Genomic DNA, 72,089 nt, shown 5'->3' with positions numbered 1-72,089 from the left:
AGTCACCCTATAGCAAAGCGTATAACTGCGGCTGTAACAGCTATGTTGGTGTTAGATGTGCGTCCGGTGTCCGCCATCAGTGGAGTGGGATTTAGACGGTTGATGGAGGTATTGTTTCCCCGGTACCAAATCCCATCGAGATTCCACTTCACTAGGCAGGCGATACCAAAGATGTACAGAGAAGTACGAACAAGTGTCCTCAGTGCTATGAAAAATGCGGTTGTACCCACTGTACACTTAACCACGGACATGTGGACAAGTGGTTCAGGGCAAATGAAGGACTATATGACTGTGACAGCCCACTTGGTAGATGCATCACCTTCCGCAGCAACAACAGCAGCTGCATCAGTAGCAGCATCTCCACAACGGCTGCTCGTGGCAAGGCAGGCAACGTTATGTATCACAGGTTTTAATAAGAGGCACAACGCTGACAACCTCTTAGAGAAAGTGAGGGAAATAATCTCGCAGTGGCTTACCCCACTTAGACTCTCCTGGGGATTTGTGGTGTCAGACAATGCCAGTAACATTGTGCGGGCATTACATATGGGCAATTTCCAGCACGTCCAATGTTTTGCCCACACCGTTAATTTGGTGGTGCAGCATTACCTCAAGAGTGACAGGGGTGTGCAGGAGATGCTTGCGGTGGCCCGCAAAATTGCTGGACACTTTCTGCATTCTGCCAGTGCCTACTGCAGACTCGAGCAACATCAGAAAAGCCTGAACCTGCCCTGTCATTACCTCAAACAAGAGGTTGTGACGCGCTGAAACTCCCCCCTCTATATGCTGCAGAGGATGGAGGAGCAGCAAAAGGCCATTCAAGCCTACACAGCCAACTACGACATAAGAAAAGGAGTGGGGATGCGCAGTGGAGACTGATTTCCGTGTTGTGCAAGGTTCTCCAGCCATTTGAACTTGCCACACGAGAAGTCAGTTCCGACACTGCCAGCTTGAGTCAGGTGATTCCCCTGATCAGGCTGTTGCAGAAGCAGCTGGAGAAAGTGAGGGAGGAGCTGTTAAAGCATTGCGATCCAACAAAGCATGTAACTCTTGTGGATGAAGCCCTTCGTACGCTTTGCCAGGATCCGAGGGTGGTCACTCTTTTAAAGTCAGAGGAATACATTCTGGCCACCGTGCTCGATCCTCGGTTTAAAGCGTATGTTGTGTCTCTGTTTCCGACTGACACAAGTCTACAGCGGTGCAAAGACCTGCTGGTCAGGAGATTGTCCTCTGAAGAGGACCATGACATACCAACAGCTCCACCTTCATTTTCTTCAACACCTTTGGCTGCGAGGAAAAAGCTCAGTTTTTCTAAAAGACCCGCTGGCGGGGATGCTGAGAACATCTGGTCCGGACTAAAGGACCTTCCAACCATTGCAGACTTGTCTACTGTCGCTGCATTGGATGCTGTCACAATTGAAAAAATGGTGGAGGATTATTTTGCTGACACCATCCAAATAGCCATGTCAGACAGTCCATATTGTTACTGGCAGGAAAAAAAGGCAGTTTGGAAGCCCCTGTACAAACTGGCTCTATTTTACCTGAGTTGTCCCCCCTCCAGTGTGTACCCCGAAAGAGTTTTTAGTGCAGCGGGGAACCTGGTCAGTGAGCGGCGAAGGAGGTTGTTTCCTCAGAACGTTGAAAAAATGATGTTCATAAAAATGAATTATCAATTCCTCAATCAAGTACAGCACTGTCCTCCAGATAGTACAGAGGGACCTGTGGTTGTGGGGTCCAGCGGGGACAAATTGATAATGTGTGAGGATGAGGAAGTACACACTGAAGGGGGAGAGGAATCAGAGGATGAGGATGAGGACGACATCTTGCCTCAGTAGAGCCTGTTTAGTTTGTACAGGGAGAGATGAATAGCTTTTTTGGTCTGGGGGCCCAAACAAACCAATCATTTCAGCCACAGTTGTTTGGTAGGCCCTGTCGCTGAAATGATTGGTTTGTTAAAGTGTGCATGTCCTATTTCAACAACATAAGGGTGGGTGGGAGGGCCCAAGGACAATTCCATCTTGCACCTTTTTTTTTTCTTTGCCAGCTTGTTTTGTGGGGGCCCAAACAAACCAATCATTTCAGCCACAGTTTGGTAGGCCCTTTCGCTAAAATGATTGGTTTGTTAAAGTGCGCATGTCCTATTTCAACAACATCAGGGTGGGTGGGAGGGCCCAAGGACAATTCCATCTTGCAACTCTTTTTTTGGCATTATGTGACCGTTCAACAGTCGTTTGCCATGAGCACAAAGTACGACAGTAGTCATCGTATGGCAAAGCGGATAACTGCGGCCTTAACAGCTATGTTGGTGTTAGACGTGCATCCGGTGTCCACCATCTGTGCAGTGGAATTCAGACCATTTGAAGGCGGAGGTATTGTGGCCCCGGTACCAAATTGGGTACCGGGGCCACTCCACTATGCAGTCCAGATAGATGCGTATTACATATTAAACTACGTTCAATGTTGCTGCCAAATTAAAACAAAAGTAAAATGCCCTGTCATAATAGAAAACAAGAGGTAGTGACGCGCTCGAACTACACCCTGTATATGCTGCAGAGGATGTAGGAGCAGCCATATGTGAAGTGGAATTTAGAACAGTTGAGGGAGGTATTGTGGCCCCGGTACCAAATTGGGTACCCGGGCCACTCCACTACGCAGTCCAGATAGATGCGTATCAGATATTAAAAAACGTTGACTGTTGCTGCCAAATCCAAAATTAATTAAAATGACCTGTCATCGTCAAAAACAAGAGGTATTGACGCGCTCGAACTACACCCTGTATATGTTGCAGAGGATGTAGGAGCAGCCATATGTGCAGTGGAATTGAAACCATTTGGAGAAGGTATTGTGGCCCCGGTACCAAATTGGGTACCGGGCCCACTCCACTACGCAGTCCAGAAAGCTACCTCGGTGCAACGTTTTGGACTGAAAACAATATTGTGAGGCGTGAGGTGTTCAGAATAGACTGGAAATTAGTGGAGATGATTGTTATTGAATGTTATTGAGGTTAATAATAGCGTAGGAGTGAAAAGAAACCCAAAAAACTGGATTTTAGCACTTTTTATGCTTTTTTAAAAATAAATCAGAACCCAAAACCCTAAATCAGAACCAAAACCTTTCATCAGGTGTTTTGGCAAAACAAATCAGAACCCAAAACCTCAAGCTAATCAGAACCCAAAGACCAAAACATTAAAAGTGGCCGGTGCACACCCTAGATTATTGTAAATGGCCAAATTAATTGGCAAAAGCATCCCTTCCCAATATGGCATTAAATAGGCAATCCTTTGCACAAACTAGGTGTGTTTTCTTAACATAAATTATTCTGTTTACCTGTGAGAAGACACATTGTTTTCTAATATTTCCTTAATCCTTAATCACTTTACTTTAATTTTTCTTTTTTGAGTTGCGATTTAAGCTGCTATTAACAATTTACAGTTTGCACACTGTTTTGCAATTACCAAGGCACCACAGTCGCATGATCTACAGTATGAGATAGTCAGCAGAGAGCCTTTGGAATGCCACTATTCTCAACAGACATGCTGCACACGACTTCCTTTTCCATCACATGACCATTAAGGAAGTTTTTCATTGACTGGCTCAATACTCAGAGATCAAGTGACACTCTCATGTTTGAAGCAGATTTTTGCACTGATAGCCATCTATAATTATGCCACACAGATTGCTTATAGGAGAACACCTGGTTGTTTTAAAAAAACAAAAATGTATTAAAGTGGGATTCACCTTTAAGAGCATCCGTAAGAGACTTCTGTAACCCTAAATATACTCTATGTAAATTCCAAACCCTATATATGAAGTATCTTGCTTAAATCAGCAATAAGATTAAAGAATAGACTTTAAAGCTGCACTAGTACCTAGTTATAAAATGTTATTAAGGTGCCCCTCGACCTAGCTGGAGACCCAGGAGCTGTTGGTTCTATAATACAGAACCAGCAAATCAATTTAGCTAAACAACTTTAAATGGTGGTAAGAGGGGTGTCATGGTTTTCGTCTGGGGCTGTAAGAGGAAAGTCTAATTTAATCGGAAATATTGTTCTGAATGATAAAATCATGTAGACATTTCAGTTTGGCAGCATTCACACTTTTTGTGTACTGGGCTGTTAAGATTCCTTATGAACTCGCTGGCAGCCTGTCGTCACCAATGTATCTGGGTTTGTTAGAGCCTGGTCCCAAAAATATTTGAAGGCGTCTAAGCTGAAGGTTCAACCTATCAGTTCTCACAAGGAATGCCATTCTGCTTGTTCTTTCTCCTACTACTATATTCTAACTCTGGATCATAAGTGGTTTATTCCATTATGTGGCATTTTTAAACAAGACAGGGTGGGTATATTTACTAAACTGCGGGTTTGAAAAAAGAGAAGATGTTGCCTATAGCAACCAATCAGATTCTAGCTGTCATTTTGTAGAATGTACTAAATAAATGACTACTAGAATCTGATTGGTTGCTATAGGCAATATCTCCACTTTTTCAAACCCGCAGTTTAGTAAATCTACCCCCTAATGTTTAGCCCAGGATTCCTGAGGCAAATGCATCCAGTTTCCTTGCGAGTAAGCAGATAGTGAAGTTACATTTTCCTTAATTGTAAGACAGACAGAAAAAAGCCTACCCTTCCTCTGTCTAACCTTCTCTGGCCCCTCCTCAAGTCACTGCTTTATGATCCTTCTTCACCAATCATGGTTGACCTCTTTCTCTTTACTCATTCTGCCCTCTTGTTTATCTCTTCCTTCAGAGTTCTCTTCTCCTTACCCTAACTTCCCACTTTGTGTTTCCTTTGACTTTGCCCCCTCCTTATAGATTGTAAGCTCGTGCAAGCAGGGCCCTCTAAACCTCATATCCTCCTCCTTCTGTTTACCTTTGCCTTCGGCTCCCCAGCCTCATTTGCACCTAAACGCTAGCTCCCTGCCCTTGGTTCTCCTCCTCTCCCCATCCCCATCACCGCTCTTATGCTGTTAGTTGCGCCCATACTTCTGGGCATAGGTTCAGGCTGCTTTAGTTCACGCGCCTCCAATCCTTCCTTCTGTTCGTAGTTTGACAATACGCTCAAACTCACTTTTACCTCTTTGCCCTATGTACCAGTTCTCAGCTGTAATGCTTTCATTGCACTTTGTTTCTGTACTGTCTGGTTTCCCAGTGTTCTGTTCTGTCCTCTATATATGGACCCTTTGTGGTGCCATATAAATAAAAGATAATAATAATAATAATAATAATACACTCTATGAAATGTGAGAGTAGCATCATGGTGCTGTGTTCTGCTCACTGCAATAGGATAATTGTGACAGGATGGACCGCCTATGCCACTCTGTCTGTTGTTGCTGGGAACCGGCTGGGCTTACTTTGCCACCCTTCCCTTACGTTATCCCAAATGCGCCCTCTTGCCGCAGTAGGAGGGGCTTACAATGCTGCCACCACTGAGCTCCTTTATGGCACTCAGAACCACGTTCCTTCTCGGTAACTGTCACTGCTAGTGTACTCCCGTGCTGGTACACTTGAGCTGGTAAAACCGGACCTCTTACTATGGATCAGGGTTGCTGTGAATGGATCCACCCTGGCCTATTACACTGACCAGGGCTGCAGGGTAGCGGGCAGAGCGGTGGTACTGGAAAACTTGGGTCCAAACCTCAGAACAGCCAGGAACAGATTAGATATTGAGTCTAATCTGCAGGTCACAGGATTACAGCAATATTGAAGAAGTTGTCAAGCAGGGTCTTGAAGCAAAGAGTGATGTTTTATTTCGCTCAGGTGCCCTGACAAGGACAGTTCCACTGATTAAAGGTATCAGTGGTCAGGTCAGATGGAACATCAGAATGATACATTTCAGTGTACAGGACAGTGCTTTTTATACAGATGTGGACAAAGGCTATTTTTAGAATCAGAATGTACCTGTCACAGTTTGGTATTCTGGACTCTGGATCCGTTCAATAGATGTTTAGAAGAACGGATCTTCGGGGAGTATTGTAACACACTGGCAAGTGGTAGTAGCACCCGGAGGGTGAATAGATGACAGATGCAGGATAAATGTACAATCAGCGGTTTAATGATGACTGGATGAATAACAAGAAAGTCTCAATATATATATATATATAGACAACAGGAGCGTAGAACAAGGTGAACAGAGCCACCGGCAATATCATATGCAATGAGAACAATCAGCATGTAATCAAATATGGCATAGAATGAACAGTCCAGCAATCAGGTGGCAGCAGGTGTATGGTATCACAATAGAACAGCGCACATCAGAGGAGAGAGTAACAGTCCAGGCAGCAATATAATCACAACTGATGCGGCAGGAATCAAGTACCATACAATTCCTTAATATACTTTAGGTGACACAGGAACAGTTCAGCCAGAGAAGATAACAGCAAGCAACTTGATGATACGACCTGTAGTGCCACTGAACCACAGAGGCAAATGCGGAGTAGATGAAGCTTGAACAGGACAGCTCTGATAGATGACTTGAAAGGTGCCGATCTCCGTTAAGCACCATGGCTCGTGTAGACAAATGTAGCTTAAGCGATCCAGCCTGTGGAACAGGACTACAACTGAGGCAGGTGCAGCTTAAGCTGTATAGCCCGTGGAGTAGCACACAGCGGAGACAGGTGCAGCTTGAGTGGTATAGCCCATGGAGTAGCACACAGTGGAGACAGGTGCAGTTTGAGCGGTATAGCCCATGGAGTGGCACACAGCACAGACAGGTGCGGCTTGAGCTGTATAGCCCGTGGAGTAGCACACAGTGGAGACAAGTGCAGCTTGTGCGGTATAGCCCGTGGAGTAGCACACAGCGGAGACAGGTGCAGCTTGCGCGGTATAGCCCGTGGAGTAGCACACAGCGGAGACAGGTGCAGCTTAAGCGGTATAGCCCGTGGAGTAGCACAGAGCGGAGACAGGTGCAGCTTGATTGGTATAGCCCGTGGAGTAGCACACAGCAGAGGCACTGACGATACAGTTGAGAGCTCATGGAATAGGTAGGAACCTATCCAGCCAGGTAACTTGATCAACAGACCCAGAGAAAAGGGAGGAAGTGCCTTTTCAAGTCTGGAGCCCAAAACAGGAACCAATAGGAATCTTATGAGAAGTAGACAGGTAATCAGTCTGCACATGTGCAGATCAGAACTTAGGGATTTGAGGTCTACTAATGAGACGCAGGTGAATGTCTCAGCCTTTGTCCATGGAAGCCGAATGAGCAGCGTGTGACAGTACCCTGTTTACCAAAACATAGATTTACATAAATTGCAAAGCTAACAATATTTACACTTATCTGTGAAAATCTAGAAACGCTATTATGTCTTGCATCTTTGTTTTAGACGCAGGAAATCTAGCAGCACGTTTTAAATTAAACCTTCCTGTCTCCAAGTGAAACCTCACACATCAAAAGACCCAATTAAAATACACATTCCCACAGAACATCACAAACAAAAACACGCCATTTTCCCACATCACAATACACAAAATGCTTCCATCCACAAAGGCTTATTGTATCAGATATTTACATCAGAAATAAGGTATTTCCTTTAGCAAGGGTAAAACAGAAAAAGCAAATTTTCCACCCTGGTCTCAGAAATAACGATTTCCTCTCTCAAAATATACACAATATCAAAGTAAGTGCATTGGCAATTATATAAATAAGCGCCCTGCACTAATTCCTTTAAATAAATTTATACCATAAGTTATTTATACGGGATCCAGTCACACTAATAAAGGAAATAAAGCTTCTAATGATGCTCAATTCTGTCAGCACACTAGGTTCTGTATCACTAGTTACACGCTGGAGCATCTTGAAAAGGACACCTATTAATGTTACTTGCACACACTTTACTTAACAATAACATAACAATGCATACAGCCTAGTACTTCCGGAGATACAACTCTTATTGAAACATAAAGTCAAAGCTTGTTAAAGAGAATCTGTTTAGTTCAGAACAGGCTATTCAAGGCCTTTATCACAGAAAGAAGTTCCCTGCTTCCAGTTTGCCTTGTAGAGGGACAGATAGTAAGCTCAACCCAAGCTCTGGAGTAGAGAGTTGACCAGGAGGGGGGGTGGGCAGTAGTCATCATGATAAGCATGTGACCCAAAATGATTAGCATTTTAAACAGCCTGATTAGCATGCTAATCACTAGATACACATTGCCTCTCCTGTGGGACCCTGGCCTTATTCACATTAAACAGATATTTTTAAACAAATATTCAGTTCTCTAATTAGTTTTTTTTTCCATAAAGCAGAATTTGCATTTCAAAAAATAAATGTTCTAACTGAACTTATTTTTTTAAATTAATTGTATTGTGATCAATACTACATGTATTTACTTGAATAATAGATATCAGCAGTGTCAGACTGGGCCATATAGGGCCCACAGGGGAAACCAATGGTTGGGGCCCACAGGGGAAACCAATGGTTGGGGCCCACCTACTGACATTTAGCTCTGCAAATCGCTGTGGATGCATGGCCAAATGAAAAATCTATATTTACATAACACATTTAAAGAGAAATATGCAAATATGTGTAAAAAAATGGAGAAAAGTATTCTTAATACTACCTGCAATTGATGTATATCTGTGACCTCTTGATTCTCAGTCTGTGCTACTGCTGGATTCAGGCTTGTCTGGTCCAAGACCCCTGATGCAACTCTCGCACTCTCACCTCTCTCTGGTAACCGACTTTTCCTGTTGATCCAGTTCCTTCCTCAGTTTTCAGTCCTTACCTCCCCTAAATCTCATATCTTCCTTTCTGTCATCCCTGCTTCCTAGCCTTAATGTCTTTTCCCATTGCCTCTTGTTGACTCTTCTGCCCTCTCTCCCCTTATTTCCCCCAACCAATAAAAGATGTTGCGGTTGTGGTTGAAATGGAAATTTAAAAGTGGTGGTATGGAAAGTGTAAGTAAATGAAATTTGATAGTAGAAGTGACGGTATGGCATACCAATGTATACAGTCCACTTTGACCACTACTATATGTATCTATGTGTATATATATATATATATATATATATACAGGGCCGGACTGGCCATCGGGCCCTTCTGGCAAATGCCAGAAGGACCAATGGTTAGTTGGGCCGGTCCAGCGGGGCAGGATGCCTGTCCGAGCAGCGCAGCGCACTGCTCCGCTCACAGTTTCAATGTGATGTGCGGCTATGTGATTTTAATCACATGGGACGGCACCTGTCACGTGGTGCGCGTCCCCTGTGATTACTGGCCGCACAACACATTGAAACTGTCCGCCGAGCAGCGAGGTGACAAGGTAAGTGTGTCTCTCACTGGGGGAGGGGGCTGGCTGTCGCTGTCACTATGTCTCTCACTGGGGGAGGGGGCTGGCTGTCGCTGTCACTGTTTCTCTCACTGGGGGAGGGGGCTGGCTGTCGCTGTCACTGTGTCTCTCACTGGGGGAGGGGGCTGGCTTTCGCTGTCACTGTGCCTCTCACTGGGGGAAGGGGCTGGCTTTCGCTGTCACTGTGTCTCTCACTGGGGGAGGGGGCTGGCTGTAGCTGTCACTTACTGGGGGAGGCGGCTGGTTGTCACTGTGTCTCTCACTGGGTGGGGGCTGGCTGTTGCTGTTACTGTGTCTTTCACGGGGGGAGGGTGCTGGCTGTTGCTGTCACTGTGTCTCTCACTGGGGGGGCTGGCTGTCACTGTGTCTCTCACTGGGGGGGGGCTGTCTGTCGCTGTCACTGTGTCTCTCACTGGGGGAGGGGGCTGGCTGTCGCTGTCACTGTGTCTCTCACTGGGGGGAGGGAGCTGGTTGTCACTGTGTCTCTCACTGGGGGAGGGAGCTGGCTGTCGCTGTCACTGTGTCTCTCACTGGGGGGAGGGAGCTGGTTGTCACTGTGTCTCTCACTGGGTGGGGGGCTGGCTGTTGCTGTCACTGTGTCTCTCACGGGGGGAGGGGGCTGGCTGTCGCTGTCACTGTGTCTCTCACTGGGGGAGGGGGCTGGCTGTCACTGTGTCTCTCACTGGGGGGACTGGCTGGCGCTGTTTCTCTCACTGGGGGGGCTGGCTGTCACTGTGTCTCTCACTAGGGGGGGCTGACACTGTGTCTCTCACTAGGTGGGGGCTAATTATTTAAGGTGAGGTGAAGGAACCTTTAATTTCATGCTCGGGTGGTTTAGGGCTATCAATTGAATATGGTGCTGATTTTGGGGTGGAGGGCTATTTATTAAATGTGAATATGAATTATTTATTGCTGGAGATGGTTGTGGAAAATGGCTATATTTATTAAACTTTAATGCTATTTAATTTATTGCTGGGACTGTCTGCAGGGAGGGAAATATGTTTTGAGTAAATGGGTATATTGTTAATTTAATGTTGGGGCTGATTGAAGGTATATAGGTCTACTTATTAAATGTGAATATTATTATTGTGGGGACTGGAGGGAGGCCTAATTATAAAACGTGAGTGTCTTAACACCGGGGCTGGTTGGAGTTTTCTAAATATCATGTACCCCATTTTTTTCAGAATTGGGTATCCAATATTCCAGGATCAAGACAAGAAGGAACTGAGCTAAAGAAACCAGCTGCTACAAGTGGTGAAAGTGACCAAGACAGGTAGGAGAGAGCAGGACAGTCTGCCAACTGTCCTGAATCTGGTAGGGCAGTCCTGAATTTGGGTGACTGTCTCACATAGTCAGGATTTGGTTTGACTGCAAGGACAGTTGGGAGGTATGTCCCGCTTCACAACATACTGCTTGTGAAAGCAGAGCTGTGTGCTTCTAACAGTAGTGCACACAGTATTGCCTGTGTATTTGTCTAAAATGATAACCATGTTACATAATAGGGGCCCTGCTGTCTTAAATACCCTGGGCCCCCTGAGCCTTAATGCAGCATGTTAGAGGAAGGGAACTGATAGCTGCTCTCAGTTACCGGACAGGACACAGCCTGCAGAGGAAGCCGAGGAGCTCTAAGTATCACAAGATTTGGTAATCTCGTGAGACAAAGAGCTTCTCTGCTCACTCTACAGGAAGTTCCCACCCTTATGGATGTCAGCAGCACCAGAAGCATCCCCAGTGGGCTGGGGATGGCGTGATGTGGCTGGGAGGGCGTGATAAATGTAATGTTTTATTATAATGTATGTATCAATGCCACATGTTGGCCACACCCACAACACAATGTGGTCACGCCCTTTTCATACAGATTCTTTCCTGCTGGGACTGAGGTGGGCCTGTGTACTTTAAATGCCAGGGCTGATTTTTAGTCCCAGTCCGGCCCTATATATATAATCTATGTATATGTATAATATATATATATATTGTGAGAAAGTACAGCAATCACAGGAATCCCACACTGGTATGCTGAACCATTTAACTGTTTATTAGCAGTTGTCAGGATGGTAAAACAGTTCAGCAATCACATCAGGAACAGTACACAAAAAATCCCCACCACAAATTCCCAACGAGCGATGTCAGGATCCGGTTCTGCGTTGGCTCTTGTGCAGCTCTCCTTTGTCTATGCAGGGCTGCCAAGAGGAATTCAGGGCCCCGGTACAACAAATTCATGGGGGCCCCCTCATAGTCGAGTAAGCCCAAAAATGTTTGCGCCGCCTAGCGGCGGCGCAAGCAATTACGGGGGTGTGGTCATACATTTGGGGGCATGTCAATGTGTCGTGGGGGCGTAGCTAGCCTAAACGGCGCCGCAAAATAAATTCGGGGGTGTGGTCATACATTGGGGGGCGTTGTCCACTTTCAAGATCACAGACCAAGCTTTCCCATAGGTCCCCACTGTCCCTGATATTCAAGGATTTTCAAAGATTTATCTATTTTTATTGTATTGATCAATTGCACAATAAAAAATTTTTTATGTTACATGTAGTTCTTAACATCTATCCCTACTCATATTTTTAGGCTTTAGAAGTTATTATTTGTTGAAAAAGAGTATTTAAGAGGCAAATTAACATTTTTGCAACTACTATGTCCTGCTGATTTGGATACCTAATTGCACTACATAAATATACTGGATCACATATAAAGAACTGTGATTATGTATTTAACTAAAATGAAGCTTGCTTAAGACCAAGCGGATATAATTGTTCCCATAGGTGTCTCATGTGTTTTTATAAGCACACAGCTTTCTACCTCTGGATTAAGGGCCTATACAGTTATTATTTATATATATATAATCCCCCAGATTATTATTTTCAGTCTATCTTTACTTACCTTTTCTTAGCTTCTTTCTTTTCTTTTCTTTTATTCTGTCTTCTTTTCTTTCTTCATGCTGCTTGCTTGGTCCTGTCCTGTGTCTGGCTGCGGCGCTCCTCACTGACTGTTGGGCGTGACTTGATGATGTCACGCCCGACAGTCAGTGTGACTAGAGAAGACAGGAGAGGAGGGACGCGGCGCCGCGATCACGTGGTGAGTATATATTTTCTTTTTTTTTTCTCAGCTCCCCCCACCAACGAACGAAACAGACCCCCTCCCCCCCCCCCCTACCCCCCCCCCCCCCCCCCCCCCCCCCCCCGGAGGAAAAATAAAAATAGAAGAAATGAAAAATGGAAAAAAAAAAAAACACAAGAAAAAAATGTTTAAAAAAAAATAAAAAAATAGTAGTGAAGGACCGGCCCGGGCACCCCGGCGAGCCCGGGCCCGGGTAAAATGTACCCACTCCCCCCCCCTCTCGGCGGCCCTGTGTCTATGCTCCCTCCTTTTAGGAGGTGTAGTTTCCTGAATTGTCTGGTTCAGGTTTTGTAGTAGATCCTGGCACTTTCCATTCTCTGTTCCCTCAAGCTCCTCCATCAAGGCTGGACTTTCGGCTGCTTCAATTGCCGACGTGTCCGACTGGATTCGCTCTGGAGCATCTGCTTGAATAGCGGAAAGTCTCTGCCCAGGATTAAAGGGTATGGCAATTTTGGGGCAACGGCCGCTACCACTGTTACTGTCTGTCCATTCACAGTAATAGCAATAGAGTCCTGTCATATTCCTCGGCAGTCCCATGGACATAGAGTACCTTCACCTTGGGCAGATTATTCGTCAGTTTCTCTGGTAATATGTAGCTGGAAACCAAGGACAGTTCACTGCCCGAATCTTCCAGAGCCAGCACAAGATGCTGATTCACAAACACAGTCACGCGGAACAAGCAGGACTTCCCGGTAACCCGGACTCATTGTACAGCAGCTCGGATAGGTTGGTTGTGTGTGCGCTAGTGTACAATCCAGAGGCTCTACTAACATTGGGCACTGAGCCATTAAGTGTCCAGGCTCTTTGCACTCGAAGCAGATTGGACTTAATGTAGGTTTAGCTGCCATTTTATCAAGCAACCTCTCCTCACAAATATCCGGTCCACTGTTCCATATGCCAGATTTTGACCGAGGCACAAACTTTGGAGTGGGCAATGGAGGTTTGGGCATATGCTGTAAGGCACTGTATCTCTACACTACAGCAGCCAATTCCTCATACGACTGAGGTTTCGCCTGCAGTGCCCACCTTTGCAGCCCTCGGTCCATAATCTGGATACAGTGATCAATGACCAGAATTTCGATCATTCAGCCCACAGTGTTCTTTTCTGGCTGCAGCCACTTCTTTAGTGTTCTACCAAGTTCAGTAAGCTGTGCCCGAACCGGTAAATCCTTGGAGAGTCTCCAGTCAGGATATCGTTGGGCCTCCCCTGCTCTGGTGACTCCAACCCTCGCTAAGGGGCAGTTTTCAGCCGCTGGTAATCGCCAGCCTGGTCCTCATCTTGGTTTATATAGGTTCGCTGTGCTTCTCCTGAAATATATGAGCCAGGTATTCGGACGAAGACCCAGGTGGCCACTTGGCTCAGGTGGCGGCACACTCAAGGACTATTAGATATGCCTCCACGTCATCATCAGAAGTTAATTTCTGTAGCGTGGCGGTAGCTGGAGCCTCTCTGTCCTGTCTCCCCTGAGAGAACTTCTCACAGAGAAGTCGGGTATTTTCCTCCTGCACTGCTGCCACATTCACTAGGGTTCTTAAAATGTCTTCCATTCTCACAGGAGTTTGTGCTGGAAAATGAAGCCTAGCTTCTCTCAGCATTCAGGTAAAAAATTCATGGACCACACCCAATCCACAACTGAGTGAGCCACAAGGTGTGTTACTGCAACTACCAGAAAAATAAATTTGATTTTGTTTATTTTTAAACCCCCTTTTTCAGCTGACGTGCTTTAAAACCTTCACTGGTAAACAGCAAACAAACCAGGGGGAAAAAAATAATTTTAACTTTAATAAGTGTGGCACTACAAAGACCAGCAGTGTTTAACTTTTGCTTACTTTAGCAACCAAAACAGCTGCTAATTAGTTCCCAGTATAAAGCTTTGTCTCTTCACAGCAATACATTTGAAACAAAGCATGACAAGAGATCCCACGATGACACCACATGTGAGAAAATACAGCAATCACAGGAATCTGACACAGGTATGTTGAACCATTTAACTGTTTATTGGCAGTTGTCAGGATGGTAAAACAGTTCCAACGTTGGTTCAGCAATCATATCAGGAACAGTACACAAAAAATCCCCACCACCTACATCTGGCTAGACATTACTTCCATGTCTGCAAGCCGGCCACTTACTGGCATCGGTGGTCCCACCCACACATACAGTGTTTTTATCCTCCACCCCAAGCACTACAACAAATCACAGCAAACTAATCACACCCGTGTGTGTGTGTGTGTGTGTGTGTGTGTGCAGTGTCGGACTGGCCCAGTGGGCTACCGGGATAATCACCGGTAGGCCCGGCTACCTTACGGCCACACCCCCTTTAACCCATGGGTGGAGCTAACCTGGAGGCCAGTCCTCACGAGTTGTCCTCTCCGGCGTCCCCGTCCCCGCTGCTCAATTGTGATCGCAGCTGCGATCATGTGACCCGCCCCCTCCCCCTGTCAGCTGATGTTCCACCTTCCCGCTGCCGCTGAAGAAGGGAGAAGGAGCAGAGAGCCTGCAGCTATCAACATATCGGTAAGTATATTAACCATTTGTTTATACTATATAAATATATATATATATATATATATATATATATAGTGTGTGTGTGTGTGAATTGGGGACACTTGCGTGGCATAACATTTGTGGCACTGCTGGGTGGCATAACATTTGGGGCACTATGGGGCATAACATTTGTAGCACTATGTGGCTTAACATTTGGGGCACTGCTGGGTGGCATAACATTGGGGGCACTATGTGGCATAACATTTGGGGCACTATGTAGTATAACATTTGGGGCACTATGTGGTATAACATTGGTGGCACTATGTGGCATAACATTTGGGGCACTATGTGGCATAACATTTGGGGCACTATGTGGCATAACATTTGGGGCACTACTGGGTGGCATAACTTTGGGGGCACTATGTGGCATAACATTTGGGGCACTATGTGGCATAACATTTAGGGCACTACTGGGTGGCATAACATTGTTTTGGGGGCACTATTATGTGGCATAGGGGGGCTGCCTATCTATACTAAACTATAGTGAGGGGGACCTGCCTATGCTAAACTATAGTGAGGGGGGCTGCACAGAGAACACTATAGGGAGGGGATGATGGGACCTTTAATGCTGAGGTGGTTTGAGTCTATAATTGAATGTGGGGTTGAGTGTGGGGAGGAGGGCTATCAATTAAATGTGAAAATTAATTATTTAATGCTAGGAATGGTCGTAGGAAATGGATGTATTAAACGTAAATGCTATTAATTTATTGCTGGGGCTGTTTGGAGGGAGGGTAATAGGTTTATTTATGAAATGGGAATACTATTAATTTAATGTTGGGGTTGGTTGGAGGGAAATAGATCTATTTATCAAATGTGAGCACTATTACTTTAATGTTGAGGCTGGAGTGAGGCCTAGTTATTAAATGTGGGTGCTATTTTTTATTATCCGAAACGGAACACGACAAGGGTGTCCACTATCTCCCCTTCTATTTGCCTTGGTGATAGAACCCTTAGCCACGAGAATCCGTATAAATCCTAATATAACGGGGATACAACTACCTTCCAGTGCCCATAAGATAGCCCTCTATGCGGACGACATTCTCCTTACCCTAACTAACCCTTTAACCTCTCTCCCCAACCTGTTTCAAGAGCTTGAAATCTTTTCCACAATATTAAACTTTAAGATAAACACAGACAAAACAGATATCCTTGACCTCCATATTCCCCCTAAGTTAAAGAAACTCCTAGAATTAAATTTCCCCTTTCACTGGAATTCCAAACACATAAGATACTTGGGCATAGCCCTTACCAGAAAGGTGGAAGATATCTAAAAGGCTAATTACGCCCCCCCCCCTCATAGCCTGTATAAGAAAAGACTTAAAAGCATGGGACAAACTCATGATATCCTGGGTGGGGAGGATAACGTCTGTGAAAATGAACTTGCTCCCAAGGTTATTATACCTTTTCCACACTCTCCCTATCAGGGTCCCCCCTTCTATCCTAAAAATGTTACAAACATTAATAATGCGGTTTATATGGTCGAACAAGAGACCCAGGATATCTGCTCGCATTCTACAGCGCTCTCCCGCTGCGGGTGGTCTTGGCATCCCTAACATCCGCAATTACTATTATGCTGCGAGGCTGGCCCAGTGTGTACAATGGCATTCTCCCCCTGGAACTAGGATATGGGTGGACATAGAGTCGGACATACTGGGTGGCCCACCGATCTGCTCTGTACTATGGCTACCAGCCACACAGCGCCCGGTCTCTGTCCGAGCCCATCCAGTTCTGGCCCTGTCTTTATCAATTTGGTCTAGATGCAATTGCTTAGCTTCCCTCTCTCCTACCCCTTCGATTCTAGTACCTTTGTGGTCTAACCCAGCCTTTACGCCCGGATTATCTCGCTCTATGTATATGAAACGGGCAGGTGAAGGCAAGCTGCTGTTACTCAATCATATAACCAGAACAGCATTATTTCCAGAATTCTCAGAGTTAGTTGAACAGTGTGGCTTTGCTCCGAGACAGTTCCATCAGTATCTTCAGGTTAGGCACTACCACCAAACAGTCAAGGCTCAACTCTCTTCCAGGCCATCCACCACATTTGAGAATCTATGTCTTTCGGGCCCAGCCTCCAAAGGTCTCATTTCTATTCTATATAATGCACAGATGGTATTATGTCCCCTCGAGATTACAAAAAATATACCCACAGACCAGCTCTGATTGTTGGAGAAACTGTGGTCAGATGGGAACATTCATGCATATATGGTGGGACTGTCCGGGGATCCGCCCATACTGGGCAGCAGTTCTTGCTCTAGCCTCAACAATCCTAAATGCTCACATACCACCTGACCCTAAGCACATCTTACTGCCACTACCCATTCCAGACCTCACTAGATCTGCTCACAAACTCTTTAGGCACATCATTAATGCTGCCACATGTCAAATAGCGGCCTCTTGGAAAAGCTCCACACCACCAACATTCCAGATGGTCTGCAGTCGGATCTGGCACACTTACCAGATGGAACACATTACTAGTGTGCTGAGGGGCTCCTCCATCTCCTTCTACAAAACTTGGACCCCATGGGCCATATATCACAATCAATCTCCACTTCAGTTCTAGTGGAAAGATATTCCTAAGCAAACATACTTGTTCTCTTACTGGATGCGTGAATCATTTACACCAAGTCCCCGTCCCCCATCCCTCCCTTTGGTCCCTGTATACCCCCCCTTTTTTTATGCCCTTTAAACTTGAAAAGTTAAAATAACATCTTTGCAGTATTAGATAGATAAATATACATTTATCTCCCAAGTGCGAGAGAATCTGTTGTATGTAAACATGTGTTATTTATTTCTGTTTAACCTCTCGAGATTCTGTAATGCATTTTCTATGGGAAAAGATGTTTCTAATAAAAAGTTAAAGTGGGTGCTATTGATTTAATGGCAGGGATGGTTGGCGTTTCTAAATGTACCCATTATTTTTTCCAAATAGGGCCCTCAACATTCCAGGATCCAGACAAGCCTCATCTAAAGAAACCAGCAACCACAGGTGGAAAAAGTGACAGCAACAGGTAGGACAGTCTGTCAAATGATCTGAGTCTAGTGCAGGCTTGGCTAACCTGTGGTACTCCAGATGTTGTGAAACTACAAGTCCCAGCATACCCTTTCAGCAATAAGCTGCTATATATTGGCAAAGCATGCTGGGGCTTGTAGTTTCACAACACCTGGAGTGCCACAGGGTAGCTAAGCCTGGTCTAGTGGGACAATCCTGATTTTTGGTGACTGTTCTGCCCAATCTAAGGGGCAGGTGTGTATTCCTTATACACACACTGCATTCTTTATATACTACATTAAGGTGCTAGCTGTCCTTTGTGGACTGACCACTCCCCCTCTAGTTTCTGGTCCCGCTTCTATGATGGTTGACCACACCCCCTCTGGTGGGCCCCTAGTGTTGCAGTCCCCCGGTGGGCCCTTCATGCCCCAGTCCGACACTGTGTGTATGTGTGTGTGTGTGTGTGTGTGTGTGTGTGTGTGTGTGTGTGTGTGTGTGTGTGTGTGTTAAAAGAGGAACCTTTAACCCTGTCTACAGACTGCTGCTGCAGACTAGCTGTGTTTTTATCAGTTCCCCTATAGGAGAACTGTGGCAAAGAGGAATATTTGCCACTATATATCATCATCATCATAATCACCATTTATTTATATAGCGCCACTAATTCCGCAGCGCTGTACGGAGAACTCACTTCAGTCCCTGCCCCACTGGGGCTTACAGTCTAAATTCCCTAACACACACAGACACAGACAGACAGACAAACACAGACTAGGGTCAACCTGTTAGCAACCAATTAACCTACCAGTTTGTTTTTGGAGTGTGGGAGGAAACCGGAGCGCCAGGAGGAAACCCACGCAAACATGGGCAGAACATACAAACTCTTCACAGATAAGGCCATGGTTGGGAATTGAATTCGTAACCCCAGTGCTGTAAGGCAGAAGTATGTATGTATGTATATACATACATACATACTCATATACATATACACATAGTTATTAAAGTAGGATTGGATGGCAGTATGCCAACCACCACATTTCCTGCTTTGATTGTAAAATTATCAAATTCCATTCACTTACATTTTTCATGCTGTCACTTCTAAATTTTCACTGCAACATGTGTGTGTGTGTGCGTGCGTGCGTGTGTGTTTTATTCCTTAACTCCTATTAACAGCTAAGGAGTGTGTATAGGAGAATTGGAATGTAATAGTGCTCTGTGTTCTAGTCCTCTGTCTGCATTTATTAACCCTTCAACCACTGAAATATGCTGCTGTTCATCAATCGGAAATTGAAAAGTGATGCTGAATTGTCTGCTGGTGTCCTGATTGTACACTCTATATACATCCTGATTGTACACTTTATATACATTACAGTTATATATATTATTGAACATAATATTCAAGACACAGTATATTTTGTAAAAGGTCTGCAAAGGTCATTACAAAAATGACAGGTCATTACTTCACCTGCTCTCCTTTGTGCCTTATCACCCTACTTCTCTCTCTCCCTCCCGTCCTTACCCCTGATCTTGTCTAAACTATACCCATCTGTACCTATACATTGCATCTTTGGTAATTGGGGCAGACATTCATGGGTTTGAGCGACCACAGCAATGACATTCGGAGTCTAATAATTTCCAGATACAACCCTGAATGAAATGAATTAGTCAGAAACATTACATCTAACAGTTATACCTGGATGAATCATCAGACATACACGTCTCTCTGTTTTGGGGCTTGTACTCACAGGCAGGTGTACTCCCCAAGTGTGTTTTGACCAGCAGTGTTCAGAAATCAGTTCCACAGCTAGAAAGCCTATTGAAATAATGATCAGTTGGAGCCCCCAACATGCCAAGTAGTGAATTACCATTTTAGGAGACTTGTGATTACCTCTGTGTGAGTGTTTGACTTCATTACTAAATCTGTATTCGAACCAAAATGTTTTCTCCTATTGTTTACAGTTAGGAACAACATATTGGAGACATCAGGTACGTTGTTAGTGACTTAGGTGTACTTTGCAGCTTATGAAACTAAGAAATCTGCTTTAATTATTCCAGTATTTTGCTAGCAGGCAAAGAGAGTTGAAAATATTTGTTTTTCTTTTATTATATTTTGCTGCCTGTGCTATGGTGGTGTATATAAAATAGTTTTTGCTATGTGAAAAAAAACTAAGGGTATGTTAAACAGATAGAGGTGGGTAGTACACAGAAGTGTAAACGTTACACTTATTGTTTATATGTGAATAACTGGGTGCCAGACTTGGAAAGTAAAGGAAATGCTGTGAATAGATTGGTTAATTCAACAACAGTATATAAAAACAAAGAAAACAAAAACTGGTACTGAATGCAAATAAATGCGCAGAACCCCATTTCTCTTTGAATATTTCAAATCAAAAATTTAAATCAACAATATGATAATCTTAATGAAAGGGTCTAGAGCTTTAAATGTTATTTCTATGTTGACATTAAGCTTAATCAAATGGTGGCCAGAGGGGCATGTATAAAAAAAGCTGATGGGCAGGAGGGCATGTGAGGAAAATAAAAATTTTAATTTTAAATTAAAACGTGGGATAGAGCACTATCTGTTCCTCCTTCCTCTTCTTTTCCAATATATTTGAGGATTGATACATAGGATCAGGTGGCAAGCTGTTGCAACTCCGATGGAATTGATGTACACATGCATACCAAGTTTGTAGTTCAAGTAAGCATATCAGTATAGGGGGAGACGTCGGAAAAGACCTGTACACATTTCATTCCACAACTATAGGTGGTATTTATTTGTATGCGGATATTCCTATCACTCCTTGGTGGTGGTTTATCACTAAGAGTTTACAGCATATAGTGTTGTATATCATTGACCAGTTGGTATTTCATTATACCTATCTACTACACTATATCTTTCTTCTTTTTTTCTTTGGAAGATTTGGACATTTCTACCATTATCTGGAAGACTCAGAGGATCAACTAAGTTTGTAATACTATTGTGGACATTCATACAAATTATTATATGTATGGTGATATTTGTAGCGCCCAGCAAGGTAAATATTTTTATTTGAATCTTGATGAAAGGATCTAGAGCTTTAAATGTCATTTCCATGTTGACCTTAAGCCTAATCAGATGGCGGCCAGAGGGGCACCTGTGAGAAGAGCTGTTGTGCAGAGGGCATGTGTGAGAAAAACTGGTGGGTAGAAGGGCATGTGTGAGAAAGACTGGTGAGCAGAAGGGCATGTGTGAAAAAAGCTGGTGGGCAGAAGGGCATGTGTGAGAAAAGCTGTTGTGCAGAGGGCATGTGTGAGAAAGACTGGTGGGCAGAAGGGCATGTGTGAGAAGAGCTGGTGGGCAGAAGGGCATGTGTGAGAAAAACTGGTGGGCAGAAGGGCATGTGTGAAAAAAGCTGGTGGGCAGAAGGGCATGTGTGAGAAAAGCTGTTGTGCAGAGGGCATGTGTGAGAAAGACTGGTGGGCAAAAGGGCATGTGTGAGAAAGACTGGTGGGCAGAAGGGCATGTGTGAGAAGAGCTGGTGGGCAGAAGGGCATGTGTGAGAAGAGCTGGTGGGCAGAAGGGCATGTGTGAGAAGAGCTGGTGGACAGAAGGGCATGTGTGAGAAGAGCTGGTGGGCAGAAGGGCATGTGTGAGAAGAGCTGGTGGGCAGAAGGGCATGTGTGAGAAGAGCTGGTGGACAGAAGGGCATGTGTGAGAAAGACTGGTGGGTAGAAGGGCATGTGTGAGAAGAGCTGGTGGACAGAAGGGCATGTGTGAGAAGAGCTGGTGGGCAGAAGGGCATGTGTGAGAAGAGCTGGTGGACAGAAGGGCATGTGTGAGAAAGACTGGTGGACAGAAGGGCATGTGTGAGAAAGACTTGTGGACAGAAGGGCATGTGTGAGAAAGACTGGTGGGCAGAAGGGCATGTGTGAGAAGAGCTGTTTTGCAGAGGGCATGTGTGAGAAAGACTTGTGGACAGAAGGGCATGTGTGAGAAAGATTGGTGGGCAGACGGGCATGTTTGAGAAGAGCTGGTGGACAGAAGGGCATGTGTGAGAAGAGCTGGTGGACAGAAGGGAATGTGTGAGAAGAGCTGGTGGACAGAAGGGCATGTGTGAGAAAGACTGGTGGACAGAAGGGAATGTGTGAGAAAGACTGGTGGGTAGAAGGGCATGTGTTAGAAGAGCTGTTGTGCAGAGGGCATGTGTGAGAAAGACTGGTGGGCAGAAGGGCATGTGAGGGAAACGCTGGAAGGCATGTCACATGTCAAAGAAAAGCTGGTTTGCATTAGGATGAGAAAGGATTTATTACTGTTTTATCATTTGAATTAAACACATTAAAGAAGTTCCCTTCAGCAACCATGAGTAACACTCTGATTCTACACAAAGTGCACGCGGGAAGTACCAGTGTGACAGTTGAAAGATTAAGTCACATTGCTGAGCCTTGGAGATCTGCCCCGTCTCCACTGGTGAGCACATCAACTTGTGCTTTAGGGGTCTCCCTGTGTTCCAGAGCCACTGCACCTCCACACACAAGACCTGACAAATTTACCTGCATGTCTGCACGGTTATGCTAACATGATCTACAAGCAAAGTGACTGCTTGTATAGCAATGTGTGCAGTTTCACTTTCATTGGGAAGAAGTGCTGGTACATCAGACCAGTACATACTGCCCCACTTCAGGCACTATATCTATACATATTGTGACAGAGTCACTGGTTTGATATGGAATGTCAGTTATCCATGTCCCAGGCTGTCTCCCTTATATGCTTTTAAACACAGGGAAAATACTCTCTATAGAAAGCATCGTCCAAAAGAGTGTGTGTGGCTTCAGGAAAAGCTGTTAGGGGTCCCTGGTGTTTTGTATGAAGAGAGCAGGGTGGGCTCCATGCATAAGGCCCAGTCCGGGTCTTCTGGTCTGCAGGCTCACAGCAGACTAATCAGGAGCTGCACCTGAGTGATGGCTATAAAAGGCTGCAGCTCTCTCTCAATCTCTCTCTCCGACCTGGGGAGGAGGTTAGTGTGTGGGACATAACATCTTACACACTTGAGACATGGTCTACGTGAAATGTGTAGTGAGTGTTTTGATTATTTGAATGTGCTAATAAAACTGGCTGAGGTCAGTTACACCGAAAACCTTGGACTTATCTGGTTTATTACTGTTGTTCAAAACCATCTACCCCAGGAGGTGGTACCTATTCCCTGGATTGCCCTTTTCATAGAAATTCTTGGAGAGCAGTGATACATATAATGTTTTCAGGTTTTATACAGGTATGTGAAATAGAAACTGCAGAACCTAACTGAAGTATTGTCTGAACATTAAAAATAACCCATGTAAATGTTGATTTTTTATTTTACAAGTTTTTTTTAATTAGGTAAATTTTTTACACACAAAAACAAAACTTAAGTATATCGCAATGCACATCTAATACAAATGTAGACTCACAACTAAAGTAAACTGATGGAGAATATGTATAACCGGACTATGAGCTACTTTCAAAGTATGTATGTGATAGCATTATACAGGAGTAGTGTTGTAAAACTCACCACAAAAACAGTTAAAAGGCAGATAAAATATAATGTAATGAGAGGCAATACTTGTATAAGCGTAGATTCGGTGATTACCATCATATTACCTCTTGCACGATACGTGTCAGCCGGGGGTGAACCTCTCTCCCCTTCCACCAGAAGACCCAAGGTTAAGTATGCTCGATATCTAGACGAGTACCATCTGGACCAAATTTTGTGATACTTTGATTTAGCGTTTCTACAGGTGTACAGGTATCTTTCATGCTGCACTGTGGCATTAGCTAGCGCTCTCCACTTATGAAAATCAAGTGGGCCAGGGGCAAGCCAGGCCCTAGCAATCACAACCTTGCCCAGTCATAAGATTAAACACATACGCAGCTATATATTTATTAGTTAAATCTTCTAATGAAATGCCATAAAGGCAACACTTAGGACTCATCGGGGAGGCGAGGGGAACCGTAGTAAGAACACATTCCCAGACTTTTGACCAGAAAGTATTTACAACCAGGCAATTCCATAACATATTACAGAAAAATGTGAAGAGGAGTATGTGTAACGGGGCACTCAACTGGCTAATTGAAAAAAAAAAACCAACACACTTTATTGATAATTGTATTAAAATAATCATTTATGATTGGTAAGAAATAGAGTTGTTTATAAGAACAACATTATTAGCAAAATATTAAAAAAACATGTATAGAAGTACTTGAACCAGTTGAAATAACTGATAAAAATAGCAGATAACTGCTAGACTGTGCCGCTGTGATATATAAATCTCATAGTTAGTATAGTTTTCTTATATTGTAACTCCTCGTTGTGCAGTTATTTCTGACCAGTTTGTTATTCATTAATTACCATATAAGTATAACAGACCTTATTATACTAAGATTCAATGGCATATCACGCCCTAATGTTGGGCTAATAATGAATAAACCCTATGTTTATATGTGCATTAAACTGTAATGGCCATGCCTTTATATATTTCTTTATTTAATTACAATTAGGGTATTTAAATTAGATTGCCAGTGTATCACTTGTATTAATCATAATAAACCACTAGTTCCCAGAGGAGATCATTGTGATATTCGTAGTCAGACGCTAGATAATGTGTCCATCTAGTGCCTCCTAAATGAAATCTTATTGTTGCCAAATAGAGTGTCTCATGCGATAATAATTAATCAAAAAAATCTCTAGCAGAAAACTTATTAGTATAATAGTCTAGCGCTGGGAGCTTCGGTCTAATAGCGCAAACATATATCTTTCAATTAAGAGGTATAGATTGATTGATCAGGAACAGCGTCTATCTAAAGGCTAAATATCTGCTAGAGAGGCTGAATAGATACTATAGTTGGTCATAGTACAATATGCACAGAGACGCCAGCATTCACTTTCTCGAGTGAGAAGCACTAATGGCTGAACAGAAAGTAACGTCTGTCTGATAACTAGTTATAATTGGTCTATTAGGATGCTGAGTAGAAATATAACTGAGCTTATTCAAAGGCGACCCGAGGCAACCTTTTTACTCGCTAATTAGAGTGTATGGCCACGCCTCCAGTGACGTGAGTCCTAGGGACGTGCATAGTAATAGGGATCTTGGAGCCGTGATTGACTTTAGTCCTGGCCGCGCCTACAGTGACGTCAACCCCAAAGAAATACATAGCAAAAGAGAACATAGAACCGTGATTGACAGAGGCTGTAGCCAATAAGGAGTGCTGAACTATATGATGTAATATGTAGATGATCAGCAATTATAAGGTATTAAAATAATATCTATTATGTATATAAACAATTCCTCGCACTGTACTGAGATTGTATTGTCTTTAAATTGAGTTAATGTCCCTAAAGGCACTTATATGTAAACTCTTTAGATTAGATCCAAATACTGAATGATATAGATTACAATGATAAGATTGAATAATGTACATTGGATTTAGATATAACTACTAATCATAGATAATAATTATACATGAAACCAACATAATGATGATACCCAGAAGGACTATATACACAAAAAAATAATAAATAAAAATAAAATTAAAATTAAACTGTGACTAAACTAAGTGAGATTAATGTAACACATTCATGTTCGGATGAGTGACTGAAAAAAGGTAAGTAAACTTATATTGTGATACTATTAGATCTATAGTGTGTGTTATAATACTATTTATTATGTTAACAAGCATTATGCAATTATATAACAAACTACACTTCGCTGGGAAAGGAAATGTAGTTTTGTCCATATAGTGACAGTGAGTGATAGACAAACTATGTGTTTATTATATTATAACTTATTGGAGTGATACTATAATGAACAAAAAATACATTGAGGACTCTAATGGTCCTTTATTTACAAAACTTATGGATAATAAATTCAACCTAAGTTGTTGTGTATACTTACCACCATACTCTAATCAGATTTTTCAGCATATAGTATGTATTACATTTTTATTATTAACCTCCAATTAGCAATATATGTTATACATATATAGAGTATAGTATTTTCCTGCCCTTAACTCAGATGTTTGCTGTAAATAGCTAGACCTGTATTTGATATACAGTCATAATTAAATAACTGACCTTAAACGAGACTCAAAAAAAAAGGAAGAACAAATAAATATAATTATGGGTTATGTCTATATACAGTAGCAATCAATGAAATATTACAGAAATACCATAAAGTTGTTAAAATCATTTAAACCATATGGGGTTAAACTATTCATAAGAATTTCTTTTTTAGTTTCTCTCCTAAGTAATTCTTGTGGAAGATCGCCCCCTCTTAGGCCCAGTATACTCTGTTCCATCGCAAAGGCCTGGAGTGATGTTGGGTCAGAGTAGTGGCACCTCAAAAAATTACTTGCCACGGTTGTGAGTTGTTTATAATTCTCCTTGTCTTTCACTGCTCTTCTTATATTACCCACGTGTTCCAAAATTCTAACCTTGAGTGATCTAGTAGTCATACCTATGTAACATACGTTACACGCGCAAGTTAAGCAGTAAATGACATTAGGTGAATTACAATTTAAAAATTGTTTAATTTTCCATGTTTTCGAATATCTGTCGTTAAATTCCTTGTATTCCTCATGTATTGACATGCGCGGCATAAGCCACATTTAAATAACCCCGTTGGTTTATTAGTGGTTCGTTTTTCTGTGGTTAAGACACTAAGGACCAAATGATCTTTTAAGTTCTTAGACCTCCGCCAAGTCATTGAGATTCTGTCGCCAACAACTTTATTTAAATCTTCATCAGATCTTAGGATGCTCAGATGTTTCTGAAAGATGGTGGTGATTTGTTTCCATTCAGGACAGTACTTACCAATCATACGGATTCTTGTATAAACAGGTTTCACTGTAAGAGCAGCGTAGATTAATGTTTCCCTATCCTTTAAGTTGACCATTTTGTTAGCTTTATTAATAGTCTTATTACTATAGCCACTACATTTAAGTCTGGATTTCAGTTCTCTCAATCTCCAATCATAGATATCATCATTAGAGCAGTTTCTACGTGTTCGAAGCATTTCCCCTTTTGGAATTCCTCGAATAACTGCCGGGTGGTGTGAACTTGTCGAATGTAACAGGCTATTGGTGGTCGTTTGTTTGCGATAAACATCAGTACTGAGCTTGCCATCCACTAATTGGTCAAGTCTAAGAAATCTATTTTGGTCTCCTGTATTTCTGAAGTCAATTTCAAATTCAACACATTAGTATTGAGAAGAGCAGTGAAGTCATTGAACAGGGTCACATCACCATCCCACAGGATAAACATATCGTCAATATATCTCAGCCACATAACAATGTGACTGGTATATAGATTATTTGTGTCAGTAAATACAAATTCTCTCTCCCACCACCCCAAAAATAAATTGGAAAAGGTGGGAGCACAGGCAGTGCCCATTGAAGCATCACGTATTTGAAGAAAAAAATTGTCCTCAAAAATAATTCAATCAAAAATTCATTGAAATTATTTGTAGATCCCATGTTCAGGAAATATGAAGCGAACAGGATATTCTCATTAACAGTCATGTTGTTTAACTTTGATAATACATTCAAAGTATCTCTCACATTGGAATCTACACTAGTTACATATTCACGTAAATGATTATCTATGAATCTGCTGGCTTTTTCCGGAAGGCAGCCTACCCTAATTGTAATTAAATAAAGAAATATATAAAGGCATGGCCATTACAGTGTAATGGACATATAAACATAGGGTTTGTTCATTATTAGCCCAACTTGAGGGCGTGATATGCCATTGGACCCTAGTATAATAAGGTCTATTATACTTATATGGTAATTAATGAATAACAAATTGGTCAGAAAAAACTGAAAAATGAGGAGTTACGATATAAGGAAACTATACTAACTGAGATTTATATATCACAGCGGCACAGTCTAGCAGTTATCTGCTATTTGTAACTGTAATTTCAACTGGTTCAAGTACTTCTATTCATGTTTTTTTAATATTTTGCTAATAATGTTGTTTTTATAATAAACTCTATTTCTTACCAACCATACTTTAATACAATTATCAATAAAGTGTTTTTTTATTTTAATTAGCCCGTTGAGTGCCCTATTACACATACTCCTCTTCACATTTTTCAGTAATATTTGCTACTATATGTGAGGGTGCACCTTTTCTAGTAATATTGAGTCAATAGAGCAATATACAACAAATTATATGGCATTGATGATAAAATAATATATCACTAGTTCTAGTGGGCTTACCCAGTGCGATACACAACTGTTCAGTAATTCTATAACATATGCCAGAAATTGGCCGATGGGGAGCAACGCTTTGGACATGATGAGTTACTCCTCCGTCCCATACGGTACAGACCAGTGGGGGTATGATAAACTCTGTGTTATACATATAAGTGGATTTGTTGGTATCGAAGACAAGATGTAGCACTGCGGAGACTTTTAAGTATACAAGACCACTCCTCGTCCGACAGGGGGCCAAGATCCACCTGCCATTTGGATTTAAGGGAGTCTAAGGGCTAGATTTACTAAGCTGCGGGTTTGAAAAAGTGGGGATGTTGCCTATAGCAACCAATCAGATTCTAGCTATCATTTTGTAGAAGGTACTAAATAAATGAAAGCTAGAATCTGATTGGTTGCTATAGGCAACATCCCCACTTTTTCAAACCCGCAGCTTAGTAAATCTAGGCCTAAGTCTTTCAGGGCAAGCGAAAAATTCAGGTTTGAATAAAGTTGTGATATAATATTTTGTGTGTCCACCCTATGCAGAAGGCTTTTGAGAGGAGATGGTTGTATTAGCAGGGGGAGGAGCCAGAGAACTGTGTTAAGGGAGTGTGATATGTGTGCAAAAGTTTTCAAGGAACCAGAATCATACAGCTGTCCCAAATTTAAAACACCATATCTGCGCCAGATGTTATAGTCTCGCAATTTCAGGGAAAGGATTATGCCATAGAGGGGTAGAAGGATCATATCCCTGACCTCCCATTATACGCTGTGAGAGACACCAAAACTCCACCTGTTTAATAATTGGTGCCATCAGACTCGGACATTTCTCCCATATGCAATATCCCCATGGGTAACAATAGCGCCTGCTCACCAAGATAACCCAGCAAATCTATAGGGATTTGAGTTCCCAACCAACTGATCAAACGAGTAAGCTGGGCTGTATAGTAATATAATCTAAGATTTGGGAGGGCCAACCCTCCGACTGCCTTGAACCTATACACAGTGTAGACACACGGATACGAGCCCTGCCATCTCCCCACACAAACGAAGAGATGAGCCTGCCGATTTTCCGAAATATCAATTTTGAGTGTTGGATGTATAGAAATTTTGGCCGTACAACCATTTTAAATAAGTTGATCCTGCCCGTGACCGTAAGGGGAAGCCTTTTTCAAGTGTGGGACCTGGCCTTGAAATATTTTATAACAGGATCAAAGTTGAGGGACACAAATTCGTTTGAGAATCTGGATATCCAGACCCCTGAATATTTAAAACGAAGGGTCCATTTAAGGGAATATCTATCCTCAGCATCAGGGGGTATCACACTATGAAGATGGAATACATATGATTTGTCCCGATTGACCAACAAGCCTGAAAAGTGTGCAAACCCATCTACTGCGTAAAGAAGATGGTCCAGGGAGGCATTAGAGTCAGAGAGAAATAGAAGCATGTCATCAGTTTAGAGAGCTATCGTGTCCAGAGTCCTCCCCACCGGGAGCCCAACAATTTGTGGATGTGCTCTAATTAAGCATGCCAGAGGCTTTATTGCCAATGCAAATAGTGCTGGAGATAAGGGGCAACCCTGCCTGGTCCCTCGCCCCAATCTAAATGAAGGGGATGTGTGACCATTTATAGAAACTCTTGCTGCAGGAGTTGAGTATAATAGCTGGACCCACTTAATGAATTCAATCCCCAACCCAAATATATGTAATACTTCCCATAAGTATGCCCAATCTACCAGGTCGAAGGCCTTGGCAGCATCCGACATCACCACTGCCACTTCTTCGTCTTCATAGAACTGGATGTGGGTATAAAGACGGCGTAAATTTGAAACAGTGGCTTTACCGGGCATAAACCCTGTTTGGTCGGGATGAACTAACTCAGAGATGACGGAATTAAGTCTGGTAGCCACAATTTTGGCTAATATTTTAACATCAGTACAGAGCAGAGAGATGGGTCTGTAGGATTCAGGGCATAAGGGATCTTTCCCAGGCTTCGGCAGAACCATTATCAGCGCCTCAGACATTGAAGGGGGCAAAGTGCCTGAGTTATTCAAACGTTGAAAAATGTGTCCAGCAGCTGTGGGACAGACATTTCAAAATTTTTTATATAGTTCTATTGGGAGACAGTCAACTCCCTGTTCTTTGTGATTAGGATAGCTGCATCTATTTCTTCAATCGTGAGTGGCGCATTTACAAAGGATGCTGAATCCTGGGAGAGTCTGGGGAGTTCGATGGAGTCTAGATATGCAGTTACTGAGTATGGGAGTATTGCGCCTTAGAAGTAGTTTCCTTATAATATTGGAAAAATGTATCAACAACTTCACCACCACTAAAAATATGTACATGTTGGTTGTTGTAAACTGCCGGGACAGTTCTACTAGTCAGTTATTCGTTAGACAGGCTAGGTAACTTCCGCCCATGTCAGCCTGTGAGTATTGTTGGTGTTGCGAGAAGAGAAGGCGGCGCTTGGATTTGTCAAATAGGTGGTCTCTCCATTCTAATTGAACCTTTAACCATTGGAGATGTTCCTCGAGTGTATGTAATCTAAGGTATAAACACTCTTGATCCCTGCATCGCTGTTCCAGCATAGTTTTGGTTTTCATATTAAAATTCTGTGTGTCAGAAACTTAGTTTTAATAAGGGTCAGCCTTAGAAAAGCCTTAAAGACATCCCATAGGATAGCAGGAGATGATGTCATATTTTCTGCAAAGTAAGGTCCGACCCAGCTCCCATCAAATCCAACCAAAGAGGATTTAATTTCCAAAACCTTACCCCTCTTTCATTAGTCAGGTTAATGTCTATAGTGATTGGAGAGTGATCCGAAATGCCTCTGGGGAGGTATTCTATAGAGGTGACACAGTGAATTAAAGTCAAGGCTGGTAAAACCAAATCTATTCGCAACATGGTGTGACACGAAGTAGAGTGCAAGGAGAATTGTTGTTTATCAGGGTTTCTAAGCCTCCACATCAACCAAGCCCATCTCATCTATCAAGCGAGAGAAGGGGGTGGGACCACAAGGTAGCGGTATATTTCACCCTCGCCATTTATCTAACTTTTATTTCACAAGTTACATTTGTTGAAAACATGCAGTCTGCTGAAAAGCATAAAAAATTGCAAAACAGACACTTTGAAAATCCATTTTTTTTTTAAAAAAGAAAAGAAATGTATTTATACTTTCAAGAACACAGTATACAAGAACAAAATATGATCACTAGAGGCCATAATAATAAAAAAACGTCTTACATGCAAGTCAAATTCAATGCACCAAACAAGTGTAAGTTAAATATACAGTGTAAGGGAATCTACAGGATTTACTATCTGATAACTGGCCAATTCAAAATACATATAGAAAAAGGTTTCAAAAAGAGATACAAAAAAATGTTATATATTTTTGGGAGGAGGAAAGGGAAGAAGGGGGAAAAGAGAAAGGAATACCTGAGACATGAAATAGAATTATCAAACGGCTATAGTGATAAGAGAAGGTCTGAAAGGTCCCAGGCCTTGTTGACCGTTTTAGTAACACCATCATATTTTTAGATCTCTAATTAAATAAATATAACAGGCTTTATTGGAATCAAGCTGAAAAAAACGCCACTTGTCAAAGCACATCTATAGTCATGTTGCATTTGTCTATTCTATCTGAATCAGTTCACTGTATATACAATCTGTTAGGACATGAACTACTATAAAACTGTTAATAGCCATTTGGTTAATAGCAGTTGTTTTCCATTTCCCCACAGCGGCATATATTTCTGACTCAGGAATGTATCCCATGATTAACATCTTCAATAAGTATGATAAAACAAAAGATCGTAAATCAGTGCAGTATGAGTAATCTATGTAACACTTCGTTTAAACTTGTACAAATGTTCTGCAGAAACACAAAATTATTCACACATATATCTGAATGGATTTTAGGGTTGCTACACCAGGATTTGGCAAAATACAGTCTTGAATTGTAGCATGTACATGCCACATTTCCATCAGGCTCCCCAGTCTTCTCCACGATAGAATTTACAATGATTGTTTTTCAAATTCAGACCTCTCATGTATCTAAAATAAAACCACTTTCTCTTTAGCGCTCCAAAAATGGACGCTACCTAGAAATTCAAGGAACGCCTCCACAGTTCCAAAACTAAAACAAGTAACAAGTCTCAGAATGGAATAACTACTGGTGCTTCCAATAATAAAGAAACATGTAACAAATACCTCTATGGTGTAAAATGTCCAGGTTTTTAAAGTTGTTTTGAAGACATTTTCTCTTGATTAGCTTCCACAGTTGAACAAATTTACTTCTAGTGTTCCCCTAGTTCTTAAAGATAAATATAATTCAGTGTTATTTCATGCAGTTTTTCCTTTTCAGCTGCAGACATCCAAACACTTCCTATCTACCAAAGTGTTTCAATATTGTCTTTTTCATGGTCAACAAGGACATTGAAAAAAGCTACAGAATAATATCACTAACTTCCGGGGACATTAACATTGAAGTTGCAGCATAATAGGAGACGTAGGAAAAGCTGCTTCTTTTCCGGTGGGGGACTTGCATCACCTGTGGGAATAATTACACATGCTTTTCATGATGGATGTTTTGTGAGTGCAACATCGATCGATTTTATACCTGATTTTATGATTTATTAAATGAATACACTAGAGGAGCTTATTCATCTCTTGTCTTTCCCATTTATGAGGAATTACTGGATATCATTACAGTTTAAAAAAAGAACAAAGAATATTTGGGAAGTCATGCAAGAGAAGATTTATGAAGATTTAAATGAAAAAGTATTTCACAAACAGCATACATGTCCGTGCAACTTAGTGACACTTCATACAGAGATACCTTGTTACAGTATTACACTATGCTATTGTCCTTTTCTTGAGGTATGACTGGATGGTGGAATTGAAGTTTGAAGTTATGAGAAAAATGTATTTAAAAGGAACTAAGATACCCGAGAGTCTGTGTGAGAAGAAAAGACGTTGACCCTGTATATAAAATGCAAATATATTTTTGGCACGAATGTCGCTGAAAGTTTTGCATTGGGTATCTTTGGGTTTATCTATTTAGTGTAGATCAATATTTGTTTTATTTGATATATATTAACTTTGATACAAGATAAGCACTCAGTTCACGAGGGGTATGGTTTGTGCATGAAGAAACACTGGAGTATATTTATCTTAAAGAACAAGAGGAGCACTATAAGTATATCTGTTCTTGTATTTATTGTGTTTTTCCTGTTTTTCTAGGAGCGCATTCTGTTTCTTTTAATGGTTCCGAGTAGAAGAGTTTTTTCAAACTTTTAAGTGAATGAAAAGAAAATATCTTCAAAGTGACTACAAATCTGAATATTTTACACAGTAGCGGTGTTTGGTTATGTGTTTATTATTGGAAGCATCAGTATTTATTCCATTTAGAAATGTGTAACTTCTACTTGCACCTAAATTATTAGGATTAGAGTAATTAAGATAATAGAACTGTACTGGACACCCTAAAAACAAGCAAGTCATTAAAATTATACTATTAAAAAAATACTCCAAAATCATGGGATACTTTTCCTAAAAAGGCATTCTATGTTAATGAGAGGCACAAAGATACAAAAAAGTAGCTATATCATTAGAAAGGATGTGACCAGCTATATTTTATATATCCCATTCTTCCTTCCAGTTAATATGCATTCCTTAATTTTTAAGATCACAAGATCCAAGTTGTCCATTGAGGTTCATTCTTCCTGCCCACCACATTCATATTTGGATGTTACTAAGGAAATCCTCATCATCACAAGCTAAAAGAGTTGGTATTTTTTCCGGAACATATGGCTTATGAAGACTTCGGCCCCTCTCAAGGTCACAGGATGTTAGCTGCCCGCCTTTGCGCATAGTATACAGGAAGTAATGGAAGTCTCTTCCATAGGAGTCACAAGACACAGACCAGTCATACTGAGGTTGTGCATAGTGACGTGTGCGGAAATGTGGAGGGGAAAATGTTATGGAAATGAAGCAGCCATTGGGAGCGAGGACCCGACTAACCTGTAAAACAAACAGGAACTTTAGGACATGAACAGTAGTACAAACTGTATGTAAATCAGGAAATAGAAAATGATAAAACAAGGCACACCAACATAACATGAAACAAAAATTATGCAATAGACATAAGTTATAACATAATCACTGACAGAAAAGTAGTAACAAGAGTCTCAATATAGTACCATGCAACATCAAGCAAAATGTTTTGTGCAAAAAAAAATCTCAGGAGAAGCTGACGTGTATATATAAGTAGCAAAAAGGAGAATATAAGCGAGTACATGATAATTTGGATTTTAAGTTGGAGAAGGAACATGGGGTGTCTCAAGCAGGAAGACGGGTGAGAAAGAGAAAAACATCTGTCTCTGGCAAACTAAAAAGATGCCTTGAGGCAGCTATATTTCCATGCCATCCTGGATCAGATGATACTGACTGTCTCCATGAAAACACAACGGGCCACACTATACTTGATTGGTTCGAAAGTTTGAGAAGCAATATGTGACCAGTTCCAGCATCTTTAGTCACATTTGGGTTACAGGTTAGCAGTCACAAGTGGATAAAGTTATGTAAGGTTTAGAGATGTAAACTTTGACTTTTTCTATTTTAAACTGACTTTCTTAAAATAGGTGTGCAGAGACTTTGCATCGACAAGTCAGCAGATATTTTATGGAAGAAAAATCCCCATCATACAATGGGAGCCCTATTTATTATTATTATTATTATCCTTTATTTGTTAGGCGCCACAAGGGTTCCGCAGCGCCGTACAGGGTAAGACATTACTGAACAATAAACAATAAATAGCAAAACTTCAAAGCCTCCAGGCAGGCTAATGCAGTAAGGACGGAGTAGAAGAACAGGTATGGATACAGGAGGGAAGAGGGCCCTGCTCAAATGAGCTTACATCCTAAGGGAGGGTGAACAAGACTCAGGCACAAAGGGAGTCAGTTGATGTATATGGGAGAGAGGAGGTACCGGGAGGAGAGAGGGGATAATGGGTTAGGTGGAAGGATGGTATGCTTTAAGGAAGAGGTGAGTTTTGAGTGCCCGTTTGTAGGAGCTTAGATTGGGAGAGAGACGGATGGAGCAAGGGAGGTCATTCCAGTGAAGGGGGGCTGCACGGGAGAAGTCCTGGATTCTGAAATGGGAAGAGGTGATCAGGGTGGAGGAGAGGCGACGGTCATTGGCCGAGCGCAGGGAACGGGCAGGAGTGTGAATGGAGAGGAGGTTAGAGATATAGGGGGCAGTGGACTGGGAAAGAGCCTTGTACGTGGTGGTCAGGAGTTTGAAAAGGATTCTGTAGGGGATGGGGAGCCAGTGTAGGGCAAGGCAGAGGGGGGATGCAGAGGAGGAGCGGCGAGAGAGGAAGATGAGTCTTGCAGCCGCATTGAGAATAGAGCCGAGGGGGGCGAGGTGGGAGAGGGGGAGGCCGGTAAGGAGGAGGTTGCAATAATCGAGGCGGGAGATAATGAGTGCGTGGATGATGATTTTGGTGGCATCCTGAGAGAGGAAGGGCCGGATGCGGGCAACATTGCGAAGCTGTAAGCGACAGGCTTGGCCGAGGGATTGAATGTGGGGTGCAAAAGAGAGAGAGTAGTCGAAGGTAACGCCCAGGCAGCGAAGTTGGGTGACAGAGGAGATGGTGGTGCTGTTGACGGTATTTAGAGTGACACACCAATAGAACAGCACTAGACTGAGGTGTGAAGCATACCTCTGTAAGGAACAAAGTTCATATATTCATGTAATAAAATTGAAACCAATTCACTCAATGGCAGCCTAACTCCCTAATCAGCTGAGTGTAGATAGAAAAAAAAAAAAAAAAAACAAACAAACACACACCCGGAGGGTGTCTCTGAGAAACTTCCCAAGTTGTCCTATGAAAAGGTAAGCATAGAACATGGGTGGGAATTTAGGCCTGTCCTGGAATACTTCAAGGAAAATAAATTAAGAGTGAATATAATGCTCTCATTTCCTTTGCATACTCCATGGCAGCCCTTACAATGGGCCGTACTAAAGCAGTATAGCTCAACAAGGTGGGGTTAGGAACAATAGCACAGATAATCCATTGTTGAACAACTTCTTGGTGGATTTTCCTCACGCATCGCACGTCAACAGGGAATGAGAAATCTAAAAGATGTCTGGTGAAGGTGTGACCATCCATCTAATTTGCAGATGTCACCCGTTGGGGTCTGAACCCTTACGTGCCCAGGAGATAGCCACAGGCCTTGTAGAATGTGCCTTTTAGAAATTTAGAAAACTTCACGGTCATTCCCTTGCAGACCTGTGCAATAACATCTCAAATCCATCTTGCCAAAGTAGGCTTGGATGGAACTCAGCCTTTGGGGGATCTTCCAGGAAAAACAATAAGTTGCTCTACCATCCTGAATCTTCTTGCTCTGGAAAGGAAATTAGATATTGCTTTAACAAGAGTATGTGTGGCTGGATCACTTATAGATAACATTATTTAAATTTATTTTAATTAGCAGCGCTGTCCGTCAATGTATATCATTGCAAATGCACTGATTTTTTTACTGGAAATGTATTGATTTCTGAGGCTGTATGCCATGTAGGAGGAAATTAGATTTTTGTAACTTTTCTACAGTAAGTCCCATGTTAATTAGTTCTTTTCATGCGAGTGACCAACGCCTATTTTTAGCCTGAAGACACAGCTGGGGGTCATTACCTTTTTTATCCTGTCTTTTTAAAAAGATAGACGAACTACATGAATAATGAAACCAGCAAGTAATTTCAGAAAAGTAAACTGCGCTAAATTCAAGATTACAGAATATACTACATCCTGATGGTAAACATTGAATGTAATAACCCAGACTTTGTGGTACCAGCTAGGATCAGGGAGTCGGCGTACACCCTGCCACCATGTGTCTCAGAAACTGTACAAAAAGAGCCCTGTTTGACCAGGTTATGTAGTATTTCATCTGTACTTCTGGATGATCACTAGTTCCACTAAACTAGTGTGGAAAGGTCCTTGCCAGGACTCTTGAGCAAATAAACATCACTGCTTGAAGAGTCTGCCCGAGTCCTATTACCTACTGTATCCTGACCAACAGATATGAGCTTATACACTAATCCAATCTTTGGCTGTTCTGTGATGAACCCAGCATCTCTATGTCAATGCTCTGCCCACTACCCAGCAGTCCTGATCCATAGTAAGCAGTCAGGAGGTACCAGCTAACCCACAGCAGAGAGGCGCTGCAGCAGATATACCAGCTACCCAGAAGTAAACTGTTGTAGGTGCCGTGAAGGAGCCTAGTGGCGGCAGCGAGATTCTCCTACAACTATTGTGCAGATGGCATTCGCAGTCAGCGGGTGTCTGGTGGCAAGGTGACGCCTGCAGGAGTGGCCAGTAACAGCCGGTTACTGACCATGAGAAAGATACCCAGATAAACTGTGCAGGAAGAAAATCCCTTCATCCTTCTTCCCCCAACAGATCAGGTGGCAAAGTAAGCCCATCCGGTCACAGTATGTAATTGTTATTACCTTTCATTTAGTGGTTGTGAACAGAGATAATACTACCATCACTTGGTTAATATGGAAAGAGAAAACTGCTTTAGGTAAATAAGCAGAATTAGTTCTTAATATTATCTTGTCCCATAAATTTTAAAGAAAGGTTCTTAACACCATAAGGTATGTAGAGGTCTTCCACCTGACAAGCAGATGCAATTGCTACTAGAAACAATACCTTACGAGTGAGCCGTTTCAGCGGAGTGCCTTAAAAAGGTTCAAAGTGATCGGAAATTAAGGCATACAAAACAATATTGAGATCTCAAGGTGCCACAAAAAGTTTAACTTTAGGCCATAATCTTTTTACTACTTGTATTCTCTTCTTTAAAATTAGGTCTTGAGATGCCAACTTCAAGAAGAATACCGAGTGCAGGTACCTGAACTTTCAGTGTAGAGAGAGCCAGACACTTAACAAAACCATATTTAAGAAATTCCAAAATAATTGGGATACTGGCCAACATAGTTCTCTTTTCTTTAGACCACAGAATTAATCTTGTCCAGATTCTATAAAAAAATAGGAGAATGAATCTTTTTTGATTTAACTGGTATGTTGTAGAAAATATTCCTAAGTAGGAAGTTACCTGGGGTGTCATTCAGCTTTCTTGGGATGGGCTCTTGATCTATTGTGTGCTGGAGGTTGAATGCTGGACATAATATATTTCGATCTCGAGCGGGCAGCTGCATAGTCAGGCATCTAGAAAAGCAAACCGGGGTCTGCAGAATCAATCCAAGCAAAGTGCGTATTAACAGAGGACAGAAAAGGCCTTGTAACCCAGTGTGACCTTTAAATTGCTTTGCAGTGATGTCAGACATGCGCCAGCTCTTTCCTCAGCATGCACACAAACTATATCCTTCCTGCCAGATAAAATCAGTGTAAAGAGCGGCTTCCCACTCCGAAAGGCAGAAGGGGACCCAAGATGGCTGGTGCTGTCAGAGAAGAATTATGTTCTTAGATTTCACCGGATGAAGATCACGCATCAAGGCTGTCTGGAGGGAGTTTGAAGGTTCCTGTACCAGCCCTGCTGCTGCTACCCAGAGGGCAGACTTACATACACAGTTCTGTTTATAAGCATGACTTAATTTCTGCCCTCGCCATCATTCAATATGTTTTACTTATTCCATAAAACACAGGTAATATATAAAAACAGAAGCAGTTTTGTACACTTCAAAAACGATATTAGTAGTTGGTTTTGTGTTTCAACCTTCTTCCAAAGTGTACACTAAATCAGTGCTGGACCGATCCCAGCCAATACATCTAAACAATCATTGTTAGCATCTGACCAGTCAGAACTATTCATGTCAATGAATGTCCATCTTTCTGGCTTCTAGATTTGACCGACTGGCTCATGAAGTCTACATCTGTCTTATTATAAAGTGACAAAACTCGATCTCAGGGACTTTGTAAGGGTGAAGGGCTGTGCACCCTCCTGCAAAGCAAGCAACACCCCTGTATCTTATTTAAATAATTCTGTCCTGCAATATCTTGTTTTCCACCATGTTCATTTTCCAGAGCTTGTGCCTATCTGCAATTTCAAGTGCAGACTAACTTTACAGAGCGGTTCCCAAAGACTGTGTAGTGGACATGCATCATGAAAATGCACTTGGCGATCATGTATGCACTCACAAAATATTGTAGGTTTTACATTTCTGCAGTTCGTAGATGATCCGTAATGATTTTCTCCTGTGTAAAACTGCAGCGGAAAAATAACTGCCTGTGTGCCACTACTCTTAAAGATAGTAAAATAGGTATTTGTAACATTCGATATCCTAGGATAAAATACAGGATATGAAAGATTGAGAAATAATTGTATATTTTATGTGCCAAGAACTATATTATGCAGTTAATAGAGAAAGCACGCAATTAAATATACAAAAATAAAAGGTATACACAAGAGAAAAAAAAAGAGAGATATGCCTACAAGACAAAAAAAAGAAAAAAAGAGAAAATAGTGACAGTTGATCCTCTATCCTCCATTAAACTGAGAGGAACACAGCACAGAGATTTACAGTAATATATGCAAGCGATAAATAAGGGACATTAAGAAACCTCTCAACTCTCTTAATAGAAGCTTTAAGCCCAAGACAAATATAGAGTCAAAACAAGTGGTTACCAATGGGATTTTTAACTGATTATGCCATCAATATTAAGTGATTGAAGAGTAATTAAACAGCAACGTTGTTGAATGGCAAATGCAACCGACATGGTAGATTTAGCTCACCTCACTCAGCACTTCATCCACTAGGTTGGCAGTTGCTTGGGTAACTGTCCATGGATCTTTCTCATCCACCATCATAGCATCCAGAGTTCCTTTTTCAATAACCAGATCAAAGGTCCCATCAGGAAACTGAAGCTGCCGAGCGTCCATAACCATCCAGCTCATGTCTGGCACACCAGCATTTCTCTGTTCCATCTCCATGATGCAAACTGGAGAGTAATCGATGCTGACAAGTGGACTCACTCCCTCCTTGTGCAGATCGACACTCAATGAACTGGTTCCACATCCTGTACAAAAAAAAAAAAAAGTCAAACGTGACACAGTTGCAATATCAGCAGCGATACAAAACAAACAAAATCCATTATTCAAAAACGGTATTAAAACAACGATGTGCTTGAAATCTAGCTAAACCACATAAATTGCATTATAATCTTCCAGCTGAGCAGAAATGGAACATAGCCCCTCAGGACTGAAAGAATCCCGTTCACCAGGAAGACTGAGAAATCATCATATCAGCTATTTATATAGCGTCACTAATTCCACAGCACTGTACTCACTCACATCAGTCCCCTACCCCATTGGAGCTTAGTCTAAATTCCTTAACAGAGACTGAGAGAGACTAAGGTACATTTAATAGCAGCCAATTAACCTACTAGTATGTTTTTGGAGTGTGGGAGGAAACCGGAGTACCTGGAAGAAACCCACGCAAAAATGAGGAGAACATACAAAGTCCACAACGATAAGGCCATGGTCGGAAATCGAACTTGTGACCCCAGTGCTGAGAGGCAGAAGTGCTAACCACTAAGCCACTGTGTGCACCTGACCATGTGCACCCTGCCAGTTCCCTGTCCAGCGTACCTCTAATCCCACACTCCCACATTTTTAAATAAAAATCTTGTTCAACGGTGAAACTATGTTGTTCTAATCATGCAGTGTGTATGCGCTCACGACCGGGAGTGCCCAAAAGGAGCTATATGGGATATGCGGCATCACAATGTTTTCAGCCAATGGTTATGACAGATGAAAAGTACAGATCAGAAGGTAAATCTTGTAAAAGGTGTTTAGTGTCTACACATGAATCGTCATGCTGATCGGGACCTTTTTTTTTTTTTTTTTTTTCAGTCGTTGGTAAAATTGTTAACGATATCACATCGGAAGAAATTTTCTGGAGTGTGTACCCAGCCTAAATCGAATCTGGGGGGACATGTGATGCCAATGATAGTGAGAAAGATTGGTGGGAGGAGGGTAGATGATTATTTCTGATTTAGACATATTGGATCAATTTCAAATAGGAGGTTCCATCGGACATTGCCTCGATGTCTGGCTGCGCACTTTGCCAGCTAATCCGGTACCAAAATCTGTTCATTTTTCTTTGCATGTCTACAGGACGGGAGGGAAAATGGGCAGAGATTTTAGTAAAATCTACGGCGCAATGTGTCTCCATGCACTGGTACGGAGATACATCAAGGCACCTCGCGGCCAACTGAATTACTCCAAGTGAGCTACTGGGGTGCAAGGGGTATATTCAAAGCGGGCTGAAACATGTGCCCATTAGCATGGGTGCAACGAACAGCATGGGAGCTTACAATCTAAAGGGAAAGGGGCAAATGATTGACACATTGGGGTGAGCCAATGTAAGGGGATTTGAGGAAAAGAAGCAAGAGTGAGAAAGATGGAGGATGAAAGGGTGAAATGAGGGACTGGTAGGCTTTTCTAATTAGTCAGAAGTAATCAAGGAGCCAGAAGAAAGGGTGATCGTCAAGGTCTGTCTGCTCAATATAACAAAATAAACTCCATTGATTATTTCTCTTTTTATAGTGTCTCCTGTTTTATTCCAACAATCCATGCGGCCCTGAGCTTGCTCTATACCAGGGGTAGGCAACCTGCGGCTCTCCAGGTGTTGTGAAACTACAAGTCCCAGCATGCTTTGCCAGTAGATAACCAGCAGATAGGTGGCAAGGCATGCTGGGATTTGTAGTTTCACAACACCTGGAGAGCCGCAGGTTGCCTACCCCTGCTCTATACAGTGAGGATTAGAACTACACATACAGGGAGTGTAAATGGCAGCACCACAGGCGGCAGTGACGAGAAGAGAGTCAGGAACCTTCGTGCAGTGTCGGGATATAACTGAAAACAAATAACATAATAATAAAAGTACCGAGCACCAGTCCTCGGATCCCAGCTCGCAGCTCTCTTCTCACCAAGTGCGCGAAGTCAGGATAACCCCCAAACCACTCATGTCCCCCGGGGAGGTGCCGCTCCTCCTCATACCGGGAGTCCCAGTACACCGACTCCTTGTACATGCTGGGTGCTCACACACTGACTGGAAGCGGCCTTACTGCAGCTGTGCTAGTGTATAGTTGTGTTACACGTGTAGCACACACGTCACTCTGCACACATTGGTCGCCCAAACCGGGAGACAACCCGTCTACAGCCCCTAGCACGGCTTCCTGTTTCCGGCCGGGCCAGTGCTGTAACAGATGTCTCCGGGTGCTGGTGTCCGGAGGAGAGGGGGTCCCGCCGGGCCCCGGTACTCCCTGCACCGGGGATGGGAGTACCTGCTGCAGCTCCTGACTGACCCTCGGTACACGGCACTGCTGGGAGTCAGCCTGTGCCTGGCCGAGCTGGGGGTCACACACTGGGTCATCCAGAGAGTCCCCTGTGAGTGGGACACACAGCAATATATATATTTATATGTGTGGTGATCATGCACTCATACATACACATGTCTTCTCTCCATAGATACAGAGATAGACTGGAAAGCCTACATGGATGAGGTGGAAGGAGTGCTCAATGGGACATACGATTATACTAAACTCCAGGGAGAGACTGGACCACTGGTGTGAGTATGTGGGGGGAGACTGCTCTTATGCATGCTGTAAACCGCCAATATACAGATATAAAAATGTATTCCCGAAGGGTATAATAATTTGACATTTCATATCAGTATTTTAGACTGACTGGACCTTTAGTCTATACAAAATAGCAATAAAAAAGAGAATACAACAAAGTAGTAGCACATTTTTAGGGGCATATTCAATTGTCGTCGGAAACGCAGAAAATCTTGCGCTCCGCGCACTATTATCGTTATTACGGTAATAGTGATAACGGTAATAGTGCGCGTAAAAACTTATTACGGTAGTTTTCTCGCTGGATTTCAGCTCGCAGCTCCCTGAGCCGCGATCTGAAATCCAGCTTACTATTACCATAATAACGGTAATAGTTTTAGCACGACGGGATATTCAAACAATTGAATATGCCCCTTAGTGTGAAAGGTACAGTCACTTCATAAATAACTGCCTCTAATACATAACTTCATGGTCTTATTTCTGTAAACGTGTCCATAATGCATGATCCACTGAAAATGTATATGCATACATATCTATGAATATGCTATTTAATTTGAGGAAAACACTGTATTGTTACAGACTGACCTGTTTGCAAGCATTGAACACAGCACAGTGGATGTTCTTTGTTCTATTTTGGTACATTCAGTGCTTGTAAAAGTTTACAGTTTATACTGACATTGTGGTAGCGTCAGAAAGGGTCAATTAAGAACTACAAAAAGTATGGACCACATCAGATCTAAGGGGCCATTCATTCATTAATGGGATTTTGCCTGTCAGTTATCATTTGTCATCACAACAATAACAGATTTTTTTGCAATCATCCCAGGACAGCGCACAATACATTTACTCAAAAAAAGAGTCACTTATGTGCAATAACATACCAGCAGACATTTTAAATAAGAGTTACAAGCTGTAACACACAAATCTCACCATGAAGGAGCTGGGAGCAACAGATGAAGGCTCGGAGGGTCAACTATATATATATATATATATATATATATATATATATATATATATATATATAACCATTGCCTAATGCTCACAGAATTCATAACACAGATGTAACCAGTGTTGTGTAAGTTATTCCATAAACCATTTAAACTCTGCATTTAGACCAGTAGGTGTTGTTATTTTTAGTGTCATACATCCATATATATTCACAAACATCTTTGCCACCCCTTGGATTAACTAAAACATTGACCATTTTGTTCATATTATGGGAGAATATATATCTACCTCCTTTACAGATCTACAGGAAAAATAGCAAATCTCTCCTTTATACCACTACCAGCCCCTGCAGGTACGCAGCTTCATACAGTTCCAAACCTGTTCAAAAACACCACAAACTAACACAATTTGAAACATTATGTATATACTTCATTAAGTGCATTTCCCACACAATTCTATGTTCTTAACGCCTGAACATACAAACCACATGTAGCTCCTAGGGAGGGGGACTTGGGGATTTACCTGGACGACAGGTGATGGTCTGTCATAGGGCGCTGCAGAGGAAAAGCTTCTATTAGTGTAGCCAAGAATAAAATAGGAAGTTACATTGTCCCAGATAAAATTCACAGCATTTTCCTCCTATCATCAAACCAATGCAGGTTAGTACATTCCTCTACATCTGGTGGAACTGCCCCATAAAATGACAATGTTGGTACATTGCCACAAACGTAATCAAACATATAACTGAAATAAGAATCCCAAATGACCCACTAGTCTCTTAATTAACCCGATAAAATCCTAAAATCTGTAGACAAATTGGTGATGCAGCTAATTTTATGGAAAATGCTGGAATAAAAACTGCTCTTGTCAAAACCATATGGTTCACCAAATGTATGGAATGCATTACAGGCCTCCTGCACATCTTTATCATCATAATTCACAAGACCTGGGACCTTTGCTACCAGTTCAGCAATGACCCCAGATCATAATCTATGCAAGTTCACATGATGGAAAGTGTGAAACATCACATCAAAGTACAACCTGTTATCACTTGAGGACCATTTCCCTTTATTCATGTAAAGTTTTATTTTTTTTTCTCTTAAATACAGGTTGGTTAAGCTTCATTTATGACTTAAATTAATCATGAGACTGAGGGGATATTGGAACTGTACTTATCACATGTGCCACTTTTATATGTTTAAAGTTTATTACTACATTAGTGAAAATGCACATAGAAATGCTCCTTCCAGCCGAAGTGCAACTGGGAAGTGGCAACCGTGTGTCATTAAAAGAACCGGACGAGATCCAGTGTACCCAATATCCATTATTCAACACTTGCAAAGCCATAAGCTTCCCTGTGAGATAATAATTGTGCAGAAGTAGGTTTGAGTATGACCTCATAGAATAGTAACTGGGTTGTGATTTTCTTAACTGACGCTTAGAGTAACTGGACAATGACCACCTTTGTAATATATTGTATAAAATAGATTGTAAGCTTGCAAGCAGGGCCCTCTTACCTCTCTCTCTGTAATACCCAGTATTGTTTATCACTGTGTTTGTTCCCAATTGTAAAGTGCTACAAAATCTGCTGGTGCTATATAAATAAATGTTGGAGGTGTGATGATGAAAAGCTAGTTGTGAGATGGCACCAAAGACAGGAATGTGTAGGAAGCATGTAGTTAATGTTTTCATTCATTAATAACATAGTGGTGAGGGACACACCATGTTGTTTCCTGTGGCAGTTCAGTGGAGAAGCAATGCTGTATAATGTCTGTGTTAATAATATGTTTTATGTTGTTGTCGTGAAACAGATATCCTGCTGGATTTGTATACATTTTTGGTGCTTTCTACTACCTAACTGAACATGGGAGTAACATCCGACTGGCTCAGTATATCTTTGCTGTGCTGTATCTGCTGACACTGTTCCTTGTGTTTCGCATCTACATTATCACCAAGAAGGTGGGAAGCAAAGTGTTGGATCATTGTTTGTCTATATTATGAAATAGAATGTAGATTACATTTTCATTTATTGTCTTCAATTATTAGGTACCACCCTATGTTTTTTTCTTCATGTGCTGTGCATCGTATCGTGTGCACTCTATCTTCCTCCTTCGGCTTTTCAATGATCCTGTGGCTATGGTCATCTTATTCTTTTCCATCAACCTGATCCTGCAGGACCACTGGAGCTGGGGCTGCTTTTTCTACAGGTAAGTAAGGGGGACATATATCACAGCTCCAGCATGAGATAAGTGGTGCTGTATACATCACGTGGCATCTTCATAATGGCAATATTTTTAAAATTCTACACTAGATGGTTTGGTTGAGGATTCTCAGTGCTCACATTTATATTTGTAGAGACCTGGTATAGGACCAATAGAAAGTGCTCAACATTCCTCTAGGTTTTGTGCAGGGACAAGGAATAAAAATAAAATCTGTCAGCCCTATTTTTGCCTTCCCTGCTTTTATAAATGTCACACAAAGTGTCATGTCATAAGTGGTCTTGGGATTTAATTTCCTTAAAAGATCCCAATATGTGTCATGAGATGTACCTCAAGTAGTGTGTAAAAAAACAAAATAAAACAATACTGTTGGATTACTACAGCCCAACAAAAATTGATGATTTTCAAATAAAGGTTATTCCTTAAATTGGACCCCTTTTGTCGACTTTAAGTATTTAAAAAGACACAAGGGGTTCATATAAGATGCAATTTTGATTCACTGCTTTCCTTTCACCACATTCCTTTTATTTGTAAACACAATGTCATTCTGCTCACAAAAACTATAATAGATGCACACAAATAAAAGAAAGGTAGGCAATGTGTTTTAAACACATCTTTTTAAATAAATATTATGGCATTATGGATTTTCCTGGTGCTCCGAGTGCCATCACACACAGGCTTGTTTGCTTTGCACAACAAGGGAAATGATTGGTTGGGGCAAAAGGCCAGACAGGATACATGTTTGTGGTGATGCTTCATGTCACACTACACCAGCAATGGCCCATGGGCCATGCAACAATATGTTGCACGGAGCCCACAGCAGGTGGGCCTGTGTGCTTCAATGACCATGCCGATTTGTACGGCCCTAACCGATGGTATGAATGATGATGACCATGCTAATGTTGGCCTGTGCGAGCCAGCCCACTGATCGGTCCGATGGCCTGCAAGCCTCTCTCAGATGACACCATTATCTTTCAGATTTGGCCCCACACGTCTTCGTACATGTGTGGTTAAATGTGACAGAGAGCCAGGTAGTTAGGCCAAGCTGTCAGATATGTCTGTGTATGGCCAGTTTTATCTCGCAATGCTGGGGACCACAATGTCCTTATTTACCCCTTTCAGGCTCCCCTATGGATCCAGCGCTGGCCATGTTGATGACATGACTACTGTGTAGATGAATAAAGTTCATCTAACTCTCAAACATGCTCACTGTTCCAATATAATATGTCACACAATCTAAGAAGACCACCATTATTAACACTATATATACACATTAGAAGGGCCAGATCTTTTTACAAGCTACAGAGAAAAATTAAACAAACACAAACCTTTATATAATAATGTCCAAATTCTTTATTGTATAAGGAAACATAAGAGGTTAACTTTCAGGGGCAGGGATTGGGGATAGATGAGTTTAATCATTTAAACTTGCTATTTGACTCTTGATTGATTTCAATTTGCCATCTTTATTTCTAAAGGAAGTGTATCAAAAAGAGTTTTATTCCAACTGTATAGAAGAACCATTTCCATAGCGCATAAGTTTAACCATTCACGCCAAAGTTCCTCCACCACATATGCTCAGCATGCCACTCTGTTTTCCCTAGCGATAACCTAGAAATGGCTAAAGATAAGCTATCTTTAGTCTGTTTGTCATCCTCTTGCAGTTTTGTAATATCCAGACTTTTCCTGCAGTTTGGCTGTGTCTGTCAAAATGAACATCCTGCTGCTAGCACCAGGCCTCCTGTATCTCCTCCTCTGTCGCTTTGGACTACTGCGCACACTTCCAAAGCTTTGTATCTGTGCACTACTTCAGGTGAGTGCCTTCTGCTCTGGACCATATTATAGCTTGGTTGGCTATAGCATCTTGTGATTTTAAGTTGGCTTAATATTCAACAATACATCTGGGTATATTTATAAAAGTGTTCTTTTTTGAAAAAATATAAGATTAAATGTTTTCAATTGCCTCAAAATTAAGCATACAACAGAAAATTGGAGGCTAATCTTAAATAAGGTGCAGGCACAATAAAAATAACAAATCTGTCTCAGCTAGTAACAATTCCCTACTGCCACTTCCACACCAGTTTGCCACTGCCATCAACAGAAGAATGGGTTGGGTTTTTTTGTTTTTATGTCTTACGTTAGCAACACTTTTCGAAAGGTTCGGATTAAATAAAAGTTGCATTACAGTTGGTAAATATTGTGCAAAAAAAAATATATTAAATAGAACACTTTTTTTTTTTTACTCCAAAGACATGTTTATAATTGTACCTATATATGCCAGATGTTATCGCTGGTGTACCTGAACAATTGTACTACTGCGTTATGCTACAGGTGATCCTGGCCCTACCCTTTCTGCTCGAGAATCCAGCTGGATACCTTCTCCGATCTTTTGATTTCGGGAGACAGTTCCTATTCCAGTGGACGGTAAATTGGCGGTTCCTCCCGGAATATGTTTTCCAGCATCGGGCTTTCCATTTGGCATTGTTCACCGCTCACCTGGCTGGGCTGCTGCTCTTTTGTTTTTACCGCTGGCACAGGTACATACTTAAAGGCAGTCATAGTGGCATTGTTTTTGGAGATGGCATGTGTTACCTCCTTGCATTAATTAATCATTTCCTGTATCTATAGGTCTGGCCAAAGTTTCCTGATACTCTTGAAGGATCCAGCACTAAGGAAACACCAGTCACACCGGCTTTCAGCAAACAGTATCCTTATAGAAAAGAAACAATAGGTTCCGAACCTGCTTTGGCTTGTCACCAGATAATTAAACAAAATAGCAGGCAAAGACATTTTTTTTTTATTTAAAAAAAAAAAAATAAAAAATTCTACTATTCCCTACAGTGATTTCTGTAGCCTTCAGGATGATGGACAACTTTAGCAAAGTGAAGCCCCACCAAGTGCTTTGGCTCCACTCTCTCCTAACTGCAACAAGTGGTTTCATTTATTGAAAATGCCGTTGCACAGTTGGAACCTCGCATGTTTGTTTTCACTAAGAGATTGCAGAATTTCCTTTCCATTGTGTCCCCATGGTTGCAGGGCATTTTTACTCCTGTTGGTGGTGGTCTCTGCACACGAGCAACGGAGAAAAAGTAGGTAGACTAGGGGAAAATTCCAGAAGCAGAGATAACATTGAAGAATGGGACTGTTGGGTACAGCCGATATAACTTTGATTTTCATTTGTTTGTGTACATGGAGATGCTATGATGGGTAGATGCTGTATATTATGGGCATTGGTGTAGACCTGGGCATAGGACTATATGTGTCCGAAGCAGTTATGCTGAACACAGCTTGTCTATAGTGGGTATAAAGTATGTTACAATGGGTAAAAGCTGGAAATGAGGCACTTATGCTGGGGGCAATCTATATACAGGGAGCATGAGGCTGCATGCTGGGCACAGTTGGCACATTGTGGGCATCAGTCAGATATGCTGGCCACAGTATGCAGTGGAAATGGGATGGCAGGCATGAAGCAGTTATGCTGGACATTAACTATACAGCACGAGACATATGATTGGCATAGAATTAAAGTGGGTAGGAGGCAATTAAGCTAGGCACAGACAGTATATTTTGGGCTTGGGACTGGTGGGTAGCAATATGTTACGATGGGCACAAGCTATTATGCTGGGTCTTTTACAACCGTATTTACTTTTCTTTTTTTTCCCATTGCCTCATTTAAGATGTCTTCTGTTGCCATATCATGGCTATCTTTTATTTTGATTTGTCCATTTATGTACATAAATCTATTTTTGCCTTACTTTAAATGCTATTTTCATAATAATTCCTTATACTATCCCATCCTCCACCATGTAGGTTTAAAAAAAGATGGCCTCTTTCTTTCAGAAGATAGAATGGATTTAGATGCTTAGAACGCCATAGAAAATTAGAATATATTTGGTTTAGTAGTAAGCCTCACTTGGTTTGTAAAAAGGATCATGATGAACCTCCCTCAACTTCCTAGCAAATAATGTTTGAGAAACAGGTTACAACCTAGGTTTCAGGTAGTCAGTGTAACACAGAATTGAAACCACATAAAACCTATACAAACCTTGACTCTCTCAGAGATTATCTTTGTCTTGTTCTCCAGTAACTTCCTGGGTGTAACCTTCAGCCGATCATTGCACTATCAGTTTTATGTCTGGTATTTTCACACACTGCCATATCTGTTGTGGTGTACGGATAACAGTGCCCTGCCTGGACTTGCTAAGTATGAATCTTGAACACTTGGTCTGTTGCTGATTTTCTTTATGAGTAAACTCTAACATTCACACTATCTTCATTTTATTTTTAGGATCCTTATACTGGGTCTTATAGAGCTGTCCTGGAACACGTTCCCCTCTACTGCCATAAGCTCCTGTGCTCTCCATTTGTGTCATGGAGCCATTCTGCTGCATTTGTGGTTTGGTGTGCCACCTGATGAGATTTGTCCCCCAGACTCTACACCAACTACACGGACTAACCCTAGGAAGAAGGACTAATCCCGTTCTTTACACCACTGAGTGGAGACACAGTATTGGTAGAAACATATACAAAGTCAGTAGGGGACAAAGAATGCTCCTCCTGATAAGCAGTGATCTCTCATTTGTCCTATGCTCCAAGGGGAAGGAGGACAGTAAAGTGTTTATATATATTTTTTTTTTTTTACTAATATGTAGAAAATATTTGCTTGCATCTGATTAATAATTGAATTATTTATACTTATCTGATTAATAACTGGTTTTGGCATTGGGAAAAAACCCAAAAGTGGTTGCTCCCAGGGTGCTAGAATGTCTCTAGTTCAAGATTTACCACGGTCTGATGGTCCAGTAGTCAGCATTGGGTCAATGCATTTATCCTCCGATACTAAGATTAGCTCAAACATCACCCGGCTTGTAGCAGAGCATGTTTAAGTTGAGATTTTCATCCCAGTGACGGAGAACCAGGAAAAGTTGACGAGCAGCCCCCTTCAAAGCAGGCAACTGTGTACCATCAGGAAGAATCTGGGCCCGTAGCCATCCTTCTGCCTTTGCCGCCAGCAACTCCCATTCGGTGAAGAAGCCGGCACAGCGATGCTCAAGCCATGCAAGTGCCACTGCTGTGGCCCAGAAACAACCCTCAAGATCTGTGTCTAATTCGATGCCCGTCTCTGAAGGACATGGAGAAGTGTCACATGGGTCAGTCTCTGACCCACGGCCACTGTCTGCTTGATGACAAAGAGCTTCAGGGCAGGATGCTGCATAGACAGGGAGAAAAGAATTATCTTGTGTCACGGGAACCTGCGGCTGAGATCCCCCTTTGCAACTTTCTTCTCTCCCTCTGAGGAGGCCTACATGTTCAGATGGGCAAGGTTCAGACACTGGGCTGAGGCTCCCACGGTGAGAGGCAAAGGGGGAGGCACGTAGCAGCTGCTGAAGAGAGATCTGCACCACACTTGAAAAGCAGCTGTCTAGATTGAAAAAACCATCTGAGGACTGTAAAGTAATCTAAAGGGAAAAACAAAGAATAAGGTATAGGCAAATGTGATGGATTTAGCAGAATAATCCTGTTTAGTAAATGGCTCACCAAGGGTATATAGTCATATGCCAAGTGGTCAGCTCTTGGTTCTTTATCTCCAGTTAAGCAAGGCTTCAGCGGGGATAGTTTTCCAGACATACTACGGATTTTCCTCTTGCCCACATTAAACCTGCATGTCATTACAGATCACATGTAAAAGTCATGCCTCACCACAAACTGCCACAAAATAGAAAATAGGGCATTTTACCTTGAGCTTAGTGAGAGATCTGAAGATTTCAGTGAGCCAAAAGGGCTTACAATGCGCCCTGAAATATAAAGCTTATGTAAGGAAGTGCCTGTGATTATCCAATTTATAGTTTAGACATTAAAACACTGCAAATGAAATGAAAAGTTTTAAACGGGTAAAAAAGCACAGGGAATTCAATTATATTAAGACTGCATGCATTGTTTTTCCAAAATTTCTGCCAGATATTTTCCTGTTTAACAGTTAAAAGGAACTTACAGGAGTAGCTTGTTAATTGTGTGTTTGCTTGATCAGGGTTACAATGAGCATGGGGTAAGAAACTTGGAGTGTATTTCACTGAAGTTGGAACTTTTTTTTTGGTGTATATTACACTTGGAATATAAAATATGGTGTGTATATTAAACAGTTGAATGTGTTGCTTTTTGTGTTAATGAAAATGGAAGCAAAATATTCTATTTTAAAAAAAACAAAAAACATTTTTGAGCAGATTAGAACACAGAGACATATTCAATTTAGACGGCAGATCATGGCTGCGCACATAAAGTGCCAATATGGTACCGCAACAACCCGGTAGGGTGCGAAGGGAAATTAAAGATGTTGCGGTAATGAGAAGTTTGCAGCCGCACATAACCGTGATCTGCCGTCTTTATTGAATATGCCCCTGAAATCGAAAACGGACATGGTACTTGAGAGTGTAGACGTAGGAGATGCTGCTTCTGTTTACGAACGTTTGGCCTGGTTCATTAAGGAACTTAAGTAATGAAACTTACTCAAATTCTTGCCTAAGTTTTTATGGGCAAAACCATGTTATAATTGAAGGGGTGCAAATTAGTTTATTACTTTGCACATAAGTTAAATACTGGCTGTTTTTTCATGTAGCATACAAATACTTATCTTATTTGTACACTGAAATTTAATGTTGATGTGTGTGCTACGTGACAAAACAGCTGTTATTTAACTTATGTGCAAAATAATAAACTAATTTGCACCCCTTGCATTGTAACATGGTTTTGTCCACAAAACTTAAGTAAGGAAACTTACTCAAATTCTTGCCTAAGTTACTTAATGAATCAGGCCCGTTGTGTTTCAGTGCAAGCATCCAAACACTCACACAGTCCAACTTGCTCTAAACAGATAGATGCTGATTAGATCCTTCAGTACAGTGCAAAGATTGCATCTAAATTCTACATTAGTAGATGAGCACTAGAGTATGGTTATTTCACCCCTGTATACGACCCTAGTAATGTTACTTATCACTGGAAACCCACCTTCCTGGTTTCCCATCTTCTCTAAGGCATTTTCAGAAGATAAACTCAGTGGGGAAGATGGAGGAATTGCAGAACCAGCTGTGACAAGGAAAGAAGTAGAGAGAGGACTGAGCAGCTAAGTTCTCATGAGAATACTTACAATCCCATTAGAAATAGGTTTTAAAATGTATTATCCAAATAACAAATATATCATCTAAAATGTAACATTTAAAATAAACATAATATGGATATATAGTTGCATCCAGTGTTAAAAATTTGTGATGAAAATGAAAGGTAGTGGCAAGATCTTCGCCATGAAAATCCTACACAAATGGGAGATGCTAAAACGAGCCGAGATTGTTTGTTTTAGTGAAAGCTGAAAGGTAAATTTGTACAACAAATATGTCAAATACAAAATGAACAACAAATAATGGCACAAGGAATAGACGGATTCTTGGACTATAGAATAACAACATTGGGTTCAAAGATACACAAAGGAGATGAGTGATACCTAGTTAATTACCATTGTATTTCTGTTTTCTGTTATATTACCAAAGCACTGTTACCATTAACCCTGTAGCCTATCTTTAGCAACTTACCATAAAATACTATTTACATTGATGCAGTATCGACAAGTAGCAAATATATACTCAAAGCAAAAGCAGAAAAAAAAGTTATTAGGGACAGCTACTGGACTAATATATCTAGCACTTGGGAATTGCTAAATCTATGAATGAAATCTCCCCCATAACTATATTGCATTACCCATACATATTATGCCAGGTGGCTTTTTCTATCACAAATATAACATTAAAGGGGTATAAGTGCATAGATTATTGGTTATTTTACCTGCATTATCAAATGTGTCGCCCATATGTGCCGAGTGTCGGTCGTCTCCCACATTCAAACTTCCAGAGTTTGAGCTGTTGCACCTCCTATTGCGCCCACCTAGACATAGAGACATTTTTATACATCTGGGGTTAAGTTATCTGACTTTCTCACAAAAGGACATACATTGACAATATCACCACAGTGCATACCCCACTTCTTACATCTACGCACTATCATGTGTCCTGGAAGTGCATCTTGAGTAGTGGGGTCTATGGGGACAGGGCAAGTAAATATTGAGGCTTGCGAGTATGACTTGCTGGTCTGTATAGCTTTCAGACGAAATCGACGAGATGAGCCTAAAATAAAGCAATTTTTATCTGTGAAAATGATTGTAACCACTGGTTATCTGTACTGCCACAGAGTGTACAAGGAGTTATTACCATGTTCAATATTACACTCTCTCCAGACCATATCCTCATTGTCCCGAATGACAGAGCGTGCAGCCAACTGATGGAGGTCATGGCACTCTTCCCTTCCAGCACAGCTTCCCACATCCTCTCCAGAACGACTCAGAAGGGGCTCCAGGTTTACTACTGTTTCCCAGGAATGATTCTTGCTCCCAACATAGCCAAGAATGACAACCCGGCACTGCCAAGCAGAATCACTGCTACCCCTAGATCCAAAATGTGCTGCTTCTGGAGCAGAAGATGCAGAGAAAAGGTACTGTGAGTCTATCAACATGTCCCAGTCCAACTGTGCAGGAGAAAGAAGCTGGCCTATAAAGGGATGACAGAAAATAACAAGAGATCCAATGTTAAATAAATGGCTTTTTTGACAAAAGCATGATTTGGCTTGTGATCCGTGTCCAAAACAAAGCTAAACTTTACCTAATCATTTTGCATATTTTTTTATTTTTTTTTTTGTATTCACAATGTTTAGTCACTAAGTTAAGCATTTTTATGAGTCCTAGCTCTAGGTTAAAATCCAAAACGATCTCAAGCTTTAAACTGAACCCTAATATTAGTCCAAGCAACGCAACAAATAGAGCACGTCCTATCTATAGAGCTATCTGAGGCACCAATAGTGGTTATAGGGACAGAACAGGAGGATGGGAGCAGACAAACATTGCTTTGTATACCTGCCACCAGAATGGGCTTTGTTTTATAGTACCAACCAGAACGGGCTCTATGCCACAGATGGTAAGCTGCTAAAGATAGGCTCCAGTGTTGTACAAGACTGTATGCTTGCAATTAGTATAAGAAAAATACACTACAAAAGAACTGACAGCACATCAGCAGATAAGGATTAATCCTCTAATATGGAAGGCCAGTGTTGGACTCACTCACCGGGATGCTGAAGAAATCTCCGCTGGATCCCACTGCCCAAGGGCCTTGCCCCCTGCCTACACAGCTATGATAGGTGGATTAATTAAGCGGTAGTCAGGCCTGCTGGCCATGCCCCTCCAGCGACACGTGGTCATGGACCCCTTTTTCCAGGGTACTCTTTATACCCCAGTACAAGGGCATACATTTGTATGTGATGTAGGGATTGGCTATTCTTGTAAGAAAAAACTAAAAATTAAGACACCCATTCTTTGGCATAGCCATGCCCACTGTTAACTTTTTCATTAAGCCACAAAGTGAAAGACTTTGCCTTGGCTCAGAAAACACACTGGCTACACAGCTGAACCGATGTTTCTCCAGGACTATAGTTATTAATATAAAAGTATAAATACATAATTTTCAAACAAAAACCTTAATTATATATTCATTGATATTAACACACAGCCACAATAAACACTATCCATAGATTTATTAATATCCATGTTACCAATATAACCCAGCCACTGTGGTAGTTTGGCATTTGGGATTCTAAATAAGGTAATTTGGAATGACAATAACCTTAAGGCTACATTAAAATAGTCTTTATATTCTCATAGTAAACGCCACAGACAGTCCTCAGTTTCCACATCTCTATGTTTTGCTTATAAAGAAAACTGCTCAGGGGCATTTTTGTAATTAAAAAAATGTTCTGAAATATGCATGTGTACGTTATTCGTTTGATATCGTGTGTATAAAGATTGAACAATATTTCTGAGCTTGTCACCTGGCATTGCGTGTGTGTTTGGGGTGTGCTTTTATCATTGCAGTTTTAATCTTGTAAACTTCTACTAGATTTGCTTACAGGAATCATTGTGTTTTGCATGAATATCCTCCTCTAGCTCTCGGCTCTGTGATACTTTGTCGAAGACACTACGTAAACGGACCATATCCAGTTCCCCATGAGGGGATGAGAAACTGCGGCCAGACATGGTGGCCTGAATCAAAGCTTTCCTCCTGACTAGCTCCTCCGAGCTGTGTGTTACGGAGGCCTGGGGGTAAGAGTAACACAGACAGATAGGAACTTTGATGAAAACATTATGTCATTAATGCACAGGCATACTTTGGTTGAACAACGTGATTAGAGAACAATTCAATATTTGCCTTCTTACCTTACAGAATGAAGTTGTGTTTTTGTTGAGTACACATATTCCTTCACTCTGAGAGACACTCTTCTTTTCCTGCTGTGAGACTGTTCTAGAACATGGGGTAATGCAACCTCCTGAACCAACCTCTCTAGAACCTAGTGACTCACTGCTGGTAGATCCATGGCTGGTAACGTGAGTGGGGTCACTGTTCACGGATGCTTGTGTTTGTGCTGGAGTTGCCTCTGTGCTGACAGAGCAGTGAGTGAGTACATACTGGTCCTGTACATAAGAAGAGCGCACAATGCGCCTTCGTATGTCACTTACTTGAGCTCCATCTCCACCTTAGGAACAAATAGGAATTTGTCACATGATGTTAACATCCAATCACAATTACATCATATCTTTCATTCAGGTATTATTATTAGCTGCAATGGATTAGTCTCTTACTATACAATGCACTTGTATACATATATAATCTAGGACCTTGGTCCTCAAATACTCCCAACAGGTCCTGTTTTCAAGCTGTCCTTAATTATACACAGATTAATCATCCTGCCTGTTCATACAAGGCGAGACCTTAAAACTTAACTTGCTGGGAGTTTTTGGGGACAACATTAGACAGGCTTATGCAATGTGAGGCCCGGAGTGCATGCTGGGATGTGAGGTTACATAATGTCTGATGGCCTACACAATGCCCATCTGTGCTCCCATTTATCCCAGTCTACAAAGTAGAACAGAAAGACATTTTGGAATTATAGGCAACTATAATATTTAACCTTTTGTTAATCTTATATGACTTGACACCAACATGGAAATTGTATAATGTTCTGCACTTACAATAAACTGAAGAGTATCTGTGTTGAGACTACATCTTCTATAGGAGAGCACACAAGGATGGTTGCCTTTAATTCCATAACACAGCTGTCCAGTAATACAAGTTTTTGGCATCTGGCATAATTTTTTACCAGGGTCCTAGCCACTGTGGTGGTAGTTCACGCGGCTGCTATGGGGCCCAGTGGTTAGCTATGCCCGGCAATGTAGTTGCTCAGTGGAGCCCCTTGTGGGCTTTAAGTTACACGGTGATGGAAGGCAGATAGGGGCCTCTGAGGCAGTGAACAGATAAGCATCACTGCCACACATCCAGTCACCCATAACAAAAAATGTTTAGGCAACTACTAGTTACACCCCTGATATTTACCTATTGTTCAGAGGAGAACATGATATAAAACACTGGAACCTTCAAATCTTAATGGTTTACATAGTTCACTTTACATTGCGTAATAATCAAGTTCTATGGCACCCTTTCAGGTATTTCTACTAAGTTGCCGTTGTAGCTTTTTTAAAAAAAATTTATTTTTTGTTTGTAACGAATATAATTTCTAGTGAATCGGTCCTATCCCCCTACACTACAATGACATGCTGTTGTCAGGGGCTACCAGCTAAGGCGGAGCTGCAAAGAACTAAAAATGTCCATGACAACATATGCATCCATTTAGATTGATGGACCAGCCTTTATTGAAGCATTTGGCTCTTCAGTTAGTTAGGTTGAAGTAAAGTGACTGAAGTCTTTAAAATTGTATTACATTCTAGGACATGAAACACAAGTGAAGCACACAATGTGTAATATGGTCGACTGCTTCGATAGCTATAGGTGGGTATTGATTGTACTGTTACTGATGAATCAGAAAATGCTCATCCCTGGTGACAAGTGCAAAATCCTGTTAGTAGTGAAACAAAATTATTTAACTTAACCTTAATTATTTAAGTAATAAATCATGTGTGATCTTGTATATCAAGGTTTCATTATGAGTGATCCATAGTGGCATCAATGTTCCAAGAATAGAAATACTGTGACAAGGTCTGCATCAGAGTGAGGAAGTAAACTGGAAAAGTGGGATCCCAGATTTCTCCAGAAGGTTGTCACATTCTGCATCATCTAGTCTACTGCTTACGAATCAGAAAACAACTGGCGCACTTGTCACACTAAAGAGAAATCTAAACACTTACCAGTACTTTCGCTTCTCTCTGCATCCTCACTCCATGCCGAGAACTCCATGGAAATTTCATGTGAAATCTCCTGTAGAGCGCGCTCTACATCCTCCGTTCCAGTAGATGGGTTCAGGCAACTTGTGTCACTGATCCCTGTAGTTTGAGACTCTTCCTGAGACTGGAAAACAGAGCTAAGAGATCCTCCTCTAGCCCCACGAGCCTAAAACACAGATGATCACAAAAGCTAAAATCACATATGATCTATTAAGTCCTTTTCATCACCCCACCCCACCCCTGGCTTTATCCTCACCATGCCCTTCTTGCTGCGAAAACTGGCTGTGTTATACAAAGTACAGTAGCCAATCACAGAATCACCAGGATAGAGTGGAGCAATCTCATTGGGTGTGAGCAGAGCCTCCATGGTCTCTGGCATGTACCAGTCTATAGTAATGTCACTCAAAGCTGGCTCCAGTGCTTTCTTCATGGACTTAATCAGCTACATGAGACAAGACAAACAAACATGTTGACTGTCTGTATGTAACATAATGTGTAGATTAGGGAAGGATTATGGAAGGTTACCTTAGGTTGCAGTCTTTCTTCCTCACTGATCAACTCCACAGTTCCCCTGGTTAATTTGGCTGCTCTCTCAAGAATTTGGTGGCACTTGCTTGAACCAAGACCAAAACCAAAAACCCTAAAGGAAAGCAACTAAATGTATTATTCATACAATAGAAAAGTGTTTCTTACAAACACCAATTAAATAACTGCAGGGCAACCCTTTTAAACATATACACTTCATTGCTTGACACCACAGACCTATGAAACACAACTGAATGTAGCATGTAGAGGAACAGTAATGGTAGAAATAGAAACATAACTTTTTCTACAAGTGGTGTAATCACTTTAACCCCCTCATTCTCCCCTCTCTCCTTCCGGACCCCCTTTTGTCTCCCCTTTGCTTCAACTGGCTCCCCTTTGTGCCTGATTTTTGTTTACCCTCCCTTAGGATGTAAGCTCGTACAAGCAGGACCCTCTTCCCTCCTGTCTCCATACCTGTTCTTCTGCTCCGTCTTTACTGCATTAGCCTGTCTGGAGTTTCTGAAGTATTGGTATTTTTTTTTTTTTTAATTGTTCAGTACTGTTTCACCCTGTATAGTCTACCATTTGTACTGTGTACGGCGCTGCGGAAATCTTGTGGCGCCTAACAAATAAAGGATAATAATAATAATATCATCTCATGGGGGGTCCATGTTTCTCCATTTAGCAAATATGAGCTCCGTAACTACACGCAATATTGCACTGCAGAGGAAGATACAGATGAATAAACTTCCGATATGTACACAATATTTACAAGCGGCAATCACGTTACAACAAGGTCTTTCTGTACCAGGTATCTTTGCATTAGTTCTCACCGTGTAGTTCTTGCGTGCCGCCTTAAAAGCTCAAGGAATCTGCCAGGATTGGTAAATCCTGTGTCTGTGAAGATGAATAGTTGCCGTGGGTATCCACGATGCACTGGAAGTGCCAGAATCTGACCCAACACAGAGAACAAGTTGCTGGATATCCCACGCAGCCTGTTGCTTTGGATAAAGTCACATGCCAGCTCCAACGAGTCCTATCAACCAGGAAAAATTAAGACCCCCAAATTCTCATGTTAACATTGTACTACAGTCAGGTGCAGACCTAACCAGGGAGCTACCTGAAGCAGCAATTGAAGTGTCAGTCCTGTAATATCTATACATACATAGCAATATATCTATTGTATTAGTGTCAGATAACACTGTACAACATAGTTACTTTATTAATCTCCAGGTTTACCTGCAAGATGGAGAACACCAATTACAAATACTGAAGAAATAAAATTTGTATTTTTAAAAAAATATTTCCCCAACAATGTGGCCCAACGCACACTTGCTGCCTCATTCCTGATTATAGGACCACACCTGACTAATAGCAACATTTAAATGATGGTAAAACTAAATTAAATGGGGGATTATATGTTTCTACATAAGCCAAAATACAAATTAAGAAAAAAGGAAGAAAAGATAGACAGAAGTAGAAGAAAGCACAAATGAATAATTAGGAAAGGAGGAAAGTAGTAATAAGTAGCAAGAGGCTGACCAAGTGTGATTGACACTGCAAATTCTCACCAAACTCTCAGTATCCTTTGCAGTCAGTAGTACTGAGTACCCAGAATCCCTTGCAGCCCCCCTCACTCACGTTGCTGCACTGTCTGCTGGTAGAAAACAGGGCCCTGCTGTCACATGTGCCACCTGCCACATTCAGCAAAGTGGGTGCAGGTAAACTCCTCACTGCCAGAAGAAGAGCATCCTGCAACAAAGGAGACAAGAGGAATGGGTGGAAGAGGGAAAGTAGGTGAACATGTGGACGTCATTTAGAGGGCAGTAACAGAAAGTGAACCAGACTATGCTGTATGGGCCGAAAAAAGTTTGGACAATAAAGCAGCGGAAACTATAATGAAGAGGATTGCTTTCCATAATATAGGCTAAATTGATTTGAGGGAAGTCTCATGGTAGGTCAGAACTTTCTCATAGTATTTGGGAGGCTGCAGTTAACCAGATATTTTTACCCAAAATGAATGTAGTCAATGGGAAGACAAATTATTTTGGCATCCAAAGTGAAGATGGAAAGTTGACCACTGCCATGTATACTGTCATCACGTGGTGACTGCCTACTTAGTTCTATCAGTCTGTGTGTTCTTCTCGTCAACTAGAGAGTGTGGAAAAACAGAAAACCTACAGCAGGAGAGAATAGGGCTCTAGTGCAAGACCTGTATCTGCAATCCTCACTGCACCCAAGGCAGTTGCCTCTCCAGCTGATCCCTGCTCTCAGCCCGGACTATAGAAAGGTGTAGTGGTTTCCAGTATATACAATGCTTACTACTTAACCCCAGCTTTACCCTAATTTTGTTTTGTTTGTTTTTTCACAAGAGGAGAGGCTGATATACAAATAGCAACTGATAGTTTTTTTGTCCCCCATAACCATTTTGTGGTGGTCTCATTATGACACAAATGGCCTTTGACAGGTAAAGTCAGCATTGGATACACAAATCACTGTTCTACAACAATAGCAAAATAGAATTTCCATTGGTTATATTCATTTACCTTTATCTTACTACCAATAATTTATTTTATGACTCGTCACATGTTAATGGTGTCTGAATCTATTTACTATGCAGTCAAAACACAAAATGATTTCAGAATATTATACCATAATAAAAAGTGTAAATAAATTAAGGCCATTATTTGGCCACAGAAGACATTACGAACTCTAAACACAGCATGGGCCACAATAAATATAGCTGCAATAACGACTATTAGCACTGCCCACTAAGCACTGCCTTAGTGTCTGATGTTAGTAGACGTTGTTTCAATGCATAGTTAAAACAATGTGTCTTTGCTCTCACCCGGAGATCGCGGGATGGCTCTTCCATCAGATGGACAAGGAAAATTACTTCACGGGTAACAGTGGGGAGATCAGAGCAGAGAGAGCCAAGCGCAGTAATGTCAGGACAAAAGTTCAGCATCAGCACAGGATTGAGGTGAAGATCTTTGTGAAAACGTCTCCGCACAAAGTTAACCTAGGGTCAGGAAGACAGCACCGTCACCACACATGTGGGCCATCTACAACCAGATCAGAAAGTCCTCACCCAGCTATACCAATATATTATCAACTAATGAAATATCTGCTTTCCTGCAGTCATACTATTACTTTGACCACCTCAGTCCTATTTTGAACCATTCTTTACCAGTTTTATAATCCATACTATTATTTTGCTCAACCCACCTGTCTTTCAGGATCACTTGATTTCTTCATTCCTCTAATGAAGTCTTTCCTCTCTTTTATATGCATCTCGTATTGCAAGAAATTTTTGACTCCTTTCTCAACAGACAGGTGGGGGACATGCGGTTCTGCAAATGAAAAAGATCATCTTTTCACTTTGACAGCAATACATCTACCACTTGTTATACTTATTGTGATAGGAAACTGTAGGAAGGAAGACGCTCTTATACACTGTTGTAAGGACGAGACGGACACCCCTAATTGGACAATATGTAGAAGAAACACCGTCTTGACACATCCTGGCATTCATAGCATCATTAACGTGTCACGGGTTCTCATACCATCAGGAAGGCTTTAACATTTGATTATCACATAACAAATAAGGCCTTTGGATCTAAAAATGTGGCTATTCTATACGAGCAAACTGGTCACAAAACTGGTAGATCCTGGACTGGTCCGAAACACCAGACCACATCATATGTAGCCAGCTTTAGAGACAGTATACAGCTAAACTTGGTTTTATCACGGCGTCAAATTCTGTATTTGTTTTCCACAGCTTGCTGCCAAGGTTAAATATATAGAAGTAGTATTTTCTACTATGGAGTTTGTCCACAGATGTCAACATTGCAACTTTCTCTGCTGAGCTGTCGACAGCGTTTCCTTTTCCCTCCATTTATCCATTGGCAGAGGGTTCCTCTTGTTATTGCTGGTGACACTACGCTTCCCATCACTTACCACTAGGATGCAGGATGATTTCCAGAGCACGGTCACACATATACTCCTCAGCCAGACTGATCCAGACAGAGGAAGCAGAAAGAGCAAACGGGCTTGCATCAGCACGAAGAGCATGAGACGAACTCTCTATACCTGAAGAAAGAGAGGCCATTATTTTTACCCTACATGAATTCCTCTGCATCTCCTATGTCAAGTAATCCTTTCTCGATCATGAATACATATCTAGCACAAACAAAACAATATGCACGTATGTGACATACCTGCCAAGAGACAAGGCCCCTGAACCTGCAGGCGGAAGCTAAACCGGTAACGTTGTGGATTGGTAGCCAAGCCAGTGAGAGCCGCAGAGAGGGATCTGGGATGAGTGGAGGGCAGTATTTGGGCAGGAGAATCTGCCAGCAGTACCCAAGGGCTTCCCCCTGCCCCACTCACACCCCCAAAACAACTGGTTGGACTGCAAGGCAAAGAATAATATAGTTGTTATGCTCCAAGATGCACAGCCGCCTCATTAATTCATGTGAACATAGCAAAGAGTGAGGTCACAAGAGACGATAGGCTTCCAACAACACAGACAGTGTGCTACATAACTATAACATATTGGTTCTATAAAAAAAAGATTTTTAAATGTACACAAAATTGTATATAAACATTTCAATAACTGAACAGAAGGGGAAATAGCTAGGTTCTAGAAGCCGTTTCATCCTGGATCACTTAAATGAAGCGTCCGGCTGTTTCAATAGTCGTGCAAGTAAGAATTCACCTGGGAGTCAATCCCAGAGTCACTATTCATATAGCAGCACACACTACTAATTTAGAGAGTAATGAAATATACTTTTATTTCTTACTTAATTAAAACACTCTAACATGGAATCTGGTTACAATTGGCTGATGATAACTAAAGTACAGGAGCTTGCTGACAGGATCTTGCAGGCACTGATTGAGAAGAAGCACACCTGCATTGTCTTGCATCATTGTTGACTTGAGGAGATAAACAATTAGATAGTTATGACAAGAATTTGAAGGGGGGATATGTTAGTATTTAAAAAAAAAAACTTTCACAAATTTAGTTGCTCTGTATGTTGTTCATTTTTAGGGTCCTGCTTTGGAATGTTAATTTTTCTTCATTTAATTATTCACATTAGAGTTGCTGGGTATTAATGTACACAGACACTAGTGTGATGTTGTAGAATCTGGCAAACAACTACTATAATTCATTTTGGGGGGGGGGGGGGTTACATTATTTCAAGCTGTGATGTTGCTGAAAGTTTGTATAACATTGGATCCATAGTTTGTATTTCTAAGAGTTTAAAATTGGGCTAGGTTCAGAGTTTGCACTTGAGCCCATGCTAGAGCCATGTAGTGGTTAAATGAATTACAGTAGGTTAAGGTTAGAGTAAGATTTTGTCTTACTTGACTCAGGAAATGTTATAGGTTCAACAAACCTGAGGAAATTGCTTGAAATAGGAGATTTCCACAGTTTTAAGCAAGGATACCGGTGTTACCAGTGGGCTGAGATAGATGTCATTTTTTGTGACACTGCATTACTAGGAAATCAATAGTTCCTTGTCCTAATGAGCTCAGGACAAATGCCCCATGTGCCCCTTTATTAAGACAAGTCACCTGACTCTAGCGCCAACATGAGTTATAACTGTTGCAATAAAATACCGCTATCATTTTCAAATACATGAATAGATGACTCTTATTTTTCTTATTTAGTTCCACTTTAAGATATAATTTTTTTATTTTTTTTTGCTTGCACTCAAACTTAATTGGCAACTTTAGTTCTTCATTGTTCTCACAGTACAGTGAGTAACCAATTGCATTTGTGTATTTTACAATTTGCACATCACGTATTTTATCTACACAATTTTCCCTTCAGTGCAGTGTTGTCGCACAGTTACAAAGCGTTACAACATAAGCGATTAGGTAGATGCACATTAGCACATAGTACAACACACTTGACAGGCAATTTGTATTACATATGAAACCAAAGCCCCAGTACACAGAACGCACAATCACCATAAGCACAACCTGTCGTCACACAAACTACCCCCATTCTCGCCGGGATCCCCTGGATTTGGGGCCAAGGGGGCAAGTGTTGAGTTGAGGGTCACGCGCACCGCTCCTCCAGTAAGGGTCTGCAGCTCTCTGCTGCTCCGCAGAGTCACACTCACTACTGCAGAGGGGTGTACAGCTCCGACGCAGAGTACAAACACTTTATGGGCTGTGTCTGAGTCTAGAACTAAGTGCCCTAAAAACATGGAAAAGGGAGAGTGGTCAGTTGAATAGAGAGAATTAACTGGAACAAAAACAAAGCATCATGTCAGCAGACCTGGGAAACGTTGCAATTTTATCTATAATAAAGTATTTGCATAAAACCAAACCATCATTATTTAACATGGATAAGACTGCTACCACACAGCAGTGGGGACTTGACCCTATCTGTGTGAAGTTTGTATGTTCTCCCTGTGTTTGCGTAGGTTTCCTGCGGGTGCTCCGGTTTCCTACCACAGTCCAAAAACATACCGGTAGGTTAAGTGTCTTCTGACAGTATAGACCCTAGTGTGTGTGTGGTGGGGAACTTACTGTAAGAAGCAATGGGGCAGACACTAATGGGAATGATTACATATTCTCTGTACTCTGTGTAATATGCAAATATATAATAAGCAATAATGACTTTTGCATCTTCTGCCTACATAATATAATATAGCTATATTTCTGGCTCACCTATTCCATTTACATCAATGACTGCACATCCTCACTGTGCAATAATACACTGAGCCTCTTCCCTGACACACTTGGAATGTCATATGTATAGAGATCTGACCCAGGAGAGAACAGTGCTGGACCAAGCAGCCCAAGGTGCAATATTACGATGATGATCATTTACAAATACACGTTGTAAATGGATTTAATATCCAACAAGGACCACAACATGTTTACTTGAAAAGATCACTGTTCTCAGTAATGCACATGTGCACATTATAAGGCGTCATATAACCAACATAAATATTATTAATTTAAAAAATAAGAATACATATTTAATCATAATACAGAGAAAAAAAGCAATCCTTTTTATTCTAAAAAGTTGATGCACCTTTTGGTACTAAGTGATGAATCAGGAGCAAACGCGGGCTGTTGTGTACCATATGTGCGCTCCTTCCACAATTATATTATATATATATATATATATATATATATATATATATATATATATATATATATATATATATATATATATATATAGTGAATATACTAACAGGTATGAAGATTGGACTCACCATTCCGACAATGACAAGGTAATGATTCCCATTGACAGCTAGAGCAGCATTCCTCCATTCGGATCCGACTCTGGATCTTAGCCTGAACCCTCCTATTTCCAGTCACGGCCTCAAAACTTGTCACCACCTCCCCCTCCTCCAGGAGGTATATAAACATCGCTACAAAACATACAAATATTAGCATAACTACTTACTATAGGCTGCTATAGGCGATAAAATGTATTGGCAGCAATCACATGAGCTGTTCAAATACAACAGCTGTATGATGATCTATTGAAGAGCCAGCAGTCGTATTAAAAATATGCCAACAATTGCTGGACATGGCAGTATCTGTTTTCCTTACCTTGTTCAGTAAGAATGTACAACTTCCTTTGCTATATAAAAATTATTCTAATGAGGGTAATAAAGAGCAAGGGTACAACGATTGAGCATGTTTAATTTCCCACTGGTACATCTAGATCATGGTTGTCCAACCATGCCTGTAAATGTGGCCCAGCAGGAGTTTTGGTTGTGGCAAGGGGGCAATGCCGTGAAAAAAAATCCTGCAAAAAAAAAAAAGAAAAGAAAATACTTACCTTGCGGTTACATCAGCTGGCTCTCCGGCTCCCTCCCTGGTCTCCTCCTCCGTGTGGCGCTCACAGTGAATGTCGGGGGTGACGTCATCACACCAGACATCCATTGCGTAGCGCAGCACAGAGGAGTCACCCGCGCGAACTATCAGCAGCAGTGAAAGATTATCCAGTATCTTATTGTTGTTACTCTGAATTTGGACTTTCTGCACCATGCAATTATGAACTAGCTGTGTTCTCTGTATGTATCTAATATAAATATGAAGAGATGATTGTATTTTTAATATTTTAAACCATTTTAAATGTGCAGTGCTGAGTAGGGTGAAATTATCACCCACTGTTACCCTCATCAGACTGCTCCATGAGCCATTTTTCCCGCCACCCTATCTTTAAATCTCTGTAGATATCTATTAGTCCTCCTGATGCTACCTATATCGGTGACCATTTCAAACTGGTCAATAAAAAAAATTATTCATGGGTGCAGAAAGAGAGAAAAAAAAGTTTTTGCCATTTAATTCCCCGAACCCCACTAAGGGGCAGATGCAGGTAAGTTAAATTGTAGCTGGTAATGGGACTACTGCTTTAATCATGATTCTGCAACAGGTTTCCTAACTCTTAATAACTTCATTTCCAAGTAAGTTTAATATGTTAACTATGTTTTCTATGGTTTTTTCGATGATCAACTATCGTTAGTGTTAATGTATTTTATGTGCGGCCCAAACCAACTCGTCGTCTTCCAATGTGGCCCAGGGAAGCTAAAAGGTTGGACACCCCTGATCTAGATCATCATTTGCATGCACAGTTTGTAAAACCACTCGATCACATATGGAATCACTGGTAAGTAGAACTAAATAAAATATATGTGTGTGTGTGTGTGAGGGGGGGGGGGGATAATAAGTGATTTGAGGTGGAGTACATCTTTAACATTACAGTGAACAAAGGTAGATATAAACCTACCTTGCACCGTGTCACTACCAGCGTTCAGGTATGTGAGATTAGCATTGAGCCCCAGACTCAATCCATTGGCACAGGCACTTACACATGAAGCCTCTAGAGGGAGCTGCACCCAGGAGGAGGTATCGTAGAGGCCAGGCATCCTGCTACTGGTGGGGAAGGAAAAAAAAAACCAAAACATATTGTTGCATTAAAAAAAAAAAATTTGAACTTCTGAGCCACCAAAAGAATTTAAATATATACAGTCATGACCAAAAGTTTTGAGAATTACACAAATATTGGTTTTCACAAAGTTTGCTGCTTCAGTGTTTTTAGACCTTTATGGCAGATGTTGCTATGCTATACTGAGTAAAATTACAAGCATGTCATAGGTGTCAAAGGCTTTTAATGACAATTACATTAAGTTTATGCAAAGAGTCAATATTTGAAGTGTTAACCCTTTTTTTTTAAAGACCTCTGCAATTTGCCCTGGCATGCTGTCAATCAACATCTGGGCCACATACTGACTGATGGCCGCCCATTCTTGCCTAATCAATGCTTGGAGTTTGTCAGAATTTGTGGGTTTTTGTCTGTTCACCCGCCTCTTGAGAATTGACCACAAGTTCTCAATGGGATTAAGGTCTGGGGAGTTTCCTGGTCATGGACCCAAAATGTTGATGTTTTGATCCCCAAGCCACTTACTTATTACTTTTGCCTTATGGCAAGGTGCTCCATCATGCTGGAAAAGGCATTGTTCATCACCAAACTGTTCTTGGATGGTTGGGAGAAGTTGCTCTTGGAGGATGTTTTGGTACCATTCTTTATTCATGGCTTGTCATCTTGGACAAAAACCCCACAAATTCTGACAAACTCCAAGCATTGATTAGGCAAGAATGGGCGGCCATCAATCAGCATGTGGCCCAGAAGTTAATTGGCAGCGTGCCAGGGCAAAGTAAAGAGGTCTTCAAAAAGTAGGTTCAAAACTGTAAATATTGACTCTTTCTATAAACTTAATGTAATTGTCTATAAAAGCCTTTGACACTTATGAAATCCTTGTAATTTTACTTCAGTATACCATAGCAACATCTGCCAAAAAGGTCTAAAAACACTGAAGCAGCAAAGTTTGTGAAAACTAATACTTGTGTCATTCTCAAAACTTTTAGCCATGACTGTATGTGTTGCTATTTTGTCATTAAATAGATCAATTCCAACAAACAAAAAACAAAACAAAGCACCGAGCAGTGTAACACGATATTCCAATTTATATTTACAAACTTACATTTAAGTATAGCTGAGAATACACTGGAGAACCAGATCCTTATATTAATATAGTTTAAAGATAACAACAATACATTTATATTAGAAGACATGTATACCGGAAAACTAATACAAAACATCAAACATCTTGAAATCAGCACCATATGCAGTTACCCTGCATCTAATACTAATATTGTTGCATATTAAACGGAAATTAATCAATATTGTAAACATACTAAACAAGGTGCCAAAATACTGCCTAGAGTACACACAGGACCATATTAGATTACAGATGATCTGCACTAGGCAGGCAGAGTGAATACACTAAACTAACAGTTGTGTACAGCTATTTTAATTTCACTGGAAAAACAGATAAAGACCAAGGGGACTTAAAGAAAACAAATCAGACAAGAAAACAAAATTTATAGAAACCGATTTTCATGCTGTACCCTAAACAGAGCTGCCCCAGGCAAATGCCTAGTTGGCCTATATAGTAATACATTACTAACAGCAGACCAGAGAGCCCCGTTACACACACAGAAGTCTTTTTCTCGTACATTAGTATCATATACTCTATTTGTCCATTTTAGTCTAAGTTGCTCATCTACATGCTCTATAATCTGCCACACACTTTCCCAGTTCATAGCTCCAACTTGTGCTTGCTCTGGTTTCCCAGCTGCTCTGTGATGTAACTGAAGGTTTCCATGGGATGTGCAATGGTGCGAGCTTTGTTTGCCAGCAGATTAATCATTTATCCGAACTCATTCAACTGAACACATATATAGATGATAATGCAATGACTGCATTGGCTAATGCGGGCAATCATATACGTTATAGAACTCTCCATAGCGCATAATAACACCATTCACTCACTAACCGATATATCATTGGAAAATTACTGCACAAGTTTGTATTTTACTATAAATATAACCCATAAGTTAGATAATAAGGCTTCTTATTTGAAAACAATAGCAACAGTGGCATATTTAGGCACTTTCTAACAATTAAAACATATCTAATTAATGCTTTGATAACCTTTTACATTCTAAAACATTTAAAGCTATTGCTCAAAAATAAACATGCAGAAGCACAGCAGTTTCCTATGAAATCCCTCCATGCCATTTCTTGGCATTATTGCAGTCACACATAGGAATACACATACCAGAACATCACTTTAATGTCCTATGAAAGTCCTATGACTTTGGGTCATTAATATTTTACATTTCACCTCTAAAATACTGCTCTAGCCTAGTTCATGTGGTACATAAGTAGTGAGAATAAGGTGATATTAGGATGTTTTTTATTAGTATAATTGTATGCTTAATAAAAGCCTTAATCGTGTTTCATCCTCATCATAAGACAAAGAAAAATAGATGTCTGCCGTTTACGATCAGTCCAGTATGTAGGAAACCATGTTAGTAAAGCTAACCTAACATATTTGTTATGAAATATTAAGGAAGATATATACCAAAGATCTGCCTCCCAATAAATCTCTACTACATCCCTCAAACATTTTGGTGAGTTACTTTTAGGATCTGAGAATGAAGTGCTGGTTTCTGCAAACCACAGGGCTGGGTTTTGTTTGCAGGTAATGACACGGTAGACTCTGTGTGCTTGAAATAAAGATTCTATGAAGGATAACTATGCAATAAATATATATATATATATATATATATATATATATATATATATATATACATTCATGGTACAGGTTAAAACAGGCACATCTGTGAAGCACAGGGAAACACCACCACATGTAAGAATGACAAGACAGTCACAGGTAGGAGTCAGAAGGGAATAGAATCCAAAAATGTATAAACACACAGAGAAGTCAAGACTGGGGGCACATTTTAGATAACTGCAAATGAAAAAATATCTATAAAGCATTATTAATGCATTAGATGAATCATACAAGAGTTGACAGGTTATCCCATTAGCTGTAGCATCTGCTGGCCAAGCAGAGAAAGTTTACTATAAATTATAAATTATTAGATACATTTTATTAATCACCCCAAATTATAGAGCTTTGCACCCTGAAGCAGAACCCTTCCCAAATATAAATATTGCACCCAAAATCAGAACACACCTTAATGCAGAGAGCAGCAGCCAAAGCAACACCCAGAGGCAGACCCTCCCTCACTTTTCAATCCCACTACAGAATATAGCAGCAAAATATAAAGCATCCTTCCAGCACAGTCAGCACTCAAAATCAAATGCAGCTTGTCACGCCCAGGATTTAAATCTAGCAGGATGGCTAGCATAGATGAAGAAACTGAAGCCATTAGAGGGATAGCAGGACCATGGTGCCCCTTTTGCTGTTAGCAGCAGCTTACAATGGGGTATTGTGACTTTTTTCAGGATCTGTGAAACAGCACACAGTAGACACTCCTAAAGTGAACCATAAACCACCTGCAGAGGATTCCACCCAAAAGTACAAGCTCTTAAAATATCCAACAGCACGTTTGTGACAGAATATTAATACTACAAAAAGAATGCATTATCCTTTTCCATAATAGTAAAATTATGTTTATAATCCACTAGAAATTTGTTTAGTGTGGATGTAAAATATTGATAATTTTTGCCATAATTTGTCAATATCACAGAGCATATTGTAGGTGGTGACCAATGCGGATAGTAACTAGTCTGTGACCTCCGACCAGAATCAGTGTGCAGGTGATGGTATAGGAAGACACATTGGGGGCTGAGAGCAGAGTCAGGACAGGGCGCATCAGCTAACATACCCCAACCTCACACACCTCCAGCACCTAACTGTGATGTCTCTGGGATTGCGCCAGCACTGCAGACAATCGGGTTGTTGAGGGTGCGGTCTATGTCTTCTCCCAGCTCCTTCCTGATCGGTCTGCAGATCGTTCTCTGCTGCCTTCTGCTCTCTCTATTTCTCCCTGCCCTCGGGGTGCTGTGGGTGCCGGTACCTCCTCCTCCTCCTCTTCCCTTTCCCCTCCCTCTCTGGCTCTGGACCGCATCGAGAAACACAGGGAATGAGTCTATGGAGCCCGGCTGTCCTGGCCTCTCCGCACCTGAACTCCCCATACAGACCTGCAAGCTGCACATCAGACCTCTAATAATCATTGCATTCATAAGACAAACACACTTTAAAATCCATCAATCACAAGATACCCAAACTCTTTTACAAGTGAGAGACATCTTACTCTAAGAATGCATCACTGGGTTTATGTTGGGTAAATGAAATTAATGTTATTTTTTGGCGAATGTATTTATTGCAGAACAGAACAAGAGCCTCAACAAAGTAAGAAGCCATAAACCCGAATAGGTTTCAGAGATTGCATTTGGTAAATGTGATGCATTTGTTTGCCCGGTAGACATAAAAGCAGT

General features: G+C 41.3%; 3 protein-coding genes across 3 annotated transcripts; 1 reads left to right on the top strand and 2 right to left on the bottom strand.

The window, feature by feature from the left end:
* Positions 1 to 31,277: 31,277 nt before the first annotated feature.
* Positions 31,278 to 42,352, bottom strand: EEF1AKMT4 (EEF1A lysine methyltransferase 4). The gene is made up of 3 exons (XM_075202431.1): positions 42,031 to 42,352; positions 39,876 to 40,159; positions 31,278 to 34,143 (listed from the first exon to the last, which is right to left on the bottom strand). Exons 1-3 carry the CDS (start codon positions 42,173 to 42,175, stop codon positions 33,859 to 33,861), a joined length of 714 nt encoding a protein of 237 aa, XP_075058532.1. The 5' UTR covers positions 42,176 to 42,352; the 3' UTR covers positions 31,278 to 33,858.
* ALG3 (ALG3 alpha-1,3- mannosyltransferase) lies at positions 42,308 to 52,037 on the top strand. Its single transcript, XM_075202430.1, has 9 exons — positions 42,308 to 42,533; positions 42,615 to 42,714; positions 45,481 to 45,628; positions 45,716 to 45,876; positions 47,581 to 47,701; positions 48,220 to 48,425; positions 48,517 to 48,593; positions 49,948 to 50,092; positions 50,177 to 52,037. Exons 1-9 carry the CDS (start codon positions 42,353 to 42,355, stop codon positions 50,361 to 50,363), a joined length of 1,326 nt encoding a protein of 441 aa, XP_075058531.1. The 5' UTR covers positions 42,308 to 42,352; the 3' UTR covers positions 50,364 to 52,037.
* VWA5B2 (von Willebrand factor A domain containing 5B2) lies at positions 50,739 to 71,612 on the bottom strand. Its single transcript, XM_075200898.1, has 21 exons — positions 71,492 to 71,612; positions 67,503 to 67,648; positions 65,977 to 66,135; positions 64,727 to 64,946; positions 62,956 to 63,149; positions 62,696 to 62,827; positions 61,964 to 62,088; positions 61,584 to 61,757; positions 60,377 to 60,487; positions 59,569 to 59,771; positions 58,736 to 58,850; positions 58,467 to 58,652; positions 58,175 to 58,376; positions 56,192 to 56,508; positions 55,885 to 56,071; positions 54,141 to 54,476; positions 53,910 to 54,056; positions 53,719 to 53,817; positions 52,891 to 52,968; positions 51,427 to 51,557; positions 50,739 to 51,347 (listed from the first exon to the last, which is right to left on the bottom strand). Exons 2-21 carry the CDS (start codon positions 67,639 to 67,641, stop codon positions 50,739 to 50,741), a joined length of 3,864 nt encoding a protein of 1,287 aa, XP_075056999.1. The 5' UTR covers positions 67,642 to 67,648; positions 71,492 to 71,612.
* Positions 71,613 to 72,089: the final 477 nt, after the last annotated feature.

This window comes from Mixophyes fleayi, chromosome 3, assembly GCF_038048845.1.
Source record: "Mixophyes fleayi isolate aMixFle1 chromosome 3, aMixFle1.hap1, whole genome shotgun sequence".
NCBI classification, from domain to species: Eukaryota; Metazoa; Chordata; class Amphibia; order Anura; family Limnodynastidae; genus Mixophyes; species Mixophyes fleayi.
The sequence above is the reverse complement of the archived record's forward strand: the minus strand, read 5'-3'. Positions and strand labels throughout refer to the sequence as shown.

What these genes read in the sequence shown, in the direction of transcription:
- EEF1AKMT4 (XM_075202431.1), bottom strand. Translation starts at nt 42,175, where the DNA reads ATGTACAAGGAGTCGGTGTACTGGGACTCCCGGTATGAGGAGGAGCGG. An exon ending in GATCCGAGGACTGGTGCTCG is followed by an intron (nt 40,160 to 42,030) that starts GTACTTTTATTA and finishes TTTTTTGTACAG; the next exon opens with GATGTGGAACCAGTTCATTG. An exon ending in TGGATGAAGTGCTGAGTGAG is followed by an intron (nt 34,144 to 39,875) that starts GTGAGCTAAATC and finishes TTTGTTTTACAG; the next exon opens with GTTAGTCGGGTCCTCGCTCC.
- ALG3 (XM_075202430.1), top strand. Translation starts at nt 42,353, where the DNA reads ATGTCTCCGGGTGCTGGTGTCCGGAGGAGAGGGGGTCCCGCCGGGCCC. An exon ending in TGGGGCTGCTTTTTCTACAG is followed by an intron (nt 45,877 to 47,580) that starts GTAAGTAAGGGG and finishes CTTTTCCTGCAG; the next exon opens with TTTGGCTGTGTCTGTCAAAA. An exon ending in GTATCTGTGCACTACTTCAG is followed by an intron (nt 47,702 to 48,219) that starts GTGAGTGCCTTC and finishes GTTATGCTACAG; the next exon opens with GTGATCCTGGCCCTACCCTT.
- VWA5B2 (XM_075200898.1), bottom strand. Translation starts at nt 67,641, where the DNA reads ATGCCTGGCCTCTACGATACCTCCTCCTGGGTGCAGCTCCCTCTAGAG. An exon ending in TGGTAGTGACACGGTGCAAG is followed by an intron (nt 66,136 to 67,502) that starts GTAGGTTTATAT and finishes TATGTTTTGTAG; the next exon opens with CGATGTTTATATACCTCCTG. An exon ending in TTCGCAGCAAGAAGGGCATG is followed by an intron (nt 58,377 to 58,466) that starts GTGAGGATAAAG and finishes TCTGTGTTTTAG; the next exon opens with GCTCGTGGGGCTAGAGGAGG.